Source organism: Pygocentrus nattereri, chromosome 2, assembly GCF_015220715.1.
Source record: "Pygocentrus nattereri isolate fPygNat1 chromosome 2, fPygNat1.pri, whole genome shotgun sequence".
NCBI lineage: Eukaryota > Metazoa > Chordata > Actinopteri > Characiformes > Serrasalmidae > Pygocentrus > Pygocentrus nattereri.
This window is the reverse complement of record NC_051212.1, coordinates 54,544,748-54,615,112: the sequence shown is the minus strand read 5'-3', so window position 1 is coordinate 54,615,112 and position 70,365 is coordinate 54,544,748. Positions and strand designations below refer to the sequence as shown.

General features: G+C 43.7%; 6 protein-coding genes across 12 annotated transcripts in view; 4 read left to right on the top strand and 2 right to left on the bottom strand.

Moving 5' to 3' along the window:
* The window catches only part of LOC108430784 (complement C1q-like protein 2), a 4,142-nt gene extending 2,667 nt beyond the window's left edge, over nt 1–1,475 (top strand). Inside the window, exons 3-4 of the mRNA XM_017703493.1 lie at nt 1–29; nt 1,137–1,475. The exon at nt 1–29 is cut by the window's left edge and continues 106 nt beyond it. Of these exons, the coding sequence (XP_017558982.1) occupies nt 1–29; nt 1,137–1,414 (307 nt within the window). The 3' untranslated portion in view covers nt 1,415–1,475. The remainder of the gene's footprint in view (nt 30–1,136) is intronic.
* Nucleotides 1,476–9,782: 8,307 nt separating this feature from the next.
* LOC108430782 (complement factor H-related protein 2-like) lies at nt 9,783–18,632 on the top strand. Its single transcript, XM_017703491.2, has 7 exons — nt 9,783–10,060; nt 10,282–10,344; nt 13,802–13,840; nt 15,131–15,292; nt 15,390–15,530; nt 18,309–18,325; nt 18,483–18,632. Exons 1-7 carry the CDS (start codon nt 9,838–9,840, stop codon nt 18,483–18,485), a joined length of 648 nt encoding a protein of 215 aa, XP_017558980.1. The 5' UTR covers nt 9,783–9,837; the 3' UTR covers nt 18,486–18,632.
* Nucleotides 18,633–25,904: 7,272 nt separating this feature from the next.
* On the top strand, nt 25,905–34,605 carry LOC108430783 (coagulation factor XIII B chain-like). Its single transcript, XM_017703492.2, has 6 exons — nt 25,905–26,172; nt 26,419–26,481; nt 30,716–30,877; nt 30,975–31,115; nt 34,267–34,283; nt 34,441–34,605. The coding sequence occupies exons 1-6, from the start codon at nt 25,971–25,973 to the stop codon at nt 34,441–34,443; spliced, it is 588 nt and encodes a 195-aa protein (XP_017558981.1). The 5' UTR covers nt 25,905–25,970; the 3' UTR covers nt 34,444–34,605.
* Nucleotides 34,606–35,428: 823 nt separating this feature from the next.
* On the top strand, nt 35,429–40,143 carry LOC108430717 (complement factor H-related protein 2-like). Its single transcript, XM_017703367.2, has 6 exons — nt 35,429–35,713; nt 35,960–36,022; nt 36,097–36,255; nt 36,361–36,504; nt 39,784–39,800; nt 39,980–40,143. Exons 1-6 carry the CDS (start codon nt 35,512–35,514, stop codon nt 39,980–39,982), a joined length of 588 nt encoding a protein of 195 aa, XP_017558856.1. The 5' UTR covers nt 35,429–35,511; the 3' UTR covers nt 39,983–40,143.
* Nucleotides 40,144–42,074: 1,931 nt separating this feature from the next.
* Nucleotides 42,075–54,415, bottom strand: LOC108430781 (heterogeneous nuclear ribonucleoprotein C-like). 7 transcript variants are annotated; one of them, XM_017703486.2, is made up of 9 exons: nt 54,300–54,415; nt 49,669–49,817; nt 47,121–47,389; nt 46,834–46,906; nt 46,675–46,725; nt 45,101–45,264; nt 44,401–44,514; nt 43,552–43,682; nt 42,075–42,799 (listed from the first exon to the last, which is right to left on the bottom strand). In XM_017703486.2, the coding sequence occupies exons 2-9, from the start codon at nt 49,671–49,673 to the stop codon at nt 42,689–42,691; spliced, it is 918 nt and encodes a 305-aa protein (XP_017558975.2). In that variant the 5' UTR covers nt 49,674–49,817; nt 54,300–54,415; the 3' UTR covers nt 42,075–42,688. The 7 variants fall into 7 exon arrangements, with proteins under 7 accessions (XP_017558975.2, XP_037389303.1, XP_037389311.1 ...); XM_037533406.1 differs by having other exon boundaries at nt 46,675–46,722; XM_017703490.2 differs by having other exon boundaries at nt 42,301–42,799; nt 43,552–43,685.
* Nucleotides 54,416–58,871: 4,456 nt separating this feature from the next.
* dcaf8 (DDB1 and CUL4 associated factor 8) overlaps nt 58,872–70,365 on the bottom strand; it is a 20,357-nt gene continuing 8,863 nt past the window's right edge. The window contains exons 6-14 of the mRNA XM_017703484.2: nt 70,358–70,365; nt 69,561–69,655; nt 67,035–67,145; nt 66,570–66,700; nt 65,915–66,022; nt 65,227–65,357; nt 64,977–65,096; nt 63,701–63,817; nt 58,872–61,820 (exon numbers count right to left, since the gene is read on the bottom strand). The exon at nt 70,358–70,365 is cut by the window's right edge and continues 133 nt beyond it. Of these exons, the coding sequence (XP_017558973.1) occupies nt 61,710–61,820; nt 63,701–63,817; nt 64,977–65,096; nt 65,227–65,357; nt 65,915–66,022; nt 66,570–66,700; nt 67,035–67,145; nt 69,561–69,655; nt 70,358–70,365 (932 nt within the window). The 3' untranslated portion in view covers nt 58,872–61,709. The remainder of the gene's footprint in view (nt 61,821–63,700; nt 63,818–64,976; nt 65,097–65,226; nt 65,358–65,914; nt 66,023–66,569; nt 66,701–67,034; nt 67,146–69,560; nt 69,656–70,357) is intronic.

Here is a 70,365-nt window from a genome sequence, read left to right as displayed (position 1 = left end):
CTTTGGAAATGGCTACAACAACGAAACAGGTACATATAGTAAAATAATTTCTTCATGATTCAATATTTCACATGTAAACAAAATCATTCAGAATGGTTTGGTGTGAAACAGTTCAGACGTCTTTACAGTGGCGGTGATGGGAACCAGACGTCACCATGACTACAACACAGATATAGACACTTTATTTACCATCCAGAACCTCCAGAGGACCTACACGAGTCTTCTGAGCTTATATGGAATGTTGATGATGAGAAAGCAGTATGTTTTGTATCTCCTGACCACTGGGGATAGTTTTTACCTAGTGGCAGCTCAGTCAGAGAAATGTGGATGCTAAATTATACAATATATATACACATATAGTCATTATGTGACCCCGTCCTGGCCATGTCTCAGGTCCCTTGGTTGGGGAACCTTTGAACATTCTTCCTCATTCCCCAAGACACCTATGTTGGAAACTCCCTGAATGGCGCACCACTTTTTGCCCCACAGGAACTTCAAGCTCTTCTGGAGAAGAACATTCACTGACTAATGAGTTTTAATCCCTTAAAATTCACATACTTACATACTAAAACGTTATCGGATTTACGCCTTTATTCCGAGGAAAGACAGAGACAATTCCAGCACTTACAAAATGCATATTCTTGTTATGGCTCGCTGATCATCTCAGCGTCAACTAAGCCATCAGTGCTACTAGCTATATGACACCATGTGAGGCAGCATGTTGTGTCTCTAGTTGATATGTTAGCCCAGTGGCTTCGGGAGTAGCTGTGTATCAGAGCCAGATGTGTTGGATATGAACTCTCCAGGGTGGTAGATCTCCAAGACCAGGATTGAGCCATCAGCCATGTGGGCTGATGTTCGTAGGACCAAATAGACCAACTTTCATGCTCTATGGAGTCAGTTCTTTTGTTCCTGTATGAACCCCTGGAGAAAGGGAGGTCTCCCCTACCTTGAAAGTTTATCTTGCTGCTTTACTTTAAGCGTTTGTCTCAAATCCTTGGGCACCCATAATTGATTGTGGCCTTTTGAAAGGGGACTCAAGGTCTCTGTTTACCCTGCTCTTCTGTTTACACCTGAATGATTTTATTATGTCGAAATGTGTAAAAAATCAAATTCGTCACTGTCTCTCTTTTCAGGGATTTTCACTGCGCCACTGAAAGGAGTTTACTACTTCCGATTTTACGCTCACTGTCACACTGGCAACCAAATGGCTGTCAGTCTGTACAAAAATGATAAGGTGCAGTGCTCTGTGTTTTCTGAGAGGCCTTGGACCAACGGCAACGCCAGCAATGGGATCGTTCTCATTCTAGAGAAAGGAGATCAGATCTACACCAAGCTTTGGGACAAGTCCTGGGTTTACGATGATCATGAAAGCTACACAAGTTTCGGTGGATTTCTGCTTTTCCCTCTGTAAATGTCTGTAATATCCACTATCTGTTACTGAATATGAAATAAAATGAAGCAATTACACTGAATTTTTAAAGGTCAGATGAATTTCTGCATCTCACATTGCAAGTTTCATTTCCACCCCTCTAGAATGTCATTGTACTCTGTAGCATTAAGACTTCTTAATGAACTAAGGGGCTTAAACTATGACAAACAGCGTCAGACCCAAACTTTACATTTCCCAAACACTTTATATTTGGCACACTACATTTGGGTCACGTCAGGGACTACAGTTACAGACTGTAGTCCATCTGTTTCTCTGATACTCTGTTACCCTGTTCTTCAGTGGTCTTAATAAAATTACTTAAACAAGTAAAAAAAATCTAGTAATAGGGTAAATAATTTTAAATTAAGCTTAAAACAATCTCAACAGGACAAATATTAGATTTATTTACTATATTTTTACATACTCAGGATCATTTTACTTGACAAGATTTTTGCAGTGTACACAGCTATTTAAGGATAGCAAGTCAGCAAGTTGCTTGAAGACAACTGTCTTAATGTTTTTCCAATGAAATGTAGATTTCAAATAGGTCTGTATCATTTAATAGAGATGCTTGTAGAATTTTTATTTTTTTTTAAAGAGGCTTAACAACTGCAGTTTGTAATGTGTTATGAAAAACAACATCACTGAGGTGTGTACTATCTGAGGTACATCCACTGATATTAAGTGCAACACATTCTTTAAAAAGTTGGATGGTAACATGTCAAGACTACAAATAGATGATTTGAGATAACTATCAATTTCATTATATATACTCACTGGATATACACTCACTGGTCACTTTATTAGGTACACCTGTTCAGTTGCTTGTTAACACAAATATCTAATCAGCCAATCAGCCGCAGCTCACTGCATTTAGGCATGTAGAGGTGGTCAAGACAACTTGCTGAAGTGCAGACCGAGCATCAGAACGGGGAAGAAAGGGGATTTAAGGGACTTTGAACGTGGCGTGGTTGTTGGTGCCAGACGGGCTGGTCTGAGTATTTCAGAAACTGCTGATCTACTGGGATTTTCACGCACAACCATCTCTAGGGTTTACAGAGAACGGTCCGAAAAAGAGGAAATATCCAGTGAGCGGTCAGTTGTGTGGACAAAAATGCCTTGTTGATGTGAGAGATCAGAGGAGAATGGGCAGACTGGTTCCAGATGATAGAAAGGCAGCAGGAACTCAAATAACCAACCAGAATCTCTGAGGAACGTTTCCAACACCTTGTTGAAAGTATGCCATGAAGAATTAATGCAGTTCTGAAGGCAAAAGGGGGTGCAACCGTTTACTACTACAGTTACATGTACAGTACATGTTAGTTTTGATAATGTTGGGAAAACAGGATTTGCACATTAATCATTCAGCCTATCTATAAAGATTTCCTTGTGAATCTGAAGCTTGGTATAAACTACTTTGGGGCAGTCATGGGCTGGAGGTTAGGGAACCAGCCCTCTGATCAGAAGGTTGCTGGTTCAATCCCCAGAGCTGACAGTACATGACTGAGGTGTCCTTGAGCAAGACACCTTACCCCAACTGCTCCCAGAGTGCTGGAGATAGTGCTAGCCACTGCTCTGGGCCAGTGTGCTCACTGCCACCTCATGTGTGTCTTCACTATTGTTTATGTGGTGTTTGGGTTAAATGAGAAGGTGAAATTTCCCGTTGTGGAACTAATAAGGGTCACTTAATCTTAAACCAAATCGAGAGTGTGCCCTCCTGGTCACAAAAGAGTCCAATAAGACACAAATTGTCTTTGGCATTTGTCAATATGTATGTTAACATCATTTGCAAAGGCATGAGTAAAATTAGCATTGTACTGATGGTCTGTTTCTGTTGATAATTAGTTGTAGTATTCTTGCTGCACTTTTCAGAGCTGCACATAGGTACTGAAATGCAAAAATCAAGACATGATAACTGCTTGGTGAGAAAGAATCACCAAATAGAGCAGCTATACCTCCACTGTTTCTTGCGGTACGTGAGATAATAAAGTTTATTTTATAAAGTTATAAAGTTTGGTGGAGCTGACGCAAATTTGTACTGTTTCAGCACTACATTTATTTAACCATGTTTCTGTTAAAAAGCATAAGCGCAAGCCCAAAGGCTGTTATAATCATTAATTAAACAAAGCTTGTCCTTGAAAGATCTAATATTGAGAAGAGCTAACCTGTCCTCTTTCTCCATGTTCATACAGATTACTATTACAAATTTACAATATTACCTGAGGAAGGGGGTAAGCTAGTAAAGTGCTTATATATTTGGGATCACGGATGACTGGGAATGGGCAAATCATGGAATAGACCTGCAGGGGCCTGGTTAGATGACCTTTGGGTTGCACAGACAGTGCAAGCATGGACATAGCCCTCAGTCTCTTCTTTTAAATAAGGCCACCAGAATTGGTAATGGATAAACTTAAGTGTTCTCTCTGCCCTGGGATGTCCAACAATGGGTGTGTCATGCCCCCACATCAATACCTTAGTCCAGGGAGTAGTTGGGACACAGACACTCCAAGGATTAGGGTGATGGCACCTGGGTTAGGGTTTGTCTGCTGGGCCTTTAAGATCTCCTCTATTGCCACCCAAACTTGTCCCACCACTCAGGACAATGGGTTGACACTCTTTGGAACAGGGTCTTTGCCTGAAGAATTATACCATCTAGAGAGAGCATCAACCTTTGTGTTAGTTTCAGGTCAATAACTCAGAATGAAATTGAAGCTTTCGATCCCCAGCATTGTAATTTTGCTCAGTGTGAGAAAGCTTTCTAGATAAAAAGGCACATGGGTGAGTTTTACCATCAATGGTGGACTTCTGTGACAAGATGGCACCTGTATAGGGTTGGATATACATCCAACCTCATCACAAAGGGATGACTAGGATCAAGGTATACTGTATCAGGATAGGCATCTTGGTAAAATGTTCCTTAAGGGTTTCAAATCTTCTTTTGCAGCCAGCATCAATTTCACCTGTTTAGGTACACCATGGTTGAGGGTAGGTGCTGCTACACAACTAAAGTTACATACAAATCTTCTGTAGTACGGAGCCCCACTGGTGTCATCCTGTTTAAATAAAAATACGACTTAGTAAGGCATGAGAATGAGATCTTAATGCATGGCCACTACTTAGTAAGCTGCGATCTCGTTCCCACACCTTACTAAGGCCATGCATTATTTTTATTTATACAGGATGTCACCAGCGGGGCTGAGTACTTTAGAAATGATCAAACCACAAAAAGAATTGTACCTGTTCCAATGTGGTAGGAATGGGTTAGTAAAGTACTGCCATAACCTTAGCAGGATCCATAGCTATCTCTGTTGGAAAGATCAGAAATTCTAGGAAGGAGATCTCATACACATGAAACTTACACTTCTCCATCTTGACATAAAAATGATTCTCTAATAGATGTTTCAGAACATTCCAGGATCTATTTCAGTGGTCAGGTATGCTTTTTGAGAAAATTTGAATGTCATCCAGGTATTCAAAGGCAGAACCAAATCCTGAAGCACATCATTGACCAGGGAACGAAAACCAGCTGGACAGTTAGACAAACTGAAGGGCATCACCAAATACTCATAGTGACTTATTCTTTACTGTAATGCAGTTTAACCACTGAAGCAGGGCAGCTTCAGGCCTTCTAGAGACAGGGGACGGTTGCTCCTGAAGGGCTATAGCCCACTCAAGCGCATGACAACGCAGTAGAGCAATGATGTAACTTATTGGTGATTTTGCAGAACGGGACTGGGAGGACTGCATCTCCAGGATCAAAGGGCACAGTCCGAGGAAGCCTCTACATGACTCAGGAGGCATAGGTGACTGGGGAGCAGGCTAGAGGTTAGGCTGGGTAGGAGCAGGACTTAGCTGATGCTGGGATGTGATTAAATTGACTATATATCTCCTGGATGGCTTCTGCCAGATGATTAACTGAATTTGCCAATTGTTGTAGCTGTTCCTGCTGGGCTCCTAACATAGCTTTTTGGTTTGTTCTCACCCTGCTAAGATCTTCATTTCCTGCTTTGCTCACATTCTTGGCTCAGTATTGCTGTCATAAAATAGCTGAACACGAATGCAGGCCAGGAGACAGGGAAGGTTGTTGCTTCCAAAGTGGTTTACTTGAGCAAACAATCAAAATAAAGCAAAGCAGCACAAGGGGTTAATCACAAAAACATAGCAAATGAAACAGGATACAAAAGTGCTCTTCTATAATACAGTACATTATATAAATTATATAAATATAATATATTATACAGTAACCACCTCTCCTTGGATCACCACCTTATCGTGGTGGAGGGGTTTGCATGCTTGAATGATCTTAGGAGCTATGTTGTCTGGAGCAAAAGCTCCTGGTAGGGTCTCCCATGGCAAACTGGTCCTAGGTGACAGGTCAGACAAAGTGTGATCCATAATAACCCCTATGAAGACACAAAAACAGGACTTGTGTACCCTGCCCGGAACAGGGTTACCGGGGCCCCACCCTGGAGCCAGGCCTGGGGGAGGGGCTCGCCAGCGAGCGTCTGGTGGCCGGGCATTTACTCATGGTGCCCGGCCGGGCCCAGCCCGAAGGAGTTACATGAGTCCCCCCCTCCCATCGACCCACCACCAATGGGAGGGGCAGTAGTAGGGGTTCGGTGCGTTGTGGATCGGGCAGTGTCCGAAGGCGTGGGCCTTGGCGTTCTGATCCTCGGTTGCTGAAACTGGCTTTTGGAACTTGGAACGTTACCTCACTGGCGGGGAAGGAGCCTGAGTTGGTGCGCGAGGTTGAGAGATACCGGCTAGATATAGTCGGGCTCACCTCAACACACAGCTTGGGCTCTGGGTCCAATCTCCTTGAGAGGGGCTGGACTTTATTCTTTTCTGGAGTTGCCCATGGTGAGAGGCGGCGGGCAGGTGTGGGCTTTCTCATAGCCCCTCGACTCGGTGCCTGTATGTTGGGGTTTTCTCCGGTGGACGAGAGGGTAGCTTCCCTACGCCTTCGGGTTGGGGAACGGGTCCTGACTGTTGTCTGTGCTTATGCACCGAACAGCAGTTCAGAGTACCCAGCCTTCTTAGAGTCCTTGGGAAGGGTGCTTGAAAGTGCTCCTCCTGGAGACTCTATTGTCCTACTGGGGGACTTCAACGCTCACGTGGGCAATGACAGTGAGACCTGGAGGGGTGTGATTGGGAGGAATGGCCTCTCTGATCTGAACCCGAGTGGTGTTCAGTTTTTGGACTTCTGCGCAAACCACAGTTTGTCCATCACGAACACCATGTTTGAACACAAGGATGTCCATAAGTGCACATGGCACCAGGACACCCTAGGCCGCAGTTCAATGATTGACTTTGTAGTCGTGTCATCGGACTTGCGGCCATGTGTTTTGGACACTCGGGTAAAGAGAGGAGCTGAGCTATCAACTGATCACCACCTGGTGGTGAGTTGGATCAGGTGGTGGGGGAAGATGCCGGTCAGACCAGGCAAGCCCAAACGCATAGTGAGGGTTTGCTGGGAACGTCTAGCAGAAGAACCTGTCAGATTGATCTTCAACTCATACCTCCGTCAGAACTTTGACCAGATATCGGGGGAGGTGGGGGACATTGACTCAGAATGGGCCATGTTCCGTTCCTCCATTGCTGAAGCGGCTGACTGTAGCTGTGGCCGTAAGGTAGTTGGTGCCTGTCGGGGCGGTAATCCTCGAACCCGGTGGTGGACACCCCAGGTGAGAGATGCCGTCAAGCTGAAGAAGGAGTCCTACCGGACATGGTTGGCCTGTGGGACACCAGAGGCAGCTGGCAGGTATCGACAGGCCAAGCGATCTGCGGCTTCAGTTGTTGCCAAGGCAAAAACCCGTGTATGGGAGGAGTTTGGTGAGGCCTTGGAAACTGACTTTAAGTCGGCTCCGAAAAGATTCTGGCAAACCGTCAGGCGACTCAGAAGGGGAAAGCAGTGTGCCACTAGCACTGTATATAGTGGAGATGGTGTGCTGCTGACTTCGACTGAAGACGTCATTGGGCGGTGGAAGAAATACTTTGAGGACCTTCTCAATCCCACCGACACGTTCTCCAGTGAGGAGGCTGAGTCTGGGGACATGGGAATAGGCTTGTCCATTACTGAGGCCGAAGTCGCTAAGGTAGTTAAGAAGCTCCTTGGTGGCAAGGCTCCAGGGGTGGATGAGATCCGCCCTGAGTTCCTCAAGGCTCTGGATGTTGTGGGGCTGTCTTGGCTGACACGCCTTTTCAACATTGCGTGGACATCGGGGGCGGTGCCACTGGATTGGCAGACTGGGGTGGTGGTGCCTCTTTTTAAAAAAGGGGACCGGAGGGTGTGTTCCAACTACAGGGGAATCACACTCCTCAGCCTCCCTGGCAAGGTCTATGCAGGGGTACTGGAGAAGAGAGTCCGGCTTATAGTCGAACCTCGGATCCAGGAGGAACAGTGCGGGTTCCGCCCTGGTCGTGGAACACTGGACCAACTCTTCACCCTCTCCAGGATTCTGGAGGGTTCATGGGAGTTTGCCCAACCAGTCCACATGTGCTTTGTGGATCTGGAGAAGGCATTCGACTGTGTTCCCCGGGGTATTCTGTGGGAGGTGCTTCGGGAGTACGGGGTACATGGCTCTTTGCTACGAGCCATTCAGGCCCTGTACAAACAAAGCTGGAGTTTGGTTCGCATAGCCGGCAGTAAGTCAGACTCGTTCCCAGTGAGAGTTGGACTCCGTCAGGGCTGCCCTTTGTCACCGATTCTATTCATAATTTTTATGGATAGAATTTCTAGGCGCAGTCAAGGGATGGAGGGTGTCCGGTTTGGTGACCTCAGGGTCACATCACTGCTGTTTGCAGATGATGTGGTCCTATTGGGGACATCAGGCCGCGAACTTCAGCTTTCGCTGGATCGGTTTGCAGCCGAGTGTGAAGCGGCTGGGATGAGAATCAGTACCTCTAAATCCGAGACCATGGTTCTCAGGCGGAAAAGGGTGGAGAGCCCTCTCTGGGTCGGGGATAGGCTCTTGCCTCAAGTGGAGGAGTTCAAGTATCTCGGGGTCTTGTTCACGAGTGATGGTACAAGGGAGCGGGAGATTGACAGGCGGATTGGTGCTGGGTCAGCAGTGATGCGGGCTCTTTACCGGTCTGTTGTGGTAAAGAAAGAGCTGAGCCATAAGGCAAGGCTCTCGATTTACCGGTCGATCTATGTTCCCACCCTCACCTATGGTCATGAGCTTTGGGTAATGACCGAAAGAATAAGATCGCGAATACAAGCGGCCGAAATGAGTTTCCTCCGCAGGGTGTCTGGACTCTCCCTTAGAGATAGGGTGAGAAGTTCAGTCATCCGGGAGGGACTCGGAGTAGAGCCGCTGCTTCTTCACGTCGAGAGGAGCCAGCTGAGGTGGTTCGGGCATCTGGTTAGGATGCCTCCTGGACGCCTCCCTTGGGAGGTGTCACAGGCGAGTCCACCTGGGAGGAGACCCCGGGGAAGACCCAGGACACGCTGGCGCGACTATATCGCCCAGCTGGCCTGGGAGCGCCTCGGAATCCCCCTTGGAGAGCTGGTGGAAGTGGCTAGGGAAAGGGAGGTCTGGGCTTCATTGCTTAGGATGCTGCCCCCGCGACCCGAACTCCGGACAAGCGGAAGATAATGGATGGATGGATGGATGGATGGATGGATATACAGTAACCAGAAAAAATATAAAATGCAAGGCAAAAATCCCAGACACAACAACCGGCAGGTGGCTTAAAGACAAATTTGTTATTGAGGGCTTAAAAACCCAGCAAGATGAGGCACAGGTGAACCATATATGTAACTAACACAGGGCAGGTTAAGCTTAAGCCATACCTAAAAAGGTCTAGAAGTTATAAAAGCACTGGTGCTTTGGCAGCATCTGCTGTTCAGGTGAGGCATGACAACCTATCCTGACAATTACTGTTAACAGTAACATGACACTCTTATTTTGCAGTTATATTATGTGCCATATAATAGTTTATGACAAAGAAATGTCAGTCTAATATACCAGGGTTCACATGAAGTGTCACCGATGTTTCCACAGTTTTTATAAACCAGTATGACATGCTCAGTCACATCACCTCTAAGTTCAGATTACAAAGTTTGTTTATTATGTCCCTGATCTTGGCTTTCATCTCAAGGAATGGGCTACCAGTCACCCCAAAGACTGAATCCTAAAAATAGTGGCTGTGGTTGAAGGTGATCAAGGAGAATCCACTGATCTACAAAAAGAAGCTCTTCACCAAAAAGCTCGTCTTTGGCTTTGAAGAGCTTGTAAAACAGCCTGTAGAGAACAGAGAAGGTACTGAAGTCCATGTTTGCTTTGGAAGCAAGAGCTTTATGTAATACAGTGATTCCACAGTCCAGTGTTACCCTTTAAATCACCACCTCATTTACTGCTGGTCAAACCTCTGGGTGAAGCACAGCTGTATCAGACGCAGTGATGGTGAAGACGGCGGCTGCTGTACTGTCGGCACTGCTGCTGTGTGTGGGGGGCGCACTAGCGCAGGACTTCATGTCGCCGAACATGAACATTATGGAAGAACTGGGGAAACTGAAGAACATGGAAGAACGACTGAGAACTGTGGAAGAACAACTGAGAACAATGGAGGGGAAAATGCAGAACCAGAACACATTAGTAGAGGAGCTGAAGAAGGAGAATGGAGGTAATTCTTAATGCTAAATCTTTGACAAACTGATCAAATAAGTGTAATTTTTTTGATAATTTGTAAAGCAGTTTTCAAGCTTGGCCTGAAGGGTCGGAGTCATTTTAACAGAGAAGCTTTTTAATGTTCATACTCAGGAAAAACGATGATCAGTACGGGGGATGATTGACTTGCGCGGACACATAATGATTAACCTATGAATCAATGTTTATTTTAACCAGCTCTGAAGACGACGGTGGAAACGATGCAGGCTACACTGGAATCACTGCAGAGCAGTAAACCAGGTGAACCAGAACAAATAATGTCAATAATGTGTAAATCAATCGCGTGGAATCAATGATCCAGTAGTACTTTAGAAGTTGTACGGTACTGTCAGAGTGTGACAGATCAGACTCGGAAACTGAAGAAGGATCCAGGTGCAGGTTTAGTAGTAAAAGGGGCAATCCAAAACTCGTGGTCAAAAGGCATAGAAAACAGGTCAAAAACAGTAAGTCCGTCCGAAAACCAATCATCCAAAACACAGGGGCAAAAGGCAGAGGCAAAACTCCAAAAGTCCAGGCAGAGAGTCAGAAACACAAGACAGCTAGTTAATCCAAAACCACTCAGTATGCAGACACAAGTGAGCTGGCAATACTTCGCACTGTCTGGCTGAAAGGAAGGGGTATTTAAGCAGTGGCTGATTACTGAAATTGGGTACAGGTGGCTTGGTGAGAACAGGGCTAGTACTGTGGGGAGTGAGACCTCTGGTGGCCACACAACGAATCACTGACACAGAGACCCTTTATTTATTTATCTTTTCCAGTCAAAACAGTAATTAAATAAAAGTTTTTGAGTTTTTAGTGAATCACCTTTTCCCATCAATCCAGCTTCCATTCTTCTCAGGAGCCTCACTTTCAGCTCCTCAAAGAAGACACGCCTCCAAAGCTCAGTCTGAGAAGCTGGTTGATGATTTTCTGAACTAATCAAACCCACTCAGTGGTGCTAAGGTCTGGACTCTGGGGCGGTCAGTCCATCTTTCAGCTTCTTTGTTTGATGTGTCCGTCTCCTTTTCTCAGTGAGGTTCCTCTTGATCAGCTACACGTCCTTTCAGACCCACAGCGCTGAGTCGTCTACTCATTTTCAATTTCTTGTCACAATATGTCTATGACTAGCTTTTGATCAGTGAGACTTGGTGACCAATTTTAAACATATAGAATATTAGCATGATAGTAGAATTGTGGCAGCATATTCCAGACTTAATTTAAATTTAAATGCACATTTGATTCGTTTAAATTCAATGAAATATTCACAACTGCTTTTTCAGTTTGAGTGTGCATTATTAAAGAAATAATTCAAATTCAAATGCAAAATGTGTATTGGCATTTATAATGACTTGAAAATTTTAATATGGAAATTGTTTTAATTTTGGGCCTGGGTTCAATTCCCCAGCCGGGCGACCAGGGTTTCTTTCTGTGTGGAGTCTGCATGTTCTCCCTGTGTCTGCATGGGTTTCCTCCCACAGTCCAAAGACATGCAGTCAGGCTGATTGGACATGCTAGGTGTGTCTGTGTCTGTCTGTCTTCCCAGCAATGGACTGGCGACCTGTCCAGGGTGTATCCTGCCTTCCACCCGATAACAGCTGGGATAGGCTCCAGCTCCCCCCCCCCCCGCCCCAGAGGGAGAAGCAGCTTAGAAAATGTGTGTGTGTGTGTTTTAATGTGGAAGTGGCGTTTCACCGACTATGAGAGCTTGTGGCTGCACAAACACCAGTATTAGTGACGTCATGATGGTTTCTGGCAGAGGCTTGCAGGACTGTTGGAGAAACACTGCCCTGCACATTTTACTGCCTTCACTGCTTTAACACACCCACTGCAAACAGTCAGAACTGGACGGCCCATCCTCCAGGAGCAGGGTTCGGAAACACTGCGCAAACCTACAGCGGCCCCTGAGCCTCCTAATTAAGAACATCCATCGCTGGCTGTCCTGTGAGCCTCTGCCTGAGGCTGATCGCGATGTCACTCATGTTGGGGTTTGTGCTCAAATTCAAGCTCAAATTTTAGACTCATCACTTCCCCGTAAAACATGCCAAGACTCCTTCCAACATCCTGCCCACTGTGTTTGATTGACAGGAAGCCTGGATGACAGTGAAAATGCAATTGCATATTTATTTTGCCAGACCCGAAGCGCTACCTCTAGGAAATCAGGAGCAGTTTTTCCGTTTTTTAATGTCCAAGTCATAGGCCATTCACATTACCTGGATGTGGAGGCCCAAATCCGATTTTTTGCCCTAATGTGACTCAGATCCGGTGTTTTCAGGTCTGTGTGGACGCAAATCTGATCTTTTCAAATCTGACCTGAGCCACTTTCATATGTGTTTCTAGATCGGGTACGTATCCGATTCATGGCTGTGTGACCTTAATGTGACGCTTAGATCGGAATTCATGTGCTTTAATCCACTGTGCTGAGCCAGCTTTCAGCGTTACCATGGCAACAGCGCCGAACAGACGTCAAAGCCTGTAAACGGTGGAAAAGCAGCTCATCTCACCTTTTTCTCCTCCGTCTTGCTCTAATAATGAAGCTGAGAGCTGATCAGAGTTAATGATCTTCTCAGCGAAGCTCGTTCTGCTCGTTAGTTTGTGCAGATGATTTGGAATATCTTCAATAAGCTCACGTTTAGTCAAGTTTGGCCAGACAGTTGATTTCCATTAAAGGAAAATTAGTTTTTTCCTTCTCCGTTTTGGAGATGCGAGGTTTTGCTCTGACAGCAGTGATTTGCAGTGTCGTACAGAAGTTGTAAATTACATTTAAATATAGAAACGTGTTCATAGTGACACTTCAGTCTGTTTATGCTAAACACGGCATCTAGACAGTGTTAGGATGGGCACAGGAGTCAGACGAACGTGGATAAGAAGACAAACGAGGTTTAATACAGGAGAACAAGTATCAGGGTCAAAAACAGGTGAGGGTCAAATACCAAAAAGCACCGGCAACCAAAATCCAAGGGGAAGAAAAAATCGTGGTCGATAAACAATCCAAAAAGGTCCAAGTTCAAATACACAAAACCTGCTGGTGAAGGTACAAAATGGGGAGATCAGAAGGCGAAGTCAAAATAACAAAGATACGGTCAGAACACAGAATTCAGAATCACAAAGTGACCGCTCGGTGTGCCCAGGGAGAAACAACACTTCACACTGAATCTAGATGAAGCCCGGGCTTATATACTAACTAACTAGGTCATCATGCACAAGTGTGTTGGGTTAATAATCAGGAGACTGTGAACGCTGGTAGTGACGCATGTGATTGTCCAGAGTCATGTGATCTCCTGAAGCATTGTGGGACATGGAGTCCGATTCAGTCCGAGGTATGACACAGACAGATTTGAGGACTGAATTCTTTAGTGATCAAAAGAATTCAAACAGCTCCTGAGTGGCGAACCATCTAAGCGGTGGTCGTATCATCAGAAGATCAGGAGTTCAGACCCTGGTGACGCTACAGCCATCTGTGGCCGGGAGTCCAAGAAAGCACAATTGGCCTCACTCTCTCTGGGTGGGTAGGATGGCCCCCCGTCTTCCCCCATCACTTATCACGGTTACCGAAAGAGTTCAAACCCTGTAAAGTGGTTTGTAAAATGTCCTTAAACTCTGCTTCTGCCCCAGGCATTAAAAACCCATTGAACATACCACATAGCAATTAGACTGGGAAGCATTATCTTCCACTGCATTGCTCAAACGTTAAACAGCTTTTTCTCCTTTTCCCTTACAGGATCTTCTGACGTTCCCAGCACGGCAGCAATTTTCCGCGGTAATAACGACCACCAAAGCACTCACACTGTTATTGCTGTGAAACGCTGCCACAAGGAAGCATATTATGTTTTTCTGGTTTAGTGGCAGTGGATTGTCCAAACATTGCACCAATATTCATCCTGTGGGGACAAATCAGGGGTCAGTTGGCATCTGCAGGGATTTGTGGGTACGGTTATAACCCTGTGTGGACGGTAAAACCCCTCAGTGTCAGATACAACAGTGCTTAGCAGATTTTAAAACCAGCATGTTCACAGAGTAAGAGGCCTGTTATGTTGGATAATGACTTCATTTCTTAATATATTGACTCACTTTCGCAAACTTTCTTAAAAATGACTTATTTTCTCAAAATACTGACTTACTAATTTGGAATAATGATTTGTATCACCTTACTGTCACTCTTGCAGAAGACAAGGTGAGATCGCTTAACTAAACACACTAAAACACACTTAACTAAAAACAGTCCAGGTAAACAGCAACAATCAGGACAATGCAGAAATCCAAAAGTCAGAAAAACGATAAACATTTAATAAGGTCAAATATGAAAGAGCACAAAGAGAGAATGCTGGGAAACCAGCTAGACTTTGCAAACAGAGACAACAAACTGAGCAGATTTTAAAGGAGATTGATGGTGAAAAGCAGGTGGATCCAGTGATCGATAGGCCGGGAACGTCGAACGCGGGAGAGCGGGAGGGGTAGACTCATGTTGATATGACTTATTTTCTCCAAAAACTAACAAAGCAAGTTTAAAAAATTGACGTATTAACACAAAATATGGATGTACAATGACTTGCTATATCAAAATAATGACTTTAGATCTCATAATACTGAGTTAAGACTTAGAAGACAACATTTTTGAAGAAATCAGAAGTGCTAAGTCAATATAGTACATAAGTTATTCCGAAGGCCGTAGTCTTTATTTTGTGGGACTAATCCAATATTTTGTCATACTTCTGCCATGAAAAAGAACAACAACAACAAGAACAAAAACAGAAAAATCCTGTGACTTTCTTCAGTCTGGCAGGACTGGGCTTCCATAGTTTTTCCACAGTGACCTACAAACTTCAGACGTATTTAGTTGCATCACTGCTGGACACAAAGTTGGACACACAACTATATGTTGAGGGTGTCCTGCAACTGGTTGAATGTCACACGAGCTGTTTAGGACTTTAACCAGCGTTCCTTTCTCTGAACTATTATGATAAATTGGTATTTATATTTACAGCAAATTTCTCCACCTAATAATCCTGTAATCTCATCTTCACTAAACACTAATGTCTGTTATGTTCAGTCAGGCATTGTGGAGATTTACCCATTATTGAACACGGAGATGTTACGAAGGCTCCAGATGGGCTGGCATTAACAGTGAGGTGCGCTTATCTTTACAAACTTGACGGACCAGCAGAAGTAAAGTGTGTTGACAGGAAATGGACACAGCTGCCTGCTTGTAAAGGTCAGTTTCACTTATAGCTCAACACGAAAGTTGAAAGTGTAAATTCATTAATTCAGCTAATCTGCAGATGATTGACCTCTATTCTCTGTTTCCTCAGCTCCATGTAAACTGGATCAGTCAAAGTTTTATTTTTCTCAAAGAGAGTACATGCTGCACGGAGAAGAGGAAGGGCTTTTTTGTACTGCCTTTTCCAGAGTACAGGTCAAATGTGAGAACGGAAAAGCGCTCTATAGAGGATGTGAGTGTCCTTCATGTCCGTCCTGCCCATAAACACCCTGCTTTTATCTGAGTTACTGCGAGTCACAGCTCAGTTACTATGAAATTCTTAATTACTGGGAAGGGAAAAAAGAGCAACTAGCTTGTAAGTTTCATAACTACAATAAAGAATATATATAAATAAAATGTGGTTTATATCTCGCTGTTGTCGGAACAAAACCTTGTATCTCCATTTTTGTCAATTTTGAGTTTTTGACATGATATGAAAATGCATGTTGCCCTTTATATTGTGTGTAAATTACATGAAGGATGGACCAAAAGAAATGGAACAAAATGACTTCTGGTTCCATTGACTTACATTGAAAGTAATGTGTGTTTTTTCCTTCTCCTGTAAAGTTACCGTTTTGGAGATACAAGGTTTTGTTCCGACAGCAGTGATGCAAAAAAAAAGCAGAAAGAGAAAAAATAAAATAAGATAAAATAACTTAAATACTATACAAATTTATAGACAAAAAGACGACTGCACATGACCTATCAAACTTGAATTTTTCCAGTTATAAACTGCACTGGCCCATTGAAATGAACTGTTAATTGCACAGTATGACACTGGACCATAACCCGATTAGTCACGTTTGTATTAATCAGATCAGTCACATGTTTGTGTTTAACAGAGCTGTGGCCCTGTTGTAAAAACTGTCTTTTCGTCTGTTTGTCCTTGTTTTCATTTGTCTGTAACGTCTGCCAGATGGCATCAGTTCAAACACTCGGTATCCTGGGTGTGTGCTGTTGTTTTTAATTCCGTCTGCCCTTCTGAGACAGCAGTTGCTGTAGAGTTCCTTAAGGGATGGTAGGGGATGTCCAATGATTTTTGGGCGGTGTTGATGACCCTTTGTAAGTCCTTTTTGTGTGACATGGAGAACCACACAGAGATACAATAAGTCACCACACTCTCCACGGAGCAGCGGTAGAAAACAGTCAGCAATTCCTTCTTAAGATTGAGCATCCTGAGGATCCTTAGGAAGAGGAGACGTTGCTGTGCCCTTTTCATGACCGCTGAGGTGTTGGAACTCCATTGGAGGTCTGCATCCATATGCATCCCAAGGAACTTGAAACTGGATACCCTCTCCACACACTGCCCATTTATCCAGATTGGCTGCAAATTGGACTTCCTCCTCCTGAAGTCTACAATGAGTTCTTTACTTTTGCAGGTGTTGATGACTAAGTTGTTGTCTGAACACCAATGCACCATCCTTTGGACCTCCTCCTGGTATGCTCCTGATTTTTGTTGGGAGTGACAAGGACGGACAAGATTAGAAATGAGCAGATCAGAGGGACAGTGAAGGTGGAGCAGTTTGGAGATAAAGCCAGAGAGGCCAGGTTGAGATGGTTTGGACATGTGTTGAGGAGGAATAGTGGATATATTGGTAAAGAATGTTGGAGATGGAGCTGCCGGGTAGAAGGAGAAGAGGTAGACCTCAGAGAAGGTTTATGGATGTAGTGAAGGTGGACATGGAGATGGTTGGTGTAAAAGTAGAGGAGGCAATGGATAGGGCAAGATGGAGGCAGATGATCCGCTGTGGCGACCCCTAAAGGGAGCAGCCGAAAGAAGAAGAAGAAGAAGAAGAAGAAGAAGAAGGATGGTGTCACCTGCGAACTTAACTGTAATGTTGTCTGGATGGATACTAACACAGTCATACGTGTCCAGGGTATAGAGTAGTGGACCAACTCTAACTCTCTGTATGCGATCTGAGAGGAAGTCTCTAATCCAGCAGCAGATGTTTTCTGAAAGACCAATGTCCAGTAACTTAACTGTCAGTCTTTCCGGGAGTATGGTATTGAAAGCAGAGCTAAAGTCAACAAAGAGCAGCCTGGCATTGCACCCCTACACACACACATATATACACACACTCACCGGCCACTTTATTAAGTACACCTTGCTAGTAAAAGGTTGGACCCTCTTTTGCCTTCAGAACTGCCTTAATTCTTCATGGCAGACTTTCAACAAGGTGTTGGAAACGTTCCTCAGAGATTCTGGTTGGTTACTTGAGTTCCTGTTGCCTTTCTATCATTCATCATCTTTTTCAGACCATTCTCTGTAAACCCTAGAGATGGTTGTGTGTGAAAATCCCAGCAGATCAGCAGTTTCTGAAATACTCAGACCAGCCCGTCTGGCACCAACAACCACACCACGTTCAAAGTCCCTTAAATCCCCTTTCTTCCCCGTTCTGATGCTCGGTCTGCACTTCAGCAAGTTGTCTTGACCACCTCTACATGCCTAAATGCATTGAGTGGCAGCCGTGTGATTGGCTGATTAGCTATTTGTAACAACAAGCAACTGAACCAACTGTACCTAATAAAATGGCCGGTGAGTGTATGTGTATTGTAATGCCAAGCATTGGCTGGGGTGGTGAGAGCCCTGACCTCAACCCCATCAAACACTTTTGAGATGAGCTACAATGACTGTGAGCCAGGCCCTCTCGTGCAACATCGGTGTCTGACCAAATGTTAAAAATAACCACTTTACCCTAAACAGGTCAACGTTACTGAGGGGATAACCCAGGTAGGCGGTCAGTACCTTACTGAAACAGACGCTGACGACTAACCATATAAAACACATTTATTACACACTCCAACCAAGAGGGAACATAAATAGTCTGAGGGCTAAACGGTCCATCTGTGCAGGAGCCGCTCGGAGATTTCTCTGCTTTGCTTTTCAGAAAACTGGACATTTTTCATCTCTGAGGGATTTTATTTGGCTTGTATTTGTGCTGTAGTTGATGACGGTTTCATCTGTTTTCAGGTGGTGATAAAGACTGGGTAAGTATAAACACAACATCTCAGCATTTCAAATGATTCGACCTCGTAAGTTGTGATATGACAGAAGGAGAAATAACTGTATCGGTGAACACGGCTAATAACAGCTCTAAATCATTGTAATAAAGTGTGTAATTAATGATTTTTCGTGTCTTTACAGTGAGATGTGTGTGAACGTCTTCCTGCTGCAGCTTTTACTGAAACACACAAAACTGCAGAGCGACTGGAACGACCTGTAACTGCTTTACCTTTAAGCGTTACTGTAACATTTCTCAGAACATCTGATTAAAAACAGATCCTGAATAAACAACTGTGGTCTCGTCAAAGCATGTTTACCTCATAAGCATCATACTTATCTTAAAAACTAATATAAATGGCTCAATCACTGCGGAGGTTTTAAATATATAACTTGAAATTATTTTCACCAGATCACATGAACCATGTATAAATTCAGTGATAAATCATTCTCAGTTTAGGCTCCTCACTGGGAAACACAGAAAGTTAATGTAGAGGACAATATTGGCTTAGTATTTGCCCTTATTTAACATTATACCATAAATCAACATAATAATAACATGTTTATTAAAACCAAACCCAAGGACAACAAATAGTTACAATAGTAACAAAATACACAACTGACAATAAAAAACACCTCACAACATGCGCATACAAAGTTTCCCGGCTGGCAGGGGGAAACTCTCTACACAGAACAGCAAATGCTACTAGCAGTAAAGCTATGGGTGGAATATTTTTCATAGCAAAAAAAATATTTTCCTTCTATATTTTTGCGTATTTCTCACACTTGATTGTCCAGATAATCAAACTCCTTTTAATATTAGACAAAGATAACAGAAATATGACAACATAAAATGTTTTTACGTGAGCGCGCTGCTGCTCGTTTACAGTGTTCAGCAGGAGAGAGAGCGCTTTGTTTACATTAACGTCTGGCGGTATATACACAGCGGTTACGATCGCTATTGTTAGCTCTCTAGGCATTGAAAAGGGCCAACATCTTACCGACATGTACTCTAGATCTGGGGAGCAGTGTTTGTCTATGATTGTCCCGTTGTTACACCAGTTATCATGCACGTAAATACAGAGCCCCCCACCTCTGCTCTTACCGGAGTTCTCAGTCCTGTCCCAGCGCAGCAGAGTGCGGCCTGCTAGCTGCACGCTAGCATCGGGTATCGCTGGGTGAAGCCAGGTTTCGGTGATAATCAAGACAGAGCAGTCACGAACATAGCGATTTCCAGCAAGTTGTAGTTCCAAGTCGTCTTATTTATGCACCAGGGATCTGGCATTGGAGAGATAGAGGCTCGGGAGAGGTGGCTTGTGTGGTTGATTCCTTAGCCTTAGCATAGCACCGGACCTGCGGCCTCGCTTCTGCTTCCTCTCCTTCCTCCGTCTGTGCTGCCTCCCAGACCCGTTAACAATCCACGGAGAGCCCAGCGGTCTCACTATGTTGTCTGGGATGTTATGTGTGTGTCGAAAGTCACTCGAAACAGCAAACTGGTGCTGGGCACCAATGTCCAAAAGATTCTGGCGGGTGTAACGGATGTTTGCAGAACAGAAAGTGCACAATCAAACAAGAAGGAAGTACAAAAACAACAAAAAAGAGCACTGAAAGAGAGAGCAGCCACCGCACATCGCGCCGCCATCTTGATCAATCTACACCCCCCTACGGCGCAGAACTAGGCCTCCATAAAGACTGTTACAACCTGGCCTGACAATGCACTCTCAAAACTACAGGACTGCTTTGAACACACAGACTGGGACTTGTTTGAACACCAGGAGCTGGAAACATTCACAGGAACGGTGCTGGACTATATCAAGTTCTGCATCGGAAATATGACTGTGGACAAAATCATCCGGGTTTACCCAAACCAGAAACCATGGATGACCAGCCAGGTCCGCTCTCTCCTCAGAGCCCGTGACGCTGCCTTCAGGTCAGGTGACAGAGCTATGTACAGCGCCGCTCGAACTGACCTGAAGAGAGGGATTAAAAAAGCCAAGGCGGACTACAAGAGGAAAATAGAGTCCCACATGTCCAGCAACAACTCACGGGAGGTGTCGCAGTGCATACAGAACATCACAAACTTCAGAGGCTGTGATGTGACAGCAGGAGTACTGAGTGCACCGTTGGCAGAGGAGTTGAACTGCTTCTTTGCTCGCTTTGATGCATCTCAGCAGCACTCTTCTGCTCCTGCCCGACCTCCACCCCCACCCGGCTTCCACACCACTCCACTCACTGTAGAGGAGCGCGATGTCAGACGGGTGCTCCTGGCAGTGAACCCCAAAAAGGCTGCTGGTCCTGATGGAGTACCCGGCAAGGTGCTCAAAACGTGTGACCACCAGCTCGCCCTCACCTTCACCAAGATCTTCAATCTCTCCCTGGCCCAAGCCATCATCCCGCCCTGCCTGAAGTCGGCCGCAGTCATACCAGTGCCGAAAAAGTCTACCATCACCAACCTTAATGATTATCGCCCTGTGGCCCTCACACCGGTAATCATGAAGTGCTTTGAGAGACTGGTACTTTAGCACATCAAAGACTCTCTGCCCCCAGACTTCAACCCCCACCATTTTGCATACCGTGCAAACAGGTCAACAGAGGACGCCATAGCAGCAGCTCTCCACTTTGCACTGAGCCACCTGGAGCAGCAGCACAGCTACGTCCGGATGCTCTTTGTGGACTGCAGCTCTGCTTTCAACACAATCATCCCGGACATTCTTATCACCAAACTGGGCACCCTCGGACTCCCCCCCCCCCCCCCCCCCCCTCACATGTGCCTGGATCAAGAACTTTCTCACTGACCGGCCCCAAACTGTGAGACTTGGCCCCCACCTCTCCTCCACTCGTATGCTTAGCACCGGCTCACCACAAGGCTGTGTGCTGAGCCCCCTCCCGTACTGCCTCTACACCCATGACTGCAGTCCGGCCTACGACAGCAACCTCATTGTCAAGTTTGCTGACGATACCACAGTGGTCGGACTCATCTCAGAAGGAGACGAGACAGCCTACAGGAAGGAGGTCCTGAAGTTGGCAGCTTGGTGTTCAGAGAATAACCTGGCTCTGAACACCAAGAAAACAAAAGAGATCATCGTTGACTTCAGGAAGCACAGCACTGACCCAGACCCCCTGTCCATCAACAGCCAGTGTGTGGAGAGGGTCCGTACCTTCCGGTTCCTCGGAGTCCAAATCTCAACCGACATCACCGGGACAGACAACATCACAGCTGTCATCAAGAAGGCTCAGCAGCGACTACACTTCCTGAGAGTCCTCAGGAAGCACAACCTGGATTCCAACCTGCTGCTGACCTTCTACCGCTCTTCCATCGAGAGCCTGCTGACGTACTGCATCAGAGTGTGGTACGGCAGCTGCACCATGGCAGACAGGGAGAGGCTTCAGAGGGTAGTAAAGACAGCACAGAAGATTATTGGCTGCCCTCTCCCATCCCTGATGGACATCTACACCTCCCGCTGCGTCAGCAGAGCGAAACGCATCACAATGGACAGCTCGCACCCCGGATCTGTACTGTTTGACCTGTTGCCCTCAGGAAGACGGTACAGATGCATCAGATCAAGGACAAACAGACTTAAGTACAGTTTTTTCCCAAAAGCAATAACACTTCTCAACTCACAGATGCACTGATAGTCTATCCCCAGACTTCCATTACCCACCTACATACCAGTCTATTCCCAGACTCCATTACCAGCTACTGTGCAATACTCTGCATACGGAAATGTGCAATCATACTGTACATGTGCAATTATACTGGAATATGTGCAATATTTAGCAATGTGCAATATTTAGTGACATACAATACAGCTGTAAATATCTCCATATTTATATCTTGTAAATACATCGTTTTTTATTTTGTTTCTATATTTATTTCATATACATATATACACATATATACAAAACGCATAGAACTGTGCACAACCCCTCCCCATTCTATTCTTTGTCATTTGTTTACATTGTGTGTTTGCACTGAGATGGAGTTGCTTTTAATCTCATTGTACTGTGTATAGTGACAATAAAGGCATTCTATTCTATTCTATTCTATTCTATTCTATTTAAATGATGATTTAATTTATTGAAGGAAGAAAGCTATTTAGCCCTACCTGGCCCTATGTGAAAAAGTAATTGCCCTCTTAACTAGGAAATCAACCAGGTAGCCAAATTCAATTGACTGTTGGGTTCAATTTCACCAGCTACACCAAGGCATTAGCACCAGGCCTGCTGAATCTAAACACTGCTTAAATAGATCGTCTGGCAGCGTGAAGCTTCTAGAAGGTCTCAAACAGCAGCACAGGATCCCACGTGATAAAGAGATTCAAATACAGATGTAAAACAAAGTCACTGAAATCTACCACCTCGAAAGGGTTAAGCAGTTGCTAAGACTCTGGGACTCTGGGACAGTGAGAGCCATTATCTACAAATGGAGAACACTTGGAACAGTGGTGAACCTGCCCGGGAGTGGCCGGCCTGCCACAATTTCACCAAGAGTGCATTGAAGACTCATCCAGGAGCTCACGAAACAACCTAGACAAACATCTAAAGAGCTGCAGGCCTCACTGGCCTCATTTAAGGTCAGTAGACACGATTCCACAATAAGAAAGACTCTGGGCATCCATGGGAGAGCTGGAAGGCACAAACCACTCCTGAACAAAAAGAACACAAAGGCTCGTCTCACACTACATTCCATCATAAAAACAGCATACCATCAGTGAAACATGGTGGTGGTAGTGTGATGGCCTGGGGCTGCTTTGTTTCTAAAGGACCTGGATGACGTCATAATTGATGGAACCATGAATTCGTCTCTCTATCAGAAAATCCTCAAGGAGAATGTCCGCCTGTCAGTTTGTGACCTGAACCTCAAGCACAGCTGGGTTATGTAGCAGGACAATGATCTGAAACACACAAGCAAGCCCACCCCCAACGTAGCCGAATGAAAACGTTCCTGAAAAAGAGTGGGCCATGACTTGTCCACAGCAATGTAAAAGACTCGTGGCAAGCTATCGCAAGCATTTGAGACCAGTCGTTACTGCCAAGGGTGGCACAACCAATTATTTGTTTTAGGGAAGCAATTACTTTTTCACATGGGTGATTTATCTTTGAGCAAATCTTTTTCTTCAATAATTGGAATGATCATTTAAAATCTGCTTTTTATGTTTACTCATGTTGTCTTAATCTATCTTGTCTTACATTCTAATGTGACCAATCAGAAAAAATACAAGAAATTGAGTGAGGGGCAAACACTTTTTCACAGCGCTGAATCAGACACTCAAACTATCCTAATTGTAGTTTTAACGTGAGGCTGAAATTGACTTCTTGTTCAGATTTTCTTCTTCCACCTTAAATGAAGCAACAGTTATTATTATAATGTCGGACGGACCAGAATGTAGCTGCTGCACCATTTAAGGTGGAACGAGAAACTCTGAACAAGATGCTGGCAGATGTGAAGCTGACTTCAGCTTTGTAGTTTTAATGCTGTGTCACGACTGGCCCCTCCCAGTCCTCCATGTGCTTTGGTTTTCCTTTGGTCCTGTCCATGTACTTCCTTGTTTAGATTCTTTCCTGTCCTGCCCCCTTGTTTCCAGACCCTGCCCTTGATTGTTCTCACCTGTGTCTTGTTAACCTGTTCTAGATTTTATTGGCTGTTTGACCCTAGACTGTTTAGACCCTGAGTATGGATTTGCCCCTAATAAATCTCACTTCTCTCAGCATACGTGTCCGCCTCATCATAGCTCCCCGGCCTTACACGCTGGTAGTATTTTTAACAGGATGATTTAAGCTGTCAGAATATCCTACCTGGAGTTCAGGTTGGGGTAGTTTAGGTTTGCAGTAGGATATTTCGACAATGCAGCACAAGTCGTCACATATGCTGATAAATGATCTAATATGTTAGGAATTCTCTTCAGCTCTTGAAGTCCTGACCAATAGAAGAACTCACTTAACTACATCTACATAGACATCACAAAGAACAATCCCTAATTATCTTATCTGTCATGTTGTGACGGTGGGGAGCGATAAGGCGGAAGAAACAAAACCATACAGAGACCAAACAATACATATCAAACATATCAAACAATTCAAACAATACACGTCAAACAATTCAAACATAGACCAGCACTAGAATAGGGAAAACACAGGGCTTAAATACAAGAGGGCTAACAAGGGATAACAGGACACAGGTGGAAAACAGGTGGGAACAATCGAGGGTGGAGACAAGAAACAAGGGGGCAGAACCAAAGGAGGAAACCAAACAAAGAAGCACATGGACATGTAAACAGATGCACATGAAAGACTGGGAGGGGTCGATCGTGACAGAACTCCCCCTACAAGGTACGTGGCCACACGTAGGCAGGCGGTGGATCTGGAGGCGCGGTGACTGGCGGAAGGTCCGGGCATGCTGCGGGTTGCATCCACAGGAACAGATGTGCGGCCAGGGGATCAGGATCTTGGGCGGGAACTGCTGCACCAACCTGGAGGAACAAACAGAAACAGGAACCTCTCAGCTGCCCCCAAGGCTCACCCAAGCTATAGGAAGCTCGCAATGGCACTTGAGAACGAGCCGAGTACCATACTAAGGGATAACTGCATGTTCCTGCTGTCTAACCATGTCATGCATGTTACTCAAGTTGGGAAGAGCCTAGCTGCTTACCTGAGCTTTCATCGTCATGATACAAGGCAGGATGGTCCTTCGCCTTTCTACGGGAACGATGAGACACTTGTGTACCCTCAGCGCCAGGGAATTTGCTGTCTCCGGCTTGGTGGCATTGGGACACGGGTAACTCGGGCTGTGTAGAACGAGCCAGAGTTTCGTCCCAACCAGAGTCTCAGAGCTTTCTCGCTGCGTCCTTGGTTGGCTGGTATTTCTGTGATGGTGGGGAGCGATAAGGTGGAAGAAACAAAACCATACAGAGACCAAACAATACATATCAAACATATCAAACAATTCAAACAATACACATCAAACAATTCAAACAAAGGTCAGCACCAGACTAGGGAAAAACACGGCTTAAGTACAAGAGGGCTAACAAGGGATAACAAGACACAGGTAAAAAACAGGTGGGAACAATCAAGGGTGGAGACAAGAAACAAGGGGGCAGAACCGGGAGGAAACAAAACAAAGAAGCACATGGACATGTAAACAGATGCACATGGAAGACTGGGAGGGGCCAATCGTGGCACGTCAATTATCAATAATAGCAATATGGCACTGCTATGTTACTGATATCCTGCTAAATTACACTGACATAAAATAAAATAAAGTAAGCAAAGGTGTTACGAAATTTGAAGTTCAGATTAGGACGTTTTTTTGTTTTTCCAAGATCTTGCCTTTGATCCAAAGGGGCTACCAGATGCCACAAAGGTTGAACCCTAAGAACAGTGGATGTGGTTGAAGGTGTTCATGGTTTTCTATAAAAAGATGATGAGTTTTCACTGAAAAGCTCGTCTTTGGCTATGAAGAGCTTGTAAAACAGCCTGTAGAGAACAGAGAAGGTACTGAAGTCCATGTTTGCTTTGGAAGCAAGAGGTTTATGTAATACAGTGATTCCACAGTCCAGTGTTACCCTTTAAATCACCACCTCATTTACTGCTGGTCAAACCTCTGGGTGAAGCACAGCTGTATCAGACGCAGTGATGGTGAAGACGGCGACTGCTGTACTGTCGGCACTGCTGCTGTGTGTGGGGGGCGCACTGGCGCAGGACTTCATGTCGCCGAACGTGAACATTATGGAAGAACTGGGGAAACTGAAGAACATGGAAGAACGACTGAGAACCTTGGAAGAAACTGTGCAGAACCAGAGGGTCTTGGTGGAGCAACTGCAGAAGGAGAATGGAGGTAAATCTTAGCCCTAAATCTCTGACGTATTCTGCATAATTTGTAAAGCAGTTTTCAAGCTTGGCCTGAAGGGTCGGAGTCATTTTACCAGAGAAGCTTTTTAATGTTCATCTTCAGGAAAAACGATAATCAGTACGGGGGATGATTGACCTCTGTGTTAGTTTCAGTGGAAGGGTTTGGAAGTAAAGTTTTCCAATCAGTGGACACATAATGATTAACCTATGAATCAATGTTTATGTTAACCAGCCCTGAAGACAACGGTGGAAACGATGCAGGCTAAACTGGAATCACTGGAGAGCAGTAAACCAGGTGATAAAAACAGAAACACACATTTAACAAAATCTAATATCAGCTCTGAGTGTTGAGTGAGTCACTCTTTAGCTTTATTCCAGCTTCCATTCTTTTCAGGAGACAAACATTGCACCAATATTTGAACTGCGAATTAGACAGTCCTGTGAGGATAAACCAGGGGTCAGTGGCCTTCAGTAGAGATTTACGGGTACTATTATAACCCTGAATTCCCCCATATCATAACATCTCAGTGTCAGATTCCGCTATGGACGTGTTTTGTACTCTTTAGAACCAGCATGTATACAGAGTAAGATCTAGGCACATTACATTGGAGTAATGACTTATTTTCTCAAAATGTTATTTACTATAATGCAACCCCATTTCCAAAAAAATTTAGATGCTTTGAAAAATGTAAATAAAAACAAATTGCAATAATGTAAAAATCATTTACACCCTATATTTCATTGAAAATGCTCCAAAGACACCATATAACATTGTTGAAAGTTAGAAATTTTTATTGTTTTTTGAAAAATAGTTGCCCATTTTGAATTTGATGCCAGCAACTAGTTCCAAAAAAGTTGAGACAGGGGCGAAAAACCCTTGTAAATTTGTGTAATGCTTAAAAAAAACAGTGGTTGATTGGCAACAGGCATCGGTAACATGATTGGGTATAAAGAGCATCTGAGAGAGGTGGAGTCTTTCAGAAGTAAAGGTGAGGAGGGGTCACCACTCTGTGAAAGACTGCATCATCAAATAGAGCAACAGTTCAAGAAGAACGTTTCTCAACATAAAACATAAAAGAGCTTCTGCTTTTCATCGTCTACGGTTAGAATATCATTAAAGACTCTGAGAATCTGGAGAAATCTCTGTCTGTGAGGGACGAGGCTGAAAACCAGGATCTGCTGGCCGTGATCTTTGGGCCCTCAGGCAGCGCTGCATTAAAAACAGACCTGATTCTGTAGTGGAAATCACTGCATGGGCTCAGAAACACTTCTGAAAACCACTGTCTGTGAACACAGTTCATCACTGCATCCACAAACGCTGTTAAACTCTAAAACACAAAGAAGAACCCAAATATAAACAGGATCCAGAAACGCTGCCACCTTCTCTGGGCCTGAGCTCATTTAAAATGGACTGAGGGGAAGTGGAAAAGTGTCCTGGGCAAATATTTTTCAAAAAACAATAAAATTTTTCAGTTTCAATATTTGATTTGTTGTCTTTGTAGTATTTTCCTTTAAAAACACGGTTTACATGATTTTCACATCACTGCATCCTACTGATTACCCATCCTAATTTACATTCTGCACAGCGTCCCAACTTTTTTGGAAATGGGGCTGTAATAGAGAAGCTCAAAATACTGACTGTAAAAACATTTATTATAATAAATGACTTGTTTTCTCATAACAATATGTCCCACTTCCTAGTGAGATCTCTTAGTAGCTACTGTCTACATAGGCAGCTGTCTAAGAGGCAACATGGAAACGCCATCTAACACTATCAGACAGATAAATTAGACACTATTTAAACAGCAGTGGCGTCGCAACTTGCTCCAGCTCACTGTACAAGACCGGCGTTTACCATCAGAGTCGCCTCAGCATTTCACCACCATCGATCCTGATCTGCCGGTTTTTTATAGAGATTTTAAAAGTATTTGAATGAAACAACAGAATGCACAGGTCAGATACCAATAAATTTACAGTTAAAGACAGTCTTTCGGTAGTTATCGAACTACGTACACAGCTACATACAATTACAACATTTTAGTAATCAATTTATTTACACTGAATTTGCATAAATATTCATGAACCAGTCACTTCATTAAACCCACCTTCTTTTATCAACACTCATTGTCCATTTTAACAACCTCGTTTCTATACTCACTGTCCACTTTATCAGCTCCACTGACCATATAGCTGCACTCTGTAGCTCTACAGTTACAGACTGTAGTCCATCTGTTTCTCTGATACTCTGTTACCCTGTTCTTCAGTGGTCAGGACCCGCATGGACCCTCACAGAGCAGGTACTGTTTGGGTGGTGGGTCATTCTCAGCACTGCAGTAACACTGACGTGGTGGTGGTGTGTTAGTGTGTCGCACCACCACCACATCAGTGTCACAGCAGTGCTGAGATTGACCCAGTTTTCCTGATTGACTGGTTTTCCTGATTAGGGGGAATCAGATGAGCTCCTGCTGATTTCCAATGAAAATCTGAAGCAACTGGAGTTTTTCTCCCTGGTGAACAGCCTCTCTCTCTATACGAGCCTTTATGAAGGATTCAAGCGCTGATCTGCTGCCCCACAGAGCAAAACAGCTCACAGAGAACTAAATAGCTAACAAGCAAATCTAGCAAATTACAGGAAAGCACCATATAACATTCATTATTCTACCAATGGATCAACGACTAGACAGCACTAGCTCATCAGTAGTTAACGTTTGAGGAAACGTAAGTTTGACAAACTTACTTGGTTGTCAGCCAGCTAACAACATGGCCTGAGGCTTCAAAATCCGTGCATGCATGGATGCTGACGGTGTTCTGAATACTGTAAATGGTAAATTGCAAAATATAGGCTGTTTGTGCACCAACAAAATCAGAATAACTTACATTTGATAATGACTTCGCCGCATGCTGAACCGCTTACTCCCGTCATCTTCAAACAAAAGTTGCGCTGCATTGCATCGTGGGATTGCCTCAAGGCTTTTTTTAACTGCTTAAAAAAAGCCTGCTCTCTCGAAAAATTAATTAACTGCTCTCTCGAAAAATAATATACCTCAGTAGGCAGCATGAGGTATCTAAGAATTTTGAGGTATCTAAGGATTGAGATAGTCTTCTTATCAAGAGCACATACAGGGTGACCCAAAAAAATTGCCCTTCATTTCCTAGTAATAAAAGCCAATTCTCCTCAAATGATCCCAATTTTAACAAAATGTGTAAAAACTAACCAAGTTCAATCGTTTGTGTTTTTCATGGTGAAGAACGGCATTCACTAGAAATGAAAGGGCATTTTGTGTGGTAGAATGTGCACAAACACAGTCAAACAAGACTGTCCAGCGCATTCTCGAGAAAATTCAATAAAAATACACCAACTGGGGACCGGAGCTGGAATACTGACTTGACGTACATCGTGTCACAGGCGGTGCGCATACTGAACATTGATGAAGCTTTAAAATCAGTAATAACATCTACATCCCTCTGAATTTCTTGTTAGAATTTTGATAAATGAATTTTGTTTTGGTGGTTCGGGCATCTGATCCGGATGCCCCCTGGACGCCTCCCAGTGGCGGTGTTCCAGGCATGGCCTACCGGGACAAGACCCCGGGGTCGCCCTAGGACCCACTGGAGGGATTATGTCTCCAAGTTGGCCTGGGAGCGGCTTGGGGTCCCCGGGAATGAGCTGGAGGAAGTTGCGGGGGACAGGGTCATCTGGGATTCTCTGCTCTCCCAACTGCTACCGCGACCCTGTTTGGACTAGCGGGCAACGATGATGGATGGATGGATGGATGGAATTTTGTTTTGTTCAAGCCCATTTCATTTCGTTTGCCTACGACATGCAGTTACTCAGATATTAACGTCTCAAATGATGTCAATTTTTTGGGACACCCTGTATTATGACGTAAAATGATGTCTATGTACAGGAGCTCGCTAGATTTTGAGACACATCCAACGCCTTAGTAAGTTTAAATAATGACTTATTGACTCAAAATATGGATATACTTTGTCAAAATAATGACTATACGTATGCGATAATTGACGTTTTATCCCAAATTCTCAAATTCTTCAGAAAATTATTAATTACTTTGAGATATTAAGTCAAAATTTCAGAGGAAAAGTCCATTTTGAGGTGCTTTAACTCTACAAGGTATAATTTAGTCAATAGTCTATATTTTTTTATATTAAGTCAATATGTTGGAGTTCTGCTGCCAAAATAAAGGGAGGGGGAGAATTCACTTTTTAAACACTTGTTAGGCAGGGACATAAAAATGTGTTTAACAAGTGGTTAGAAAGGAAAGTAACACTGCACTCCACTGCTGACCGCAATGAAACGTCCACAAACCTCCACAAATTTACTGCTGGACCCACAACCTGATGCGGAAGCTTCCTTCAACTGGCTTTGATTATTGTTCCTTTCTCTGAATGCCATCCTGTTTTTATGATAAACTCATTCATTTGTATGAAAAATTTGAAATCTTTGTTAATTTCTTATTAATAATCCTGTAATCTCATCTTCACTAAACACTAATGTCTGTTATGTTCAGTCAGGCATTGTGGAGATTTACCCATTATTGAACACGGAGATGTTACGGAGGCTCCAGATGGGCTGGCATTAACAGTGAGGTGCGCTTATCTTCACAAACTTAACGGACCAGCAGAAGTAAAGTGTGTTGACAGGAAATGGACACAGCTGCCTGCTTGTAAAGGTCAGTTTCACTTATAGCTCAACACGAAAGTTGAAAGTGTAAATTCATTAATTCAGCTAATCTGCAGATGATTGACCTCTATTCTCTGATTCCTCAGCTCCATGTAAACTGGATCAGTCAAAGTTTCATTATTCTCAAAGAGAGTACATGCTGCACGGAGAAGAGGAAGGGCTTTTTTGTACTGCCTTTGCCAGAGTACAGGTCAAATGTGACAACGGAAGAGCGCTCTATAGAGGATGTGAGTGTCCTTCATGTCCGTCCTGCCCATAAACACCCTGCTTTTATCTGAGTTACTGCGAGTCACAGCTCAGTTACTATCCATCCATCCATCCATTTTCCAAGCCGCTTCTCCGTCAGGGTCGCGGGGGGGAGCTGGAGCCTATCCCAGCAGTCTTCGGGCGGAAGGCAGGATACACCATGGACAGGTCGCCAGTCCATCGCAGGGCAGACACACAGACACAGACAGTCACTCACACACTCACACCTAGGGACAATTTAGCACACCCAATTGGCCTGACTGCATGTCTTTGGACTGTGGGAGGAAACCGGAGAACCCGGAGGAAACCCACGCAGACACGGGGAGAACATGCAAACTCCACACAGAGAGGACCCCGGTCACCCGGCCGGGGAATCGAACCCAGGCCCTCCTTGCTGTGAGGCGACAGCGCTACCCACCACGAGCTCAGTTACTATGAAATTCTTAATTACTGGGAAGGGAAAAAAGAGCAACTAGCTTGTAAGTTTCATAACTACAATAAAGAATATATATAAATAAAATGTGGTTTATATCTCGCTGTTGTCGGAACAAAACCTTGTATCTCCATTTTTGTCAATTTTGAGTTTTTGACATGATATGAAAATGCATGTTGCCCTTTATATTGTGTGTAAATTACATGAAGGATGGACCAAAAGAAATGGAACAAAATGACTTCTGGTTCCATTGACTTACATTGAAAGTAATGTGTGTTTTTTTCCTTCTCCTGTAAAGTTACCGTTTTGGAGATACAAGGTTTTGTTCCGACAGCAGTGATGCAAAAAAAAAGCAGAAAGAGAAAAAATAAAATAAGATAAAATAACTTAAATGCTATACAAATTTACAGACAAAAAGACGACTGCACATGACCTATCAAACTTGAATTTTTCCAGTTATAAACTGCACTGGCCCATTGAAATGAACTGTTAATTGCACAGTATGACACTGGACCATAACCCGATTAGTCACGTTTGTATTAATCAGATCAGTCACATGTTTGTGTTTAACAGAGCTGTGGCCCTGTTGTAAAAACTGTCTTTTCGTCTGTTTGTCCTTGTTTTCATTTGTCTGTAACGTCTGCCAGATGGCATCAGTTCAAACACTCGGTATCCTGGGTGTGTGCTGTTGTTTTTAATTCCGTCTGCCCTTCTGAGACAGCGGTTGCTGTAGAGTTCCTTAAGGGATGGTAGGGGATGTCCAATGATTTTTGGGCGGTGTTGATGACCCTTTGTAAGTCCTTTTTGTGTGACATGGAGAACCACACAGAGATACAATAAGTCACCACACTCTCCACGGAGCAGCGGTAGAAAACAGTCAGCAATTCCTTCTTAAGATTGAGCATCCTGAGGATCCTTAGGAAGAGGAGACGTTGCTGTGCCCTTTTCATGACCGCTGAGGTGTTGGAACTCCATTGGAGGTCTGCATCCATATGCATCCCAAGGAACTTGAAACTGGATACCCTCTCCACACACTGCCCATTTATCCAGATTGGCTGCAAATTGGACTTCCTCCTCCTGAAGTCTACAATGAGTTCTTTACTTTTGCAGGTGTTGATGACTAAGTTGTTGTCTGAACACCAATGCACCATCCTTTTGACCTCCTCCTGGTATGCTCCTGATTTTTGTTGGGAGTGACAAGGACGGACAAGATTAGAAATGAGCAGATCAGAGGGACAGTTAAGGTGGAGCAGTTTGGAGATAAAGCCAGAGAGGCCAGGTTGAGATGGTTTGGACATGTGTTGAGGAGGAATAGTGGATATATTGGTAAAGAATGTTGGAGATGGAGCTGCCGGGTAGAAGGAGAAGAGGTAGACCTCAGAGAAGGTTTATGGATGTAGTGAAGGTGGACATGGAGATGGTTGGTGTAAAAGTAGAGGAGGCAATGGATAGGGCAAGATGGAGGCAGATGATCCGCTGTGGCGACCCCTAAAGGGAGCAGCCGAAAGAAGAAGAAGAAGAAGAAGAAGAAGAAGGATGGTGTCATCTGCGAACTTAACTGTAATGTTGTCTGGATGGATACTAACACAGTCATATGTGTCCAGGGTATAGAGTAGTGGACCAACTCTAACTCTCTGTATGCGATCTGAGAGGAAGTCTCTAATCCAGCAGCAGATGTTTTCTGAAAGACCAATGTCCAGTAACTTAACTGTCAGTCTTTCCGGGAGTATGGTATTGAAAGCAGAGCTAAAGTCAACAAAGAGCAGCCTGGCATTGCACCCCTACACACACACATATATACACACACTCACCGGCCACTTTATTAAGTACACCTTGCTAGTAAAAGGTTGGACCCTCTTTTGCCTTCAGAACTGCCTTAATTCTTCATGGCAGACTTTCAACAAGGTGTTGGAAACGTTCCTCAGAGATTCTGGTTGGTTACTTGAGTTCCTGTTGCCTTTCTATCATTCATCATCTTTTTCGGACCGTTCTCTGTAAACCCTAGAGATGGTTGTGCGTGAAAATCCCAGCAGATCAGCAGTTTCTGAAATACTCAGACCAGCCCGTCTGGCACCAACAACCACACCACGTTCAAAGTCCCTTAAATCCCCTTTCTTCCCCGTTCTGATGCTCGGTCTGCACTTCAGCAAGTTGTCTTGACCACCTCTACATGCCTAAATGCATTGAGTGGCAGCCGTGTGATTGGCTGATTAGCTATTTGTAACAACAAGCAACTGAACCAACTGTACCTAATAAAATGGCCGGTGAGTGTATGTGTATTGTAATGCCAAGCATTGGCTGGGGTGGTGAGAGCCCTGACCTCAACCCCATCAAACACTTTTGAGATGAGCTACAATGACTGTGAGCCAGGCCCTCTCGTGCAACATCGGTGTCTGACCAAATGTTAAAAATAACCACTTTACCCTAAACAGGTCAGCGTTACTGAGGGGAAAACCCAGGTAGGCGGTCAGTACCTTACTGAAACAGACGCTGACGACTAACCATATAAAACACATTTATTACACACTCCAACCAAGAGGGAACATAAATAGTCTGAGGGCTAAACGGTCCATCTGTGCAGGAGCCGCTCGGAGATTTCTCTGCTCTGCTTTTCAGAAAACTGGACATTTTTCATCTCTGAGGGATTTTATTTGGCTTGTATTTGTGCTGTAGTTGATGACGGTTTCATCTGTTTTCAGGTGGTGATAAAGACTGGGTAAGTATAAACACAACATCTCAGCATTTCAAATGATTCGACCTCGTAAGTTGTGATATGACAGAAGGAGAAATAACTGTATCGGTCAACACGGCTAATAACAGCTCTAAATCATTGTAATAAAGTGTGTAATTAATGCTTTTTCGTGTCTTTACAGTGAGATGTGTGTGAACGTCTTCCTGCTGCAGCTTTTACTGAAACACACAAAACTGCAGAGCGACTGGAACGACCTGTAACTGCTGTACCTTTAAGCGTTACTGTAACGTTTCTCAGAACGTCTGATTAAAAATAGATCCTGAATAAACAACTGTGGACAACTGTGGTTCTTTCTTCTCATCATAGCATGTTTCCTGTGTGATCTTTAATGGTTCTGATGTTTTACACTTGCAGTGGAAGAATCATATTTATTATTATTATAATGTCTGACGGATCAAAATGGTTACGGTAGGATATTTTGGCAATGCAGCACAATTAGTCACATACGCTGATAACTGATCTAATGTGTTAGGACTTCTCTTCTGCCCCTGAAGTCCTGACCAATAGGAGAGCTCACTTAGGATCTACGTAGACACCACAGAAAAGAACTATCCCTGATTATGTTATCTGTCATGTCAATTATCGATTAAATAAATAAAATGTTACCAATTTTTACTTAATAACCCTGTGTCACGTGTTCAGTCACCTGACCTCTAAGTTCTAAGTTAATTTACATTTACGGCATTTGGCTGACGCTCTTATCCAGAGCGACTTACAATTTGACTATTTTACACAGGTAAGCGGAGGTGGTGTTAGGAGTCTTGCCCAAGGACTCTTATTGGTGTAGTGTAGGGTGTTTGCCAAAGTTGGGATTGAACCGCAGTCTACAGTGTAGAAGGCAGAAGTGTTACCCACTACACTAACCAACCAATTAGTTTTTCCCAGATCTTGGCTTTGATCCTTATAAAGGGGCCGCAAAAGTTGAACCCTAAAAACAGTAGCTGTGGTTGAAGGTGTTCATGGTTTTCTACAAAAAGATCATGAGTTTTCACTGAAAAGCTCGTCTTTGGCTATGAAGAGCTTGTAAAACAGCCTGTAGAGAACAGAGAAGGTACTGAAGTCCATGTTTGCTTTGGAAGCAAGAGCTTTATGTAAGACAGTGATTCCACAGTCCAGTGTTACCCTTTAAATCACCACCTCATTTACTGCTGGTCAAACCTCTGGGTGAAGCACAGCTGTATCAGATGCAGAGATGGTGAAGACGGCGACTGCTGTACTGTCGGCACTGCTGCTGTGTGTGGGGGGCGCACTGGCGCAGGACTTCATGTCGCCGAACGTGAACATTATGGAAGAACTGGGGAAACTGAAGAACATGGAAGAACGACTGAGAACCATGGAAGGAATGATGCAGAACCAGAGGGTCTTGGTGGAGCAACTGCAGAAGGAGAATGGAGGTAAATCTTAGCCCTAAATCTCTGACGTATTCTGCATAATTTGTAAAGCAGTTTTCAAGCTTAGCCTGAAGGGTCGGAGTCATTTTAACAGAGAAGCTTTTTAATGTTCATCTTCAGGAAAAACGATTATCAGTACGGGGGATGATTGACCTCTGTGTTAGTTTCAGTGGAAGGGTTTGGAAGTAAAGTTTTCCAATCAGTGGACACATAATGATTAACCTATGAATCAATGTTTATTTTAACCAGCCCTGAAGACGACGGTGGAAACGATGCAGGCTACACTGGAATCACTGCAGAGCTTTAAAGCAGGTGAACCAGAGCAAAGTGATGCTAATCCTGTCTTCTCATCTTCACTAAACACTAAAACTGTCTGTTATTTTCAGCTCTCTGTGGAGATTATCCCGCTGTTGAAAATGCCAATGTTACGGAGGTTCTAGGTGGGCTGATATTAAAAGTGAGCTGTGCTGCACTTTACAAACTCGTCGGACCAGAAGAAGTAATGTGTGTTAAAGGGAAATGGTCAGATCTTCCTGCTTGTAAAGGTCAGTTTCACTTGATACTCGACAGAAATGAAAGAAGCTGAAAGTGTAAATTCACTAATTCAGCTAACCTGCAAAAGATTTTTGACCGCTTCTCTGTTTCCACAGCTCCATGTAGACTGGATCAGTCAAAGTTTCGTTCTCCGCAAAGAGAGTACATGCAGCACGGAGAAATAAGCACCTTCATGTGTTCTTCCTCTTTTCTCAGAGTGCACATCAAATGTGAGGACGGAAGAGCGTACTACAAAGGATGTGAGTGTCTTTCATACGCATAAACATTTACATTTGCAGCATTTAGCAGACGCTCTCATTCAGAGCAACTTAAGTGCTTTGTTGTCCACTCGAAGAAAGTATCTTTGCTAGTTACAATTAGGTTAGAGAGAAAGCTGCTCCTGAGCTGAGATACTGCTAGAAACGAAAGCCCTTGTTGAAACCTAGAGAACAAGAACATAGCGTAATACATTTCAATAAATATTTAACTCAGTGCTCACTTAAGTGCTGTAAAGAGAGACTTGTCTTCAGTCTGCGTTTGAAGACCATGAGAGACTCTGCTGTACAGACAGCCAGTGGGAGTTCATTGCACCTCCCGGGCACCAGGACAGAGTATTGATGCTTGCCTTCCACATGTCTTGAAGGATGGTTGGTCAAGCCGAGCTGTACTCGAAGGGCTCAAGTTACAGTTTGAGTTTTGACTATTGCAATCAGGTCAGGAGGGGCTGGTCCATTTTTGGCTTTGTAGGCATCAGGGTTTTAAATCTGATGCTGCTACAGGAAGCCAGTGAAGGGAGAACAGCAGTGGGGTGATGTGGCTGAACTTGGGCAGATTGAAGACGAGCCGTGTTGCTGCATTCTGGATGAGTTGCAGAGGCTTGATGGCCACATAGGAAGACCAGCAAAGAGCGAGTTGCGGTAGTCAAGCCTTGAGAGGACTGAACAAGCACCTGGGCGGCCTCTCGAGTGACAAAGGGTGGAATCCTCCAAATGTTGTACATGAGAAACCTGCATGACCAGGTCAGGTTCACATTATGGGCTGAGAACGATAACTGGCCACCCAGAATCACATCGAGACTTCTTACATCTTCAGACAGAGCAATCAAGAGTTCCTGAATGAGATGGTAAGATCATGATGAGGACCTGTAGTTGCAGGGATGAATAACAGCTCAGTCTTGCTAGGATTGAGCTTCAGGTGCTTCAGGTGGTGAAAAGCCATTTATGAAGAGATGTCAGACATACATGTTGAGATGTGACTGGAAACCTGAGTATCAGAAGGTGGGAAGGAAAGCATTAGCTGGGTGTCTTCAGCATAGCAGTAATAAAAGAAGCCATGAGAGGATATTACATTACCAAGAGAACGAGTGTAAAGTGAAAAGAGAAGCGGACCCAGCACTGAGCCTTCTGGAACACCAGTGGAGAGTGTAAAGTGAAACGAGAAGAGGACTCAGAACTGAGCCTTGGGGGACACCAGTGAAGAGTTTAAAGTGTGTGATGGGTAGAAGCATAGGGCAAAAGGTGAGACCGTTAGGTTGAAAATGGTCGCTTAATTGTAGCGACTTTTATAGCGTCTTTGTCCGCTAGTGGCTCTGTACCGGCAAGAGGGGGCTTTTATTTTGACACTTGCGTTTTGATTGATCTCGGTTTCACCCGCTATATAGTCTCGCGCAGGGAGAACGAAGCATCATTTGATCTCGTGGTGGCAAATCTGAGCTCAGCGTCAGGAAGATCCGTGAAGCTGTATGTTTCTATCTTGCATTTTAAACTTTTGGGGAAGACCATAGGAACGTGACTGAGCCTGCTGGCGCCGTGTGTGTGCGAGAAGCCCACATTTACACAGGGAGAGTGGGGGGCTTTCTGAATCAGCAGTGTGGCATGGCAGATATTGTGTGAGCCCCTGGGGATATCTGGGGATGCTGTGCATCCCACCTGCTACAGTTAACCGGTCTGTACGACCAGCAACAATAGCCACTGTTTTTTTCTTCCCCTTTTTTTTTATATCTCTGCATTACATAATTTTAAATAGTTAATAAAGGAATATTTTAGTATATTATTGGGAGGCTTTTTGACCCAGGGCAGCCCTTAATATATTCTACCCCTGGTTAATCTGGTGCCTTTTTAATTTAGTAAGGACGGTTAGGAAGAGCACGCTGAAAGGTAGAGGATATTCAGCCCATTTAAGCCGGGTTTCTGTCCCACCTATATTGAAGGTTGCAGTGTCACGTTTGGTTTATTTCGATTTGATTAGTGTGGGTGATTGGAAGTATATTTATGTGATTTTGTTTCATCGTCTACTGAATTAATTTAATTGCAGTGTGTAATTTAGTATGGGGGGTTGAACCCAGGCTGGTATTGTGGTTCCTTTTTCTGCGTGGTTATTCTACCATTAGTAGTTAATAATCCATCGAGGCCCAGATTGTGCTAGGGTGATGTGATTTTAGAAGTGGGTCTGATATCGCTATGATGTGTGCATCTGTCAAATCTTCTATCCTTAATAAACCTGTTAATATACCAGCGTCTTAACGTCTCTGCGTGCCTTATTTAGGTAATTCTTTGGGTTGGCTACCGAATAACAATTGAATAAGGTAGCCCTTGGGTCAAAAGTGAAAAGAGAAGCAGACCCAGCACTGAGCCTTGTGCGACACCAGTGGAGAGTGTAAAATGAAAAAAGAAGAGGACAAAGAACTGAGACCTGTGGGACACGAGTGGAGAGTGTAAAGAAAAGGAGAAGAGGACCCAGAACCGAGCCTTGTGGGACACCAGCAAAGCGCCAGCATGGAGAGAATGTGAAGCCTCTCCATAAACACTCTATACTCTATCAGAATTACTGACTCTAATGTTACTCATATACATACAATCACTTACTATGAATCTTATTACTTGTTCATTCCGCAAACCTCTAAGGCGGCCTGCACACACGTTAGGAAGGGGAAAAAAGATCTTGAATTTTCAGCACATTGGAGCCACTTTAATTAAGAGAGGCAGTTAGAGCATCTTTCAGAGGAAACTAAGACACCCAAAATTATTACCCAATCGGGGACTTGAACCCCACTCTACAGCATACAAGGCTATTAATGCTACTAAGTATGCTCTCTATTTGTAATGAGTTTCAACTCTATTTAAGAGCTACACAGTCTGGCAAAAATCCCTGTTGTCACAATAACTAAGACATAGTTTAGCAAATAATTATCATTATTATTCATTCATAAAGAGACTCAGAGTTTTAACAGCGGGATTTCCAGCATTGGGAGTGACGTGTCCAAAACAGCTCAGAGTAACTGAGGGAAAGCTTAGGTAGGTGGTCAGTACTGCACCAAGAGGGGGCACCAAATAGTGCTAAATCTTGTGGAACCCAAGATGACCCACCAGCTTTATTCCTAAGCAAGACTGAGCCTTACCTCATTGAAACAGATACTGAACAATACCCATATAAAACAGTTGATGGTCCGTCTGTGCAGGAACAAAGCTGGAAAACACAAAGTGTTCAGCATGTATTTGTGTCCAAACAAACAGCTTAACGACTGTTTCTTTTGTTTTCAGGTGGTAATCACGACTGGGTAAGTATATAAACACAACATCTCAGCATTTCAAACAAGTCCTCATTGAAAATTTCGATATGGCAGAAGAAGAAGTTATTGCGCCAGTGTAGTTATCCTGTACCTGTTATACCCTGCTAATAACAGCTCTAAATCATTGTAATAAAGTGTGTAATTAATGCTTTTTCATGTGTTTACAGTGAGATGTGTGTGAACGTCTTCCTGCTGCAGCTTTTACTGAAACTCACGAAACTGCAGAGCGACTGGAACGACCTGTAACTGCTTTACCTTTAAGCGTTACTGTAACGTTCTCAGAACGTCTGATTAAAAACAGATCCTGAATAAACAACTGTGGACAACTGTGGTTCTTTCTTCTTGTCACCTTCTTTCACCCAGATCACATGAACCGTGTGAAAATTCACTAATAAATGAATTCCGTTCAGTTGAGGCTCAACCCTGGGAAACACAAGAGGTTAATGTAGAGGACAAAAACAACTGCTAGCCTGCTGCTGAATATTTGCCCTAATTTAACATCATACACTAATAATATCTAAAGCATCATAACGATATGTTTATATAACACAAACACAAGGACGCCTTACAATAGTAACAAAACACACAACTGACTAAACAAAACATCACAACATGCACACACAAAATTCCAGAGCTGTCTGGAGGAAACTCTCCACTCAGAACAGCAAGAACTACCAGCATCGAAACTACAGAGGAGATATTTTTTGACAGCCTAAAAAAACCTTTTTTGACTGAAACATCTAACCCTATCCATATACTATGAACAGGGTCGATTGGAGGTCGCCTTGCTAAGCAGGACCGTCTATGTAAGCAAACATTTCCATAAAATTAAAAAAAAAAAAATTCTGAAGCTTTTTCATCACTGGAATTAATCTAGTCTTTTGTCGGTGTCCAAAGTTTGTGTTTCATTGATGATCATTTCTATTTGACTGTAATAAATAATAATTACTCCCCAACCAGCTTCATCACACCACTGGACTCACGGACGCCGCTATAAACTGGTTTCAGTCTTATCTGACAGACAGAACAGAATACTTAACATACGGAAAGGCAAGATCCCAGACACAGACTGCGACCTGCGGAGTCCCCCAGGGGTCAGTCCTGGGCCCCATCCTCTTTACTATATACATGCTTCTCCTTGGCCATGTCATTAGTCGCATGGAATTTCACTCCACTGCTATGCTGATGATGTGCAACTTTACCTTCGAATCGATGCAAACTCCTGTGTGGCCTCTTCATCGTCAACGCCATCATCACAACTTGCTGCCTGTCTAGAAGATATACAGGTGTGGATGGAACTCAACTTCCTTCAGTTGAACAGTACCAAACCAGAGGCAATCATGACTGGCACCCCACATCAGACTCAGTCAACCTCCATAACGTAGGTCTTTGATTTCATAGAAATGCTTCTACTGTATAGCTCTTTGAGATTTGCTTAAAATGTAAATTATTAATGATTATTAATGTTAATTGCTGTTTGTTAGTCTGAGATGTGTTTTTCTTTATTTGTGCCATTTAGTTTTGTTGTGCAGACTTTGTGGTTTGCCAACCCCATTAGAGAACCGTTTCCTGTAGGACCCCTTTAGATCCCATTAGGAAACCATCACATGAATCCGAATCCGCACACCTGTTAAACCATTAGAGTTCTTTACACTGTGATATCAACCCATCAGGACAGCATAGAATACCATTACAGAGTACTGGACACCAGCAGAACCTTTTAATGGTTTGTGGGTTTTTTTTCCAGCAGGGAATTCAAACCAAGCGATAAAATTTAAGACAATTTTTAAATGCAAATTTTTTTTTGCCTCATCAGGTCAGATCCGCTGTGGACGGAACTCCAGTCAACATAATACAGCCCTAATTAGAGTCCTGAACATAGTGCAGCACCATCAGAAGCACACTCATTAGTGCGAAGTGTAGAAGTGTGTGGTTTGGGATGCAGCCCACTTCTGTGATGAAAATCTACAATTTCTGGACCTCAGTTTAAGGGGGTCTTTGAATCCGTGTCTGGGGGGGCTTCTTATTTTCTTACCCCAAAAGGTGTATTTTAGCATTTGTACTTCAAAAAGGACGCTCTGCACGTGAGACTGGACACCCTGGCTTAGTGGAAAGAGAGAACGGCTTCTGAGCGCTTTGAGTGGAGAAAGCATAAAAAGAAAACCTGGAGCGGAATTCAAAATTATCTACTCCCATAATCTGATTCCCACACATGCTGGACAAACGTGACGCTCAACGTTCCACTTACGAGACGACAAAGCATTTACTTTTACCCTTTTATTGAAATTTATATGTAGAACTTATCTGAACCAGTGAGATATTATTAAAAACAAAAACATGTAAATATTAACATACATATTGTTTCCTGGATGGAGCACGAAAAAAAAAAAAAAAAAGGAAAGAAAAAAAATATTGTAATGACTCATCAGCCCAACCAGCTCCTCACCCACAGTAATCGCCAGGTTTCTACTGATAAAATAACGCAAAGTCCACAGAAAACACAGTATTTCTTTATTCAGAGATGTGCACCCCTCTCGCACACCGCTGCCGCTCTCCGAGGGGAATAATCGAGAAAAGAAAAAACAGCACGTCCAAATCATGAAGCAGGCTCTAAAATCTGTCTGAACGACGAGGAAAGTCTTAAAAACTACTGGGGGGGGGGAGAGGGACACACGTCAACAGCCTGAGGAGATGACGGGAGCAGTAAAATTACACTGACCTTCATATACGTGTTCATCTACATTCCTTACGTGATGAAAGAACAGAACGACAGAAAATAAAACCCGGAAATGTGTTTTTAAAGGGGTTTGTGTCTGACTTCGCTGCTCCGGATGCGCGTGTGCCGTGTGGTACGTGTACGTGTTTGTAAAGACAGTCTATGGGTCGTCTCCGTTGACGCTGTCTCCGTCGTCTTCCCCTTCCTCGTGCTCTCCCTCTTCTTCCTCTTCTCCTTCCTCTTCTTCATTCTCTCCTCCGTGACTCTTCACCTGAAGAGAAAAACCCAGGGGATTAAACTCGTAACACAAACTACAACGACAACCTGATTCGGTCGGACTGAAAGATGCATCATTTTAGGCCCCGTCCCATTTCTTAATTTCACTCTAACCCCTTGTTCCTGAGCTACAGGGCAGTGGTTGAGATCTTCCCTCTGAAATGAGCCCCTCTAATAAAAGAGCATCACTTCATTAACAGCTACTAGCGCCGCTCTGTAGGCGACCCTGCCCGTCTGCAGGGACAGCAGAGGAGGGGAAAGTTCAGCTCCTCACTGCTGGGCTTTAGCTACATTTAGGGATCATACGCCTTCAAAGAGGGGGGCAATTATTTATTATCACCCCCCCCAATTCTTCAGTGATGTGAAGCTGAAGTCAGAGATTCTCCAGATTGTTTGAATTTTCCCGTTCCACCTTAAATAATGCAGCAGTTCAGACGCCTGAGGAGCCAAAATGTACCTGCTGCACCATTTAAGGCGGAACCTGAAAGTTGGCTACTGAGACATTAACACTGCTAGTGATTTTTTTTTATGCTGGTTATAAAGAAAAGGACCATAATACACTAAAACAACATTAAACTAAGATTAAGACCCACATTTGTGGGTTTCTTTGGTCTCTTGTGCTCCATCTGGCCAGTTCTTCATTAGAACAAATGACCTCCGGTGTTCTACAGCTAAATTACTTCACTGTATAAAAGACTGACGATGTTGAGAATCATCAGCGTCTCCGCTGGTCAGCAGTGTCCTCACCTCCTCCTCCTCCAGCAGGTCTCCCTCCTCCTCAGAGTCGTTTATCTCCTGCTCCTCCCTCTCTCGCTCCTTCTTGGCGCTGGAGTGCTGCTGGGAGGAAGCTTCACCACCTTCTGCCTTCACCACCTTCACTTCTGAGACAGACGGAGAGAGATCATGTAGGTTCACTCTAGATTTAAACCACAGATCTCGCTGGTGAGGCCATCAGAAGATTAGTTTATATCATACACAGCACCACGGAGCCTGGCCGATACGTGGACTGGCTGATCTCGATGACCCGTGGTTTTCTGTCACTAGGGAAGCCAGTATGAGTAACTATATAACTACAGTAACAGTAGTACAATACAATCTGAACACAAAAATGGATAAAACAGCATAAAAATAACAGAAAACAGAAAAAATGAATGATTTTTATGAGAAGAACTACTTAAAAAAATAAGAGGTCATTAACAAAAGCTCAAATCTGGGAGGCTCCATCACCAGTGACAAAATATCTGTTTTTTTTTCTGCTGTTTATTGGAGTTGAAAAAGGTAAAGTTGAAAACGGTTAGAATTACGTCAGAAAATCATTCCTTAAACTACTAGACTAGAACATTAAAATACAAGTAAAATCCAATTGGCCAACACTATGGTCATCTGAATTCTGTGCCCTGTAAAAATCGGTAACGGACTCCAAATCTGGGGACCTGCTACACGTCAATTATGTCACTGATAGATGGACAGATCAGTCGATAGATAAGTCCCATTTTGATCACTTAAACAGAAACACAGTCGGCCTCAGTGGCCGTTTCTTCTCAGGGATACTCTTTTAAAAGAGGCCTGTTTCTGGAAAGAAAAAAGACTAGTTACCTGACTTCTTGCTGTGATCTTTCTCCATGCGGTCAAGGCTTTCCAGGAGATAGTCCACTTTGTGCTTGATCTGAGCTAGCTCCCTCTTGATGGTCTGGAGGTCATCTACCTTAACTACAGAACAGAAACCACAAGTCAGTCACTTCTGCTGTGGTGAATCTACAGCAGCCACTGAAAGACTGAAACAAAGCCACAGCACATATACAGATCAGAGTATAAACAGTTTCTGCTCATTGAGGAAAAAGAGCCTCAGAGCAACAGTGGTGGTGATGGGAACCAGATGTCCTTCTAAAAGCTCCTCACAGAAAGTTCCTACATGAGCTGGTTCTGAATTCACTGCCTGATGACTGAGACGCTGTTTTATGAGAGTTTAGAGAACTTCAACTCCATTCATGGTGGAGGGAGACATGCAGGGCGCTGTGCGGCAAAATAGTCCCCAAAGAAAACTCATTATTCCAGATTTTCCACTGTTTTCCATCATCGACATTCCATATAAGCTCAGAAGACTCGTGTAGGTTCTCTGGTGGTTCTGGGTGGTAAATAAAACATCTATACCTGTGTTGTAGTCATGGCGACCCCTGGTTCCCATCACCACCACATGGCTTTCAGGCTTTAATATTAGGTCACTGGCCACCAGTTGCTAAGCAACAATGTCAGCTGTACTCCAAGGAGAGTGAAAACACAGTTTAGGGATACTGACTGGCTCGTGAAGAGGAGCGCTGGCTGCTTTTGGATGAAGACGAGAAGCTGGACTTGGTTCGGCGGCTTCCTCCACTCAAGCTGACCCGTGCACGTTTGGACGGGATAACGGCCCGTGAGAGAGGGGGAGGGGGCGGGGGGACGCGGGAGGGATAGGCATACATCCTGTGACAGGACAAAAAAAAAAAAAAAAAAAAGTCATTAAGAGCAGGAAAAGTTTTGCTTAGAAAAAGATGTGCATGACTAATATGTACACCAAGTTATCGGCGCATGAGGAGTTCCATAGTTTAATTCAGGGCTGTCAAATCAAATTCAAACTGTCGTCCCCAATTGTTTGGCAAATATAATCAAATCTTAAAAGCATTTAAAAGAAAACATTATTTTGCAAAGATGATAAGTGGAATTCATAACCGCAGTAAACGCCAGATTTTAAAGTCAACTTTTTCTCTCCTGAATCCTCCAGAGGGTGTTCAGCCTACGCCATCAAATCATCTCCAAAAGCAGCGTTTAAAAAAAGCGATTCTTTCACTTTATTTGATCTGATGTTCAGTAAACGTTGGTGAAATCTGACCGAACTGGACTTTATTTGATCTGATATTCAGCTGTCAACTGTATAAGATGCTGATATTCCTACAAGTTAGACGTTATGATGTTCTGGAGGAAATTTTCTTGAACTGGACCTTTGAATTTTAATTAAATACTCCTGATCTGCAGGCTGTGCCAACTACATCAGGAGGGACTATAAGACACTAGACGGGACAAACCAACTACTGCCTGTTCAAAATGAAATAAAAACGAAAAACCTAGCCTCATGCATTCAGGTGTTTTTGCTGCTTTCCGCCCTCCACACTGCACCGAACTCGTACTGAACCGTGATGTCCGACCCGAACCGTGACTTCTGTGTACTGGATTACACCCTGAGTGATTGTGCTTATTGGGCTACAAAGCATCCACGTTCTCAGAGAACGTCTGCCATCTGAAGCAGATCACCAACACCTCACATTACACATATTTCAGTTAATAAAACACAAAATCACATCATTCAGAACAACTAAGCAGCTGAAAACTTGCCCGTAGTACAAAAAAACTCAACCCATACAAGTTTAATTAAAGAGATAAAGAGTCGTTTTGGTTATAGGTGGCAGCGCTAAGTTCTTCCCTCCATTTGGTAGTTGCTGCTTGTGATAATCATAAAGTTGACTTCACTTCAGTTTTAGGACTAAACAGCTGCAGCAGCTTCTCTCTACATTTACATTTACGGCATTTGGCTGACGCTCTTATCCAGAGCAACTTACAATTCGATCATTTTACACAGGCAGGCCAAGGTGGTGTTAGGAGTCTTGCCCAAGGACTCTTACTGGTATAGTGCAGGGTGCTTGCCCTGGTGGGGGATTGACCACTACACTATCCCACTCTACTATCTGCTGAAAACCTCAGGTAACAAATTTATGTAGCAGACACGAATCGTCTGCCGCTTCTCCCTCAAGTCAAAAGCTCTTGCAGATTGTCTGGACGCTTTCAATCACTCTGGATGGGCGTATAAACGAAAAGGTAACAATGGAAACGTGAACTCACCTGTCGTAGTAGTCTCTTTGGAAATCGTAGTCAAGCTCAAAGGTGGAACTGCTGTGGATGAGAAAACGTGAAATGAAACCCAGCACACTTGAAGAAATGAATGCTTTTAAAGAGAGACTGATCGATCAATCTAATCAATCGATCAATCAGACTACACACCCGTACATGTCTCCCGCTGGGCGCTTCGTCGTCTTCGACCTGTGAGGTTTGGGTTCACCTGCCAAGTTAATGTCTGGTGGAGAACAGAGACCAGCGATCAGCTCATCACAAAGTTCCCCTCATAAAACTCGTGCCAAAACACACTTTGGTCTTTTAATTGATCTCGGACTTCAGACTAAAACCCTTCGGCTTCAAGCGACCCTATACCTAAACTATAAGAATCTGATTTCCCACCAAACGCTTCCTTCAAGGAGTTGATGAATCCAGACGTTCACAGAAAGTCTTACCCAGCACCTGTCCCACGATCATGCGTCCGTCCTCTCCGGCCACGGCGCTCCTGGCGTTCCTCTCGTTGGCGTACTGGACGAAGGCGTAGCCCTTGTGCACGGAGCAGCCCACGATCTTCCCGTACTTGCTGAAGATGGCCTCCACATCAGCCTTGGTCACCAGCATGGTGTTCAGGTTACCGATGAAGACCCGCGAGTTCAGGGAGCGGGGGTCCGTCTTGTTGGTCACATTGCTGCTCGCCATCAGGAGGCTGCTGGTCGGGGAACGGCTGGAGCCACACAGAGACAGAACACACATACACGTACATGCAGGTGCATTTCTGAACCCTTGACCTACACTCTTAAAAAGACGGTTCTTTGAGGGTTCTTTAGTGAAGGCAATGTCCATTTGGAACCAAGTTTTATGTAGATGCATTTTCATGCTTAATTGGTTCTCTCTACAGTGAAATTGTTCTTTAGAACGTCCCGTATATGGATCAATATAGCATCAAAAAGGGTTCTTCTACTGTCACGAGCCTGCTATAGTAACAGAAGAACCATTTTCTAAAGGGTTCTATACAGAACTATAAACAACACGTTCTACATCAATCCGCAAAACGATTTCATCGTACAAAGAACCATTTAAGCAGGGAAACAGTTCTACGTAGAACTAATGGTTCTAAACACAACCACTGCCTTTACTAAGGAACCCTTGAAGAACCAAACCTTTTAAGTGTGTACCTCAACGTTTCTCCATCCTGGTCCTGGAGGACCCCCACCTGAGGGGGCATAACATTGCGGGACACTTTCGCGATACACAAGATCCATCCCGATTAAAATCTTCTGATAAAGAAACCTTAATTTAGGGAATCCTGAAGGACTTCTATTTAAAATGATTCAAATACAAAATAAAAGCGCGTGCGGATTAAACCAGAAATTAGTACGCGGAGCTGGAGGTGGGTGTATTTCAACAACCAGCAGTCTAGACTTTGGACCGAGATGGAATATCTAAATATTAAAATGTGGTATTAATGATGGGGGTTTATTTTGAAATAATCCGTAGCACTGCAGTAACTTAGTCACTGCTATTAAAAGTCGAATTGCAATATCCAGCTTTAATCCTAATAATGGACAAAATGCAACCAGTAAATCTTAAACACTAAAAAATATAATTTAATCATTTTTTAAAATATGTACATATATTTATTTTTTAAACAATTCTTTAGTTTATTTTTATGCATAATTTCAAAAAGCTAGCTGTGGTTTACACTTTCTCCAGGTCTGATGACAAACAGACCAATCAAAATCGTCCAAAATGACAAAGGACACAATCGTGTTGGCCTTAAATGTTTGTGTATTTTTCCCCAAACTTCTGCACTTTTTAACCTAGAAAAATTAATCAAATTAATAAAAAATTAATAAAATATTAATATTAATCAAATGTAACTAATTTCCCCCCCTTTTTAAAAGTTATTAAAGTTATTTATTTAGTTATAAAGATAAGTTATTCCGACAGTGACGATGTCCTAGTTGACGACATTCGGGTTCTATTACCGGTCCTGATCCGTGCTTTGACCCATGCAGCGGTTCTAGAGTTCTACGGTCTACAGCGATAACGAAACCGTCACACCAACCAGTTCGTTATAGCGCCTCTCCGAGTTGAGGTGTGGGCGCCGGAGCGGGACGGGGGGACTCCAGGACCAGGATTAGGGAACGCTGCACTAGCTTTAAGTGCCACTGATGACAAAATCCAACCCATGTGAAAAAGCAGTGAGACTTTCTCAGGGTTCTTACTGCATAAGCCACGTTCTAAACCTTCAACCCCCTTAATCCTCCTAAAAAATAAACACGTTTAACAAAATCAGACTAACCGACAGCCAATGACCCAAACCAGTGAAGATTTGTGACGTAAAAAAAGCAAATCTGAGGAAAACCTCGGCGCCCACGTAAACGCTTTCGCTTAAAATCACTGAGTGCTTTACGTCCCACCGGCGACTCGTTTTAACCTAATTTGGACATGGATCACAAAAAGGTGAACAAAATAAAACCAAATATCAAAAAAAGGGGAAAAAAAGCATTAAGTCTGTCGTTTTCTTTAAAAAGGAAAAAAGCACCCAGCAGACACGAGAAATTATATAAATGAATATAAAGGTTGAATCTGAGAAAACAGACGTAGTGACGACGGTCACTACCGCAAAAAAAAAAAAAAAAAAATTCAATATAAAAACCATCGATCGACATCGTTTTCAGGCAAAACAGTGATAAAAGACGAGGACACGCGAGCGTAACGAATGCATGTTTATGTTTTTATATCTCTCACCTGCTTAAACCACCTCGTCTCACTGAACTGAAGGGGTTTTTAAGCATCAGTGCGACAAAAACGTATAAATAGCGTCAGTTCGGCTTCAGATCCCCAAAATTGGCAGACTCTACTGGTGTCTGTGACTCACAAAAGGCCATTTAACCCAGCGGAAAAGGGTGAATTCTGAGAACGTCTGGCGGGTGAAGACAGGCGGGTTTGTGCATGGTGGTTTAGGGGGATAAGGGGTTGTTAATAACCATCACTCACTCCATAGCGTCTGTGTCTTGCAGTCGTCTGTCTGTAGTTTGTCACTGAGGGATGGGGCCAGTGTATGCAGGCTGGGGAGAGAGGGGGGGGTCTTGGGCGATTTCAGCCAAAACTACAATTCCCAGCAGCACGGCCCCCCGAGACTTACACTGAGGCGACAAAGAGACACCCCATTACAACTACACATGGTTAGATATTCAATCCCTTTATGTCCCAACAAGTGAGAGCCAGTAATAAAAGGGTTACAATGGGAAAAACAAACAAACAACAACAAAAGGACGAGAACCCAAGCAAATCCACCTGCCCAGATGTTTCTAGGGGTGTAACAACATAATACTGCATCATTTCATAACAAATCATATTAAAACCACTGTATCAGGTCTACCCGACTACCTAACGGCCAGTACGCCAGCTCAAGGCCAATATACAAGCTTGTTGACCCCGGACTTGAATTAGTGTGTGGCCAGTGCGTTCGCTCAGTTAGATCAGGGCCTGCTCTTTATACCCATCCGCCAGAACATTAGAGCAACCTCGCATCCACGCTCACCGTCCACTGTATCAGCTCCACTGACCGTATAGCTCCACTCTGTAGTTCTACAGTTACAGACTGTAGTCCATCCATTTCTCTGATACTCTGTTCTTCAGTGGTCAGGACCCCCACGGACCCTCACAGAGCAGGTACTGTTTGGGTGCTGGGTCATTCTCAGCACTGCAGTGACACTGGCGTGGGTGGTGGTGGTGTTAGCACTGCTGTCTGATCCGCTTGCACCAGCGCAACACATCCATCTGTAACTGTAGAACTGCAAAGCGTTCCTACATGATCAGTGGAGCTGATGAAACGGACAGTGAGAGCAGGAATTAGGAGGTGGTTTTAATGCTACGGCTGGTCTGTGTGTGTGTGTGTGTGTGTGTGTGTGTGTGTGTGTGTGTGTGTGTGTGTGTGTGTGTGATGTATATAAAAATCGCTGTCGTTAGAAGAAAGCCTTGTATGACCATTTTGGTCATTTTTCAGTTTTTGACATATTTTGAAGACGTCTTTATTTTTTACATTGTGTGCAAATTTCATGATGAATGGACCAAAGGAAACGGCCCAAAATGACTTGGAGAGACGTCTGGTTCCATTGACTTCCATTAAAAGTAAAGTAGGTTTTTTCCTTCTCCTGTAAAGTTACGAGGTTTTCTTGCAACAGCAGCAATATATTATATTATATTATATTATATTATATTATATGATATGATATAATATTATATATAAGTTTGAGTGTAGTGTATTAGAACATATTAGCTTGTATCTAGCTCATTTGATACAGGCCATCCTTCAGCCTTGACTCGTGCCCAGTATATGAGCTCTGCTCTAACATTAGCTAGACCAGGGTAAACGTGCACATTCGCTCATCCCACCGGGGAGCTGGAAGCAGTTTCGCTCCGTTGTCTAAGCTGATTCTAAAGAACCAGAAGAAACAGGTCACTGAACCAGCCATAAAGTCTCAAAATGTTGCACCTTTATAACGGAGAACCCTCAAAAAAACAACTGGAAATGGAAAAAAACAACATAATAAAATGAACATGATGTCGCTGTCAGACGAAAACCTCCCCGATCCAAAAACACTCGACTTTCAATGGAAGTGAACCTAAAAAAGACCTTCTCCAAATCGGTCTGGACCACTTCCACTCTTAAAGATGCTTCATCGAGCCAAGAAAACGGTTCTGCGTAGAACCATGGGCTCTCAAAGAACCCTCTGCAGGACTCAATGGTTCTCTGCATGGCGAAACGTCCTTCAGATTAACGGAGAACGTGCTGTATGTGGTTCCGTCTGTTCTGCTGTTATGATACAAGCGTGGAACAATAGCAGAACTCTTTTTGTTGCTGTATAGAACCCTATTCCTATAAGGTTTAATACAGAACTATATATAGCACATTCTCCACCAATCATCATGCACAGAACCATTTAAACATCAAAGTATCATGGGTCTAAACAGATGATGGATAAAGGTTCTTCACTTCTTGGGTGAAGAAAGTGATTCTGTACAGAACCATGAACGCTCAAAGAAAGTTTGGTTAAAGGGTTCTTCAGACCGACAGGGAATGGGTTGTATGTGGTTCTATAGAGCACAGAAAAGGGTTCTCCTGCTGTTGCACGCTTGATATTGTAACAACAGAAGAACCGTTTGGTTGCTATCTAGAACCATTAAAAAAATTCTACAACACGTTCTCCATCAATCTGAAGAACATTTCCACCATGCATAGAACCCTTTAATCCTGCCAGGGGTTCCATACAGAACCATTTTCTATGCTAAAGAACCCGTTTGAGGGTGTAGGTGTGTGTTGGTTCATCCACCACCGAAGTTTCACACCACAATAAGGGCGATATTTTCAAATTACGTCATAATTTGACGAGGAAAGATGAAGGTTTTGTTCCGACAGCAACAATAACTCACGTTTTCAGGCACCCGTTTTTTATGAGGTACCCAAAAATGTGCTGCGATACAATCGTATCGTATCAAATGGAGTTGTGATGAATCGTTACACCCCTAAGAGTTTCATGGCTGGTCGACAGATGGTGCAGTGAGGTTCTCGCGCTGTACTTGAAGCCGGAGCTTAAAAACACAACACTCAATACTCAAAACCAATATTTAAATTCATTTTTTACCACATCTGAAAAAGACAGGCACCTATTTTCACCGTTAGGCCCCGAGAGCTGCAGTGAGGCATTACTGGCGTGGAGGTTAGTGCTTTACAGGTCAATAGGTGATTATAACCAGGTCTTATCTCTTTATCCACTTAATCCATTAGGCCGGTAATAAGAGGGAGCTGTTAGAAACACATGAGCAAGGCCTACACACTCAATACCTGCAGGTCAAAATCAGTGCATAATCCCAATAACCCCACCTCTCAATCTGAGTTACAGTGAAGGACATAGTAAAAACAGTCAATCAAGTTCACAATAAACCAGTTTAATTCATCTTAGTTGATAAAAACCCAGGAGCTACACAGAAGAACACACTTCAGGATCAAATTCATATATATATTCCCCAAAAAATGACCAAAAGCCAAAAAAAAAAAAAAAACAAAAAAAAAACTTGAGTTTTGATCTGCAAAAAGGGGAATTCCACCCACGGTTTCAAATTTTCTGCATAATTAAGCGGTTAAGATGTAAACAGAGTCGTTCAGTGCGAAACGCTTTGCTCTAGAGTCAGAGCTGTTCCCAGTGGTGGTGATGGGAACCAGACGTCCCTCTAAAAGCTCCTACAGAAAGTTCCTACATGAACTGGTTCTGAATTCACTGCCTGATGACTGAGACGCTGTTTTATGAGAGTTTAGAGAACTTCAACTCCATTCATGGTGGAGGGAGACATGCAGGGCGCTGTGCGGCAAAATAGTCCCCAAATAAACTCATTATTCCAGATTTTCCACTATTTTCCATCATCGACATTCCAGATAAGCTCAGAAGACTCGTGTAGGTTCTCTGGTGGTTCTAGATGGTCAATAAAGTGTCTATATCTGTGTTGTAGTCATGGCGACGCCTGGTTCCCATCACCACCACTGTAAAGACGTCTGAACCATCTGACACATCTCAAACACTGAAACGGGCAGAAAAACAGTCTTTTATAACTCAGTGGTCACTCAGAATCATTTAAAGTCCAGTGAGAGTCCAGAAGGTAGTGGGTAAGACTGAGGACTACAGTTATAGTGTCAATGATATTCGCTGTAATTCACTAGAAATGAAGGCATATGATCTGTAGACAGACCAAGCCCTTCTGAACGACTCTGTACACCCCTCAAAACTCTGGACAATGCAGAAAATTTGGGAAATCGGTGGAGTTGCCCTTCAATCCTGGTCAGTCCGTTAGCCGTAATGCAGAGAAAAGCGCGGCCTTAGGCCCGATTCGGCTTAGAAAGCTCTTCAGTCTTTAAAAATAAAATAAAAATATAATTGTGATCGAGTCCCGTTAATCCACACAAAAAATAACGCCACTGAGGGAAAATCACCACCGTTTTACTGCAAAACCGCCCAAAACACACAAAAGACAAAAACAGGCTCGCCAGCACGGCAGCTAACGGCTAACACGAACCTAGCAGCTAACGTTAGCCGTCTCTTGGTCCGAACTTCCCCGTTCCACCTTAAATGGTCCAGCGGTTACACGTAACCGCGGCCCCGTTTAAGGTGGGACGGCGAATTCGAACGAGCAGCCAGCTCCAGCCAACGTTAGCCGTGTCTTAGTTCGAATTTCCCCGTTCCACCTTAAGTGGTCCAGCAGTTACATGTAACCGCGGCCCCGTTTAAGGTGGAACGGCGAGTTCGAACGAGCAGCTAGCTCCAGCCAACGTTAGCCATCGACCTCAAACCGCACAAAACGGGTCCAAAATCCTCCAAAAAACCTCCGAAATCCTCCAAAACAAAGTCAATTCAGCCTAAAATGTCCAACCGGGCATCCACAACATCCAAAAATAAGGATTTAAAAATGTAAAACATATTTCTTTTTTAAAAAAATCTCAAACCGACTAAAACAGAAACAAAGACATTCCTGCAGCTCAGCGCGGAAAAATATAACGAGAGCAGATAAACAGGCTGGAAAAAAGGCGAAAAACAGAAAAACAAAAACAAAAAATCTTGCATAAAAATACTCACCGAAAGATTCAAAGATAAAACGCGAAATATTATTTTATTTTATTAATTTTTTTTTTTTGGGAAGGATCAAGAAAATCTGAGCTACAGCAGCCGCGGCTCTGAACCCGAGAGCTGAAATAAGCAGAGCAGCTTAAAGAGAGGAGAGAGACGGCCTTCAAAATAAAAGCCCTCGGCGCTGCTACAACATTTCAAGTTGTTTTTAAAAACGTCGTTTTTGCTTTAGTGGCAAAGTGCTCGCTATTAAGAGTGGCAATTAAAAGTGTACGTTTGCCAGAGCGACTTACAATTTGATCATGTTTTGTTACATAAGCAGGCGAAGATGGCGAATCAGAATCCGAATCCGAATCAGAATCAGAATCCGAATCCGAATCCGAATCCTTTGTTGATCCCAGAGGGAAATCGCAGTTATCACAGTTGCAACCACTTATGTAAAAGAATAAACACTTTAATCAATTAAAACAAAGACAAAGAGAGATTTGCAATATGTACAAGTTCTTATGAATACAGTAAAGTGACTGTGATAATAAATATTAAACATTCATATTTTATTAAAGGACTCTTATTGGCATAGCACAGGGTCCTGATGACATACAAGCCGACGCTCATCAATCATATCATATATACACTCTCAAAAAAGACGGTTCCTCGGGGGTTCTTTAGTAAAGACATGGAACCTGTATGGAACCACAAAGGGCTCTTCTGTTGTTATGATGTCAATCTCATCTTACCAAAGGACTCTTATTGGTATAGCATGGGGTGCTGGTGAAATGAGGGCTTTTTCATTGTATATAGAACCAAAAAAGGGTTCTCATTTAGCTCGTTACAACAGAAGAACCATCCGTGGTGCTATTTAGGCCTCTTTTTGAAAGGGTTGTTTCAGAACCGTATACAAGACATTCTTCACCAACCTGAAGAACCATTTCATGGTGCACTCAACCCTCTGATCATGAAAAGGGGTCACGGTTCTACACAGAACAATTTTCTTTACTTAAGAACCCTAGAAGAGCCATATTTTTTTATACAGGGCCCCTGACTTTCTCATAACGTGGAGCAAAAATTGTGGCACCAATATCGTCAATTTTATCTTCATTTTATTTTTGTTATTAAATAGTCACATGAATTTAGGAGCTCTGTGGATACACTGTGTTATAATATTTAACATAAACAGATTTCATTATATATAGTTTTTAATTTGACTGATCACTGTCAGTTTGATTTTTTTCTAATTAATTTTCAAGGAAAATGTCAAATCACAGCGAAGCATGTTCAGTATTTTCTCCGACTCCTCACCAGCTAACAATTCTTATTCTGGATTACAATCTGAAACCAAATTTTAAACGTTAAACACATATTATATATATATATATATATATATATATATATATATATATATATATATATATATATATATATATGCCTCATATGCCTCATATAAGCCGGTTTATATGGCTCTTTATTTGCATTGCAGACTCTGACACTTCAAAAATAATAAACACATTTGGGTTTCCACGAATTTGGACACCCAAAAGTGCCCACATTGGTCCATTTTGCTAAACCTCACCGCACAGCAGGGCCTCTCGTGGCTCAGTGCCTGGGTTTCATGAGCTTGAACGGACTTTTATTTTGTCAGAATCGCTCCACTCGCTCGCCCAGGAGAGGCTGATACTCCACCCACCGTCTCCGGCTTCACGGCGGCGAAGGCTCGGACACAGCGGGGACGAAATGGCGCGGAGGGGGGGCAGATCAGAATAACAGCCCCTCCCAGGGGCAAACACAGAGAGAAACCCCGCCAAATCATCAAGTGCGCATTTAGTGCCTCAGAGTCCGAGTTAGTTCGGCGTATGTCCACCAATAGCCCCAGCCGCCATTACTGCGCTTCCCATGTAAACAAACACCTTTCGGTGTTCAGTCCAGGGTCTCTAGGATGATGACCAGCAATTTCATACGACCTTTACAGTAAAACAAAGCTGATCCTTCAACACAGTTTAACAGTAAATGGTCTTAAACGCTGGAGTTAATGTAGAACTGCTGATTCACCCTTTAACCCTGAAGATCAGCGCAGACGGCTGGTCACCATAGCAACACAGACGACAGTCTCGCCCAGCTAGTAGCTACGAAACGGCAAAGAGAGAGATTTAAGACAGACATCGATAATTTAGAGACGAATGGACTGATTAGTGTTTATAGTCACTCCAGCTGGTTTCCTCATACGTCCAATACTGAAGTCTTCTCCCGTTCCACCTTAAATGGAGCAGCAGTTGCGTTCTGGCTCCTCAGGCTCCATTTAAGGTGGAACGGGAAAATTCGAACAAGAAGCCGGCGAATGAGAAGCGACTTCTGTCTGGTAGAAATTTGAACAGTGAGAGATGTTTTACAAGGCGCTGTTCCACTTTTGAGGAGAAGTTTCCTGCTGGAAATGCGAGAAAAGCGGCTGTAGCTGAGCTGAAGATTAAAGAGTCTGTGCTTTTGCTTATATTTTTTAGCCTATACTAGCCTATACCTACACACTGAGACACATTTACAGCCAAGACGGTAAAATGGATATAATAGGTGGCTCCCACAGACAAAAGCACAGACTCGCTTTGACCTGCTTTAATCTTCAGCTCAGCTGTAGCTGCTTTTCTCACATCTCCAGCAGGAAACCTTTCTCGACTAGAACAGTTCAGATGCCATTAAACTTTTCTGGAAACCAGCTGAAATGATTAAAAATGCAAATGAGCTTTGCCCTTTCATCTCTAAATTCTATTCAACTTGAATCTTTCTCTTCTTTGTCATTAGCCACTAGCTAGACGAGATTATTGTCTGTGTTGCTATATACACTATATATATATATATATATTAATTTCAGCCTTCAAAATCCTTTATTCTTAATCTGTGGTGGTGGTGTGTCGTGCTGGTACGAGTGGATCAGACACAGCAGTGCTGCTGGAGTTTTAAACACCTCAGTGTCGCTGCTGGATTGAGAATAGTCCACCAACCAAAAATATCCAGCCAACAGTGTCCTGTGGGCAGCGTCCTGTGACCGCTGATGAAGGACTAGAGGATGACCAGCACAAACTGTGCAGCAGCAGATGAGCTGTCGTCTCTGACTTTACATCTACAAGGTGGACCCACAAGGTAGGAGCGTCTAATAGAGTGGACAGTGAGTGGACACAGCGTTTAAAAACTCCAGCAGCATTGCTGTGTCTGATCCACTCGTACCAGCACAACACACACCAACACACCACCACCACATCAGTGTTACTGCAGTGCTGAGAATGATCCACCACCCAAATAGTACCTGCTCTGTGAGGGTCCATGGGGGTCCTGACCACTGAAGAACAGGGTAACAGAGTATCAGAGAAACAGATGGACTACAGTCTGTAACTGTAGAACTACAGAGTGGAACTGAACGGTCAGTGGAGCTGATAAACTGGACAATGAGTGTAGAAACAAGGTGGTGGTCATGATGTCCGATCGGTCTATGTCTCACGTTTAGTTTTTCCCTTGTGAAGTCCACTTAGATCATTTGTGGGGTTTTACATCATTCATTCATTCATACCTGACAATTTTCAAAGAACTGAACAGGCTGTGTTACTGCACCTTTAAGAATGATGTATGTAAATGAGCTCTGTTCTGACTGGCTGTCCTGTATCGTGCCTCATGAAGCAGCTTATAACTTTAATGTAACTGGACAGGGCTGAACTGCTGTAGACAGAAGAGGAGGATATATGTAAATATGTTTTTTGTGACCTCACAAAAACAGTGAACTCAAAAGAGGTTGTTTTCACGGCTTTGCCTCCACATATGGACTAAACAGCGTTTTAAACTTTAAAAAAAGCAATTTTTTAAAATCACGTGGGCCCTTTAAACCACTTTCATCATGATTTTATTTCGCTGTTTACAAACCAAACAAATTAATGTAAATAACTAACACTAATATGATATAGCCTCAGTCTCAGCTGCTAACTTGTGGACTCCTAAATATACACTTTAAATCCTTGTACACTTTAAATCATTTTAAAATATTAAAATAAAATGGTCATTATAAGTGACCACTGGGTTATTAAAAGACACTTTCCTGCATAATTCAGTATTTGAGGTGTAAACAGAGTGTGAAACGGTTCAGACGTCTTTACAGTGGTGGTGATGGGAACCAGGCGTCGCCATGACTACAACACAGATATAGACACTTTATTTACTATCCAGAACCACCAGAGAACCTACACGAGTCTTCTGAGCTTATATGGAATGTTGATGATGGAAAACAGTGGAAAATCTGGAATAATGAGTTTTCTTTGGGGACTATTTTGCCGCACAGCGCCCTGCATGTCTCCCTCCACCATGAATGGAGGTGAAGTTCTCTAAACTCTCATAAAACAGCGTCTCAGTCATCAGGCAGTGAATTCAGAACCAGTTCCTGTAGGAACTTTCTGTGAGGAGCTTTTAGAGGGACGTCTGGTTCCCATCACCACCACTGTGAGGAGCTTTTAGAGGGGGACGTCTGGTTCCCATCACCACCACTGTGAACGGCTCTGACTCAGACTTTAATGAATGATATTAGGAATGTGCAGAAAATGACAGGACCACCGGTGAGAATCAGCCTTTTCTCATTTTTACTGCACAAGTTGTACATGTTTTCAAATGAACTGATAAACACAACATTAGGCAGCGGTGGGTAACTCATCGCTCAAAAACCCTAGAAAGAAATCTGGAGAGAAAGAAAAGAAAGGAAAAGGTGTGTGTGTATGCCTGTGGGTGGAGAGAGGTTGGACATGTTATAACAAAGCAGAGAAAAGAAAAAAAAAAAACAGAAAACAAACAAACAAAAAAAAAAAAGAAGCATAAATTCAACTCGGAAGTGCATCTGACGGTAACGCTGTCGTCTTCGGTGAGTATAAGGGTGCGTGGCGCTCAGGAAAGAAAAGAAATGTGACTATCTGCATTTGTGTTCCACCAAAGTTTAAAAGTTTTTTTTTTCTTATACAATATAAATCTCTGCATCAATACCAATCGAATTCTGACATCTTTTTCAAAGAACAATGGCTGAAGATGATTTCTTTAGTTAATTTTTTTGTAATATATATATTTATATATTTGTATGTACATACAAAGTAATTTAACTTAGCTTCTTTTTTTTTTCTCATACAAAAAGAGAAAAGCTGGAATTAATTCCCCTCGTGAAAAGAAGAAGGAAAAAGGGCGATGGAGTCTAAGCCCCGCCCCCCTCCCCGCCTTTTTATTCTGCAAAAAAATAAAATAAAAGCCGCTGCCCAGAAACGCATGCAAATCAGAAAAAAGGTGACCCGAAATATCGGTCTGCTCTAGAACCCGCGGGAAGCCGTATAACGAACACAACCGCCACTTTAAACAATCACCTTTAAGGAACACATTCACCTTTAAAGGAAAACTCCGTTTTCAGATTAACCTCGGTTTAAGGCATCTGACTGATCGCCGGCTAGAAATCGTTTCAACACGATTCCCCAGACTTGGAAAAGAACACAAAACTTGCTGACTTATAATAGAAGTCGATGGGCAGAGGCTCCCATTGGCTTCTGCTGTAAGTAGGACTTGAGTTAATGGGTTCTCTGCTCTTTTACCACTTCTGCCCTCTGTGGTCCTGAACTGTACGTGGCCAGATGTGCCAAACAGAGCTTAGCCTGAAAAACGCTGGAGAGTTCTTTTAATTCCCACTTCCACCTTTGTGCAATGAAGTTCAAACGACGGGTCTCTTTTCACCTAAAAGCAAAGTCCCCTGCTGCATTCGGACTGGTCAGCAATGTCCTGGAAGCTTTAAATGGTTTGTATAGCGAGTATAAGGAGGTTTCAGTCCTGAAACCTCTCCGATGCTGGACGAAGCTGGGGTCAGTCGAACCATCCTGATGCTGAAAACAATCAAACCTGGACAGGCTTACAGTTTGAGCGATGGACGAGGGTCGAGTCACAAGAGGAGACCAAAAAATAAGCCCTATGAGCTGCTGGCTTTAAACAGTGTTACAATCGTCACTCTCTTTAAGCAGTTTGTCTGGGAGGGGAGGTCTTTTTTTATTTATTTATTATATTTTTGTGTTTTTTTTTTGTTTTTTTTTAAGGAAGAAAACGTCACTCGGGCTTTTAAATAAGGAGCTCCGTCCGAGAGATTCTCCATCCAAGTGCAAAAAAGATCTGTGCCAAATCTTCACGATTAAACCCAAGCCTTTTTGTGTGAGGGGGTGAGGGCAGGAGGAGAAAAAAAAATTTAAGTTAAATCCGTTAAGTATTGCATGCCCTGACCCCCCTAAGTGCACACTTTTGTCTTAGAGCCTCGAAAACCTGCAGATTCCCTGATTAAAGTGTACTCAGCAGCCCAGGAGAGGGGAGAGAGAAATAGCTCTGGCGCTCTGCAACTGGAGAGAAATCAAAAGAAAAAATAAAAATAAAAAATAGACGACAAGACAGGAGAGGCGGAGGCCCCGACTGCTCCTTTTATTGGTTCGTGGTGTTTTTTATGCACTCCATGGACTTTACTTCTCATTTTGTCCTCCAGGTGGCGCCAGAAGTAGTTCCGGATAGACGAAGGATCCTCTAAAAAGGTTGATGCTGGTTTGGAGAGGCTCGGGAACACCGTAATCATCGTCGGAAGATTTCTGACCAATCGGGGCCAACCGAGGCGATCTGATCAGCTGGAGCTGTCCGAGGTGACCCGACCAATCGGAGCTGTCTGGCGAGAGTCGATCAATCGAAGACGTCCAAGGCGATCCGAGAGCAGTCCAACCAATCGGAGCTGTCCGAGGCGACCTACGCAATCGGAGCCGTCCATGAAGAAGCCACTGTCCGAAAACATGGAAAAAAAAAAAAGAGAGCACAGGGAAAAAGGAACAACAAGCCATAATCTCGTCCTCCGCTGCGTCCCATGAAGCTCCGAGCTCTTTTCGTTTGTTTCGTTTATTTTTAGCTACTGCAGTACAACACTGTTCTTTTGATTCGCGCTTGCTGATCATCGACAGCAAACGAGCTGAGGTGAAGTATTCTCTAAAATATCCTGCTCCAGTGTGCGATACGGGAAGCCGTGGGAGTGGAAATGAGGTGCGCGAGGAGACTGTGGTTATTTGGGTTATTTCACATTTATCAGAAAGCTTATCAAAAATATCACATTTTTTCTGTGTGTGGAATCCAAAGCCGAATCCGAGCGAGAACTACAAACGACCCCCTCTCCCTCACTCTGTATATGCATATAGAGCCGGGTGGGGGTGGGGGGTTGGGTAGGGGGGGGCTGTGGGGGGGTAGTTCCTTGCTGGCCTTTAACGGTCAGTGAGTGAACCAGTGTGTCACTAAACATGTATGTGCTTAAATACGGCAATGAGCTGGCGTTTGTGTGTGTGTGTGTGTGTGTGTGTGTGTGTGTGTGTGTGTGTGTGTGTGTGTGTGTGTGTGTGTGTGTGTTTGCGGGGCTCAGGAGGACATGCACTGGACATGGTCAGGACCTCCGTCTTCTTCATCAGAGGAGTCAGGGGAGCTCCAGGACTCGTCCGTGTCTCCTTCGCCACCCTCGCCACGCCGGGTCTGAAACACACAACGAACACAGATCTCTGAAGTCGTGTGTCATTCTGTGGTCACCATCACACCCGTATTAGGACTCCGGGTCTAAGCTGGTTTTCTCTACTGGGAAAAACGGAAGGTAAAGAAAAATTTTGAACCAGAGCAATTAGGCTAACGTAGCTAAGCAGCAGGGCTGAAAGATTCATTTACATCAAACCCGCAATTTGAAAGCATCTCAAATCACATGAGCTGCAATTTTTAATTTTAGCCAAATTTTAACTGTGAAATTCCAACAATTTTGCATAATGTCTGTATAACTAAAACATTGAATCATTCAGTGTAGTTTGGTTGATTAGAGGGTTTTCACACCTGGGCTGTTTCAGCGTTGCGTGCCCAGCTTCAGCTTTTAACACAGTGAAATCACGCGAGCTCTCGCATCTTCTCGCTTTACTACATCAGCGCTGCTGTCCGTCTCGGATCATAATATAAATATAATATAATATTATAAACCTTATCCCTGGTCTGTTTTACCTGCTGAAGTGCTGAAGACTGGCTGTGCGTACGGCGAGCCTCGAGGTCTTCACTATAAAGCAAAGCTGAAGCGGACTGCGGCCGTTTTGTTTTCACAATGCACAAATCAATCGCACCACAAAACGAACTACAAACAAACCAAGGTGGTCTCAGGGCGTTTTCATTCTTCCATACTTACAGGCCGTTTCAGCGCCTGAAGTCTGAAGGACCGCTGAGTCATGGTCTCTTCTGCATATGTGAACACGCCAACGAACAGCAGCCCTGACATTAAAACGATAAGATGCGAGATCTCGCGTGATTTTCAAGCTGGGCACGCAACACGATTTTCAGCTGACGTGGCGTTTCGCCAGGTGGAGCTCAGCGAGGAGCACCACCGAAAACTGAGCCCACCAGTTTTGTCCACGGCAGACCCTAGGGTAATTTTTCCAATTTTGCGTGATGCACTTTGGCCAATCGTTTCAGCGTGGCCAATAGGAGAACAGCAGGTGGGTCTAGTGGTTCCTCTCGCCACCTGAAAGGTCAGATTTATCAGAGAACCGGGCCCACTTTTCGAGCGCTGCGCACCACGAGTGCTGTGAAAGGGGTCCGAGTTCTAATGTTGTTGTGCTCTGAATAAGAAGTGGTCTGAGATCCCGAAGCACCAGAAACTAAACCGAGTCATTTTTATAGTTCACTTACAGTGTGAACACAAAGCAAACTGAAGTCATTTGCAGCGGGTTCCCTTCCAGGATCACTGTAACAGAACTCGGGTCGGTTCTTTTGAAAGACCTACACGTGACAGTGAGGGGCCTGAGTTCATCTGGCGTGTTCACACGTGCAAACGAAACCATGACTCTGAAGTCTGGGTCCACTTCAGACGCTGAAACGGTCCAAGTGTGAAAACGCCCTGATATCTCAAAGGACCAGAAACTAAACCGAGCCGTTTTTATAGTTCACTTGCAGTGTGAACACAAAAAGAACTGAGCTCATTTGTAGTCGATTCCCTTTCATGTTCGCTTTAACAGAACTCAGTTCGGGTTCATTTACAAAGACCTGTGCAAAGATGAAAACATGCAAAAATTTTGATTAAATGAGGAAATTTCCCCTATTAGTACTTTAGAACTGCCTATAGATCAATCAGAGGCAAGCCAACACCCATAGGCTGTGACATCACAACCACAACAGACTGGTAGGCTGATGCACTACATTCAGCGCTCAAGCTACAAAATGCTTTACGTGAAAACAATATATTTGTATATCACCACCGTGGAGCCGAAATAGGCATACTGCGACTCCGTACAAGTGGCATGTGGCTTGGCAGAAGAATGTGCAAATGAATACAGTGTCCCGAATGTTTTGGGTGCCAGTTTAAAGTGACTGTGGTCTTCACTCACTCTGAGAGGTCTGCGATTCCTCATGTGTCTCATCAGGAACCAGAGGAGCTGTGTGTCGTACTGATCTCCATGACGGGCACTGTCCTCGTCTCGCTCCCGCTTATTCTTCTTCATCACCTGGGTTAGAAATTTCAGCAGCACACAAAGAACGAGGGCAAATGAAATGATGGACAAACAGTGAAAATTATGGATTAAGGTGGGTCAAGGTGAAGATTCATTTGTTGTTGTGTTTCATTTTAGGCCATTTCATTTGGTTCATTCATCGTGAAATTCATACACAATGTAAAGGACAACGGGCATTTTCCACTTATGCCAAAACCAGAAAAACACCAAAAATGAAGATAGAAGGTTTTTCCTCTATTTACGTGATGCTTAGATTCAACAGGTGGGGCAGTAATCATGCCTGGGTGTGGCTAGTGAAATTGAACCCCACAGTCAATTGAACTTGGTTAACGGGTTGAAAAACAGCACTTTGGCTTTACTTGGGTTATCTTTATTTAATATTAAAAGTAGTCTGATGATCTGAAACATTTAAGTGAGAAAAATATGCAAAAATATACACATTATATTGCCAAAAGTTTTCACTCCCCCATCCAAATCACTGAATTCAGATGTTCCAGTCACTTCCATGGCCACAGGTGTATAAAGCCGAGCCCCTAGGCCTGCAGACTGCTTCTACAGACATTAGTGAAAGAATGGGTCGCTCTCAGGAGCTCAGTGAATTCCAGCGTGGTGCCGTGATCGAACGCCACCTGTGCAGCAAGTCCAGTCGTGAAATTTCCTCACTACTAAATATTCCACAGTCAACAGTTTGGGGACGGCCCCTTCCTGTTCCAACCTGACTGCGCACCAGTGCACAAAGCAGGTCCATAAAGACGTGGATGAGCCAGTTTGGTGTGGAAGAACTTGACTGGCCTGCACAGAGTCCTGACCTCAACCCCATAGAACCCCTTTGGGATGAATTAGAGTGGAGACTGTGAGCCAGGCCTTCTCGTCCAACGTCAGTGTCTGACCTCACAAATGCTCTTCTGGAAGAACGGTCAAAAATTCCCATAAACACTCCTAACCCTTTTGGAAAGCCTTCCTAGAAGAGTTGAAGCTGTTATAGCTGCAAAGGGTGGGCCGACGTTAACGTTAACGACGTTAATATTAAACACTATGGATCAAGAACGGGATGTCACTCAAATTCATACGCGTGTGAAGCCAGACGAGCGAATACTTTTGGCAATATAGTGTGTGTATATATGTACATATCGTTACAGAGAAGTGTGTGTACCTCTTTGAGGCCCTTCAAGCTGGTGGGGTTCTCAGCAGTGGGGGCCCACAGTTTCACATCATGATCCAGACCGCTGGTGGCTAAACCCGGCAGGTGAGGATGTGGTTCTAGACAGTTCACCTGGAGAGGAGAGCCAGACAGAAAGAGACTGAATGAAGACACACGGCAAACTAAAGAGCTCAGAGCCTCTAAACCGCTCATTCTAAACTCCTTTCCATTTGAATGCAGTATTCCTGCAGAGAAACCTCACCACTCCTCCTCTGTCTCCCTCCATGAACTGCACAACTCGGGCTGAGTGTTTGTCCCACAGGTATATGTGCCCACAGTCACTGCCGCTCACTACAAACTCACTGCAGGGCCCGTAGAAGTTCACGCCTTTCACTAGAGGACCAAGACACACAGTCGTTTCATATTTATTAAACATTTTATGTAACTTTCCACATGTAATTGTGCGTATGTGTGTGTATATATATATATATATATATATATATATATATATATATATATATATATATATATATGCACACACACACACACACACACACACACACACACACACTCACAAAAGTTGTCTCAAACTACTTTCATGAATGAGACAGTGAGTTCAATGTTCCTCAGTGGCCTTTCCAGACACCAGATCTGGATCCAGTAGAGCTCCTTTGGGATGTGGTAGAACAGGAGATTCAGAGCATAAAGGTTCAGCTGAAAAATCTGCAGGAACTGCATGATGCAATCATGTCAACATGGACCAGAATCTCACAGGTTTCCAGCATCTTGTGGAATCTATACTTCGAAAAACTAAGAATTTGAGAGTAAAGGGAGGCCCAGCCCAGTATTAGTGTAGTGTTCCTAATAAAGCGCTCCTCAAGTGTATATATTGGATTGTATACTGCCGCACTGTGTTCACTGAGTTTTGGCTCAGTGTGTTCACGCTGTACCTGTGGCATTATTGCGGTGGCCCTTGTATCTCCTGCGGTAATCAGCTCCGTCACTGTGGCTGGAGTCAAACAGGTAAATGTCTTCATCGTTATAACTGGCCAGCAGCTCTAGAACACACAACATAATACACAAAGACATGAGGATGAGATGTTGGCTGAATGGGCAGGGCTGAACTGCTGTAGGCTGAAGGGGCGGGGCTAAACCGCTCTAGACTGAATGGGTGGGGCTAAACCGCCCTAGACTGAATGGGTGGGGCTAAACCGCTCTAGGCTGAATGGGTGGGGCTAAACCACTCTAGGCTGAATGGGTGGGGCTAAACCACTCTAGGCTGAATGGGTGGGGCTAAACCACTCTAGGCTGAATGGGCGGGGCTAAACCGCTCTAGGCTGAATGGGCGGGGCTAAACCGCTCTAGGCTGAATGGGCGGGGCTAAACCACTCTAGGCTGAATGGGCAGGGCTAAACCACTCTAGGCTGAATGGGCGGGGCTAAACCGCTCTAGGCTGAACGGGCGGGGCTAAACCGCTCTAGGTTGAATGGGCGGGGCTAAACCGCTCTAGGCTGAATGGGCAAGGTTAAACTGCTGTAGGGTTAGTGGGAAGTGCAAAAACTGCCACAGGCTGACCAGACACTAAAATAAAAATCAGCAGATTACCTGAGCCATCATGGCTGTAGACTAAGCAGGTGATGTGAATCTTGGACTCGCTGGACACCAGGTGTGAGGGACAGAATTTCTTCAGAACACCATTATTCTCATTTTCATTGATCTTTCTCTGATCGTAGATCCTGAAACACATGCGAGAACGCAAGTTCAGACCCCCACAAATCCCGTCTAGTATTATCGTCTGGTAACGTAAAGTGCAACCACGTGTGATTTCTGAGGCATCTCTGCTCTTTTAGCTTCTTTGGTCTCCTGACCTGGCATGAATTTTTGATGCACTGAACCAGCTATAATTTATTTACCAGGCTAAAAAAAGACAAGCTTCAGAATGCTACATATAAAATAACATCGTGACTAATTAATACTCGATCATTTATCTGGGCGAGCCCTAAATAAAATACATTAAAAATACAGATTTGGTGAAGATAGGACATTTTCTCAGAGGAAGGGCTGCCTCACCTGACGTACTGATCTCTACCTCCAACAGCGAAGTGATGCGTGTTGGCTGGATTCACAAAGATGGTGTACAAACCCACCTTCTTATCGCCCTCCTTCACCACCACCAGTTTACTGAAACACAGAGAAAGAGAGAGAGAGTTAATTCATCAATTAATGGTCAGCTTCTTTTAGGAATCCCTCGTCGGCCACTGTGTGGTCACTCTCGGAAGGAGCGGAAGGAACCGTGGGACTCTCAATGTAATGATCTTACTGACGGAGCTTTTAGCCTCAATTTAGTCTTTAGCATAGCAGCCCGCTAGCCGCATCTTTGCGTCCACTCTCCCCGCCTGCAGTGCTCCTTCATCGGTCAGCTGCATCACTCAGCAGTGGGGTCTCGAGGCCCGTCGCTTCAACCAAGCCAGAAAAAACACTGAAAGTAGCCGATACTGACAGCGTGAACGGCGGGGACATTTACTGAACTGACGCTCAGAAATGCAGAGTGAGTGAACAAGATGCACGTCTGAGGCAAACGACTCGAGAAATCTGGATGTGAAACAACATTCAGGTCCATTTTTGATCCAGAGAAGCTGCTGTGCACTGATGTGTAAACACCACCGGTTTATCTGTGAACTATTCAGTTCTGTTTTTAAGTGTTTTGTGCAATAAACACATCTTACATTTACTTAAGCTGTTAAACATGGTTCTTATGACTAATTATATAAGAGTAAATACTAAATATGTACAGTAAATAAATCTCTTACGCATTTAATAAATATAATTCAATACGTAAATGCCATCTAGCCAAGCTGGGTGTGTTTTATTTGTGACGCAGATCACAGATTTTACCAAAATAAATATTTTTAAGATATAATTAGATAAATATCAGAATATCATAGGCGAGTTAGCTTGGATAGACTTCGTATCGGTATCCGTAGGGAAAAAGTGGTATCGGTGCCTCTCTAGTAAACTGGCTCTTTTCGGATTGACTGAAGGAAAAACGTTTTTCCTCACGCAATTCTCACAAGCGGTTTAGCAGTTATGGTTGAGTACCCTGCTGCAAGGAAGCAGATTTTGGGCAGAGGTGCTTAGAGAGCAGGAATAAATGCTGAGTGAGATCAAATTGTACCCAAGTAAACACACCGCAGCAAAGATTCAGGACAAAAGTGCAACGTGAGCACCTGAACTATAAACCGCATCTTAAATCAAAACTGAACACATAATTTAAAAATCTGATTGACCCAGTTTACCCTCCTTAGTCCAAATGCCGTCGATCAGCCGAGACACGTTTGGTGTCTGATGTTTGCTTCTTTAGTTTGGCACAGACACTATGAGGCTACAATGCAACTGTTTAGAATCGTGAACACCTCTGGTGCCAGTCTTTAGGTCATTTATTTCCTCTGGGTTAGAACAGCATCCCGGCGGCGTCTGTAACACACCGTGGTTTCACTGTGAGCTCGCGTGAATTCCAGCTGCCATTAGTTTTGTAAACAAGGCCCTATAAAGACTCCAGCACCAGTAGAATTGGGCCATTTAAACGTTTTTCCCTTCAGCCTGGACCTTGAATCAACAGGCTGGTATTTGAAGCATCTTCTCCACATAACCGGACTGCACAGCTGTCTGGTCTGAGGAGTCCTTTAAAAGTGGTAGTTTGGAGGAATATTTACCCATTTCCTGTAGGGCTGGAACCAAATATTCAACTATTATAACATTTGTTCGTTGATGAGGTATTTGGTTCTTAATTATGGGATTCAGATATTCAGTTCTCCTTTTTTGGCGAAATATAGGCCATCAATAAACGTGAAATGAAAAAAGCGTTTGAGGTTCCCGGGAGAAACTTGAGGCTACAGTCAATAACAAAGCTTTTTTACTGATCTGAAAACAGCACTGTGGTGGGTGCCCATCCACTGGGCCCCAAGGCAGGGCCCGAACACCGATCATGGACAGCGGGGAGAGGAACACCGTGAGTGAGCGGGGGACGGCACACGAGTCCCGAGCCCTGCTTTCTGGGCATTGCCTCCGGTCTTGCAGTGAGGCCACGTTAATCAGCCTCGTGATCGATCCGGGTGGCCGAGCTGCGAGCAGAGATCGGTGACGACGGGGCGGAGCAACAAGCTCTTGTTCTTGAACGCCTTTTGAAAAGCACAGAGAGACCGAAAGGTCTAACAAGAAGCCACTAAAAAGTGGCCAGCTTAGCATAGCTTTGTCTCTGCTTGGTTGCTTTTGGTTGATGTGTGTGAATAAAGACGACATGGCTTTTGCAGACGCTTCTCCTGCCTCCAGCATCCTCCTTGTGCCCTGGGTAGCGCATGACGTGCTACAAACACCAAACACGGCAAGAAGAAACAGCCTCTCTGGGGCAAACAGCTAAAACCCACAGTCCTCTGCTCTACGCCAGAAAACCCACCACTCCCCTTGTATTCAGACTCGTCTCGCTTATTGCTCTATTGTGTGAACTTGATTTTTCACCGAACTGCTCTGCTGAGCACGTTTCCAGTCTGGACTATTCCTTTAACAGTGCATCACTTCGGCAAAAGCTCTGAGACTCACGTGGCTGGCCGGTCGAGACGCAGGTCGATGTCAAACACGACGGCGTCCTCACCAGCGGAGAGGAAAGAGCAGGGCGAGTCTGGCTCCAGCGCCAGCTAAAAGAAACAGAGCAGGAGGCGAGCCTCAGCACATAAAACTCAGTTACATGCTCATATTAATAAGAATTCAGGGCCAAACAAATATGACGTATGACGAATAGTGGCGAGTCCAATATTATTTTTAGGGAGCTTAAAATTCTGATATTACCTGATTTTAGAGTTATATAACTATAAAATTATACTTTTAGTTTGACAAAGATTTACTGAATGATAAAATGGTCAGTTCTCAATTATCATACATTCAAACCTCTATTAAGTAACAGAAACAACGACGGTTAAACAGTGTTATTCTCATACTAAATGTGATGTTTGGTTGCATTTTATATGCAGTTCTGATTGGTTTAGATGGTCCTTTACTCTGCTGCTTACTGATCAGAATTGACTGGCAAGTATTTTTTTTTTCTTTTCAGTCTTTCCTGTACCACTCACTGCTGTTCAAACTAGGTCAGCGACCTGTTCGGTTGCCAGATTCGGCAAGATTATTTCTCAGTGATGTAGTGCTTTAATTTTTTTCCAAAAAGCACAATAAGTGAATAGAATTTATGCAACAAAAAAAAAAATCTATTTGGTTGCTGAAGTGAAATATGGCTCATATTCTTATAGAATATTAAAGATATTGAAATTGAAAACGTTTGACGGGTGCAGTCGTAACTACTGTGCGTAAACACCAGACTTTACTTTGGAGGAGGAAGGCTGTACCTTGTGTG

Coding starts and splice junctions, on each gene's coding strand:
- LOC108430782 (XM_017703491.2), top strand. CDS start 9,838: ATGGTGAAGACGGCGGCTGCTGTACTGTCGGCACTGCTGCTGTGTGTG. Junction 10,061..10,281: donor GCTGAAGAAGGAGAATGGAG/GTAATTCTTAAT, acceptor TATTTTAACCAG/CTCTGAAGACGACGGTGGAA. Junction 15,293..15,389: donor ACAGCTGCCTGCTTGTAAAG/GTCAGTTTCACT, acceptor CTGTTTCCTCAG/CTCCATGTAAACTGGATCAG.
- LOC108430783 (XM_017703492.2), top strand. CDS start 25,971: ATGGTGAAGACGGCGACTGCTGTACTGTCGGCACTGCTGCTGTGTGTG. Junction 26,173..26,418: donor ACTGCAGAAGGAGAATGGAG/GTAAATCTTAGC, acceptor TATGTTAACCAG/CCCTGAAGACAACGGTGGAA. Junction 26,482..30,715: donor ACTGGAGAGCAGTAAACCAG/GTGATAAAAACA, acceptor TGTTATGTTCAG/TCAGGCATTGTGGAGATTTA.
- LOC108430717 (XM_017703367.2), top strand. CDS start 35,512: ATGGTGAAGACGGCGACTGCTGTACTGTCGGCACTGCTGCTGTGTGTG. Junction 35,714..35,959: donor ACTGCAGAAGGAGAATGGAG/GTAAATCTTAGC, acceptor TATTTTAACCAG/CCCTGAAGACGACGGTGGAA. Junction 36,256..36,360: donor AGATCTTCCTGCTTGTAAAG/GTCAGTTTCACT, acceptor CTGTTTCCACAG/CTCCATGTAGACTGGATCAG.
- LOC108430781 (XM_017703490.2), bottom strand. Junction 45,265..46,674: donor CAAAGAGACTACTACGACAG/GTGAGTTCACGT, acceptor GTCCTGTCACAG/GATGTATGCCTATCCCTCCC. Junction 42,800..43,551: donor ACCTGCTGGAGGAGGAGGAG/GTGAGGACACTG, acceptor TTTTCTCTTCAG/GTGAAGAGTCACGGAGGAGA.